The 71577-nt window shown below is 41.8% G+C and overlaps 2 protein-coding genes and 1 long non-coding RNA gene across 6 annotated transcripts; 1 reads left to right on the top strand and 2 right to left on the bottom strand.

Annotated features, from left to right (window-relative positions):
• Positions 1 to 16175: 16175 nt before the first annotated feature.
• Positions 16176 to 49347, bottom strand: LOC133625712 (uncharacterized). Its single transcript, XR_009819028.1, has 6 exons — positions 49215 to 49347; positions 32490 to 32674; positions 29433 to 29737; positions 25877 to 25952; positions 25089 to 25164; positions 16176 to 16318 (listed from the first exon to the last, which is right to left on the bottom strand). It is a non-coding gene; the product is annotated as an uncharacterized LOC133625712 (long non-coding RNA).
• NR2F2 (nuclear receptor subfamily 2 group F member 2) lies at positions 47734 to 61651 on the top strand. 4 transcript variants are annotated; one of them, XM_061999246.1, is made up of 4 exons: positions 47734 to 47745; positions 48501 to 48562; positions 56605 to 57132; positions 60390 to 61651. In XM_061999246.1, exons 2-4 carry the CDS (start codon positions 48520 to 48522, stop codon positions 60662 to 60664), a joined length of 846 nt encoding a protein of 281 aa, XP_061855230.1. In that variant the 5' UTR covers positions 47734 to 47745; positions 48501 to 48519; the 3' UTR covers positions 60665 to 61651. The 4 variants fall into 4 exon arrangements, with proteins under 4 accessions (XP_061855230.1, XP_061855229.1, XP_061855227.1 ...); XM_061999245.1 differs by lacking the exon at positions 47734 to 47745 and adding an exon at positions 47899 to 47913; XM_061999243.1 differs by lacking the exons at positions 47734 to 47745; positions 48501 to 48562 and adding an exon at positions 52803 to 54713 and having other exon boundaries at positions 56584 to 57132.
• Positions 61652 to 64405: 2754 nt separating this feature from the next.
• On the bottom strand, positions 64406 to 64927 carry LOC133625836 (basic proline-rich protein-like). Its single transcript, XM_062000432.1, has one exon. It carries the CDS (start codon positions 64925 to 64927, stop codon positions 64406 to 64408), a length of 522 nt encoding a protein of 173 aa, XP_061856416.1.
• Between the last annotated feature and the right edge of the window lie 6650 nt (positions 64928 to 71577).

Here is a 71577-nt window from a genome sequence, read left to right as displayed (position 1 = left end):
AATTTTATTGTTTGCTGCATACTCTTCCAATAAGCTGATGCCATCCAAAGCAACAAAGCTAGAATGAAGGGGAGAAAGAAGAGAAAGAAATATCTCATGGAAGTAACCCAAGGGAGAAATAAGTTCATGACTAGCACATTTACACCTTTCTTGATTTATTTAAGGTACAAGAATAGTGTAATATGACCTGTTTGCCTCCCTAACAAGTTTTTGTACTTTCAGCAGATCAAGTCCAGACCAACTTCTTATAGCACAGGCCCTTCTCACAGCCCTACAGAAGACTGACAGCACAGACCTGTAGCTTCCCATAAGCATAATGGGGAAAGAGTAACTAAAGAAAGGAAAAAGGCTCCATTATTTTAAGCTAATTTGTGTGTGAAGCAGCAATATATCCTTTCACTTAGGCTCCCCAACTTCACACACAATCTATATCAGTAATTTTTCCAGTTAAGTGGAGTCTAGCTTTTTATAGAGCCCAATTTTATTCTCCCCATCTCAAGGAAGAACCACATTGAATGAGAGAACACTTTTGGGTACCTCCATAAAACCCTCCCAAGAAAACATTTCCCACTGCCTCCTCAAGACCCGCTGCAGGTGCTCTGATAGTTGAAACAACTGAAAAAGAGAAATGACTCTTAATCTGTCCTGTTTATTTCATTTATTCCACAACTGTTAGCACTAGGTTTTGCTAAATCTTAATAGGGAGATGATGTTTCCTAATTTGGTGTTTGGGTTTTTTATTTCTACAGACATTTGCTAAGGTTCTTCTACAACTTGAAGGGCTAAGGATCAATCGTGTCATCATTTTAAATGGATAACCTCTATCTACTCTTACAGGACTGGTGCTTAGGAGAGATAGTAAATATTAACCTTCCTTTTTTGTTTCCTCATTTTTTCTGCTTCTGTATAGAAAGCAGAGGCCAAGTGAAGCTTCTTCTAGATAAATAGGAAATGTGTTCTTAAACTGCAGCAAACCTTCACTTCTTTTTTCCTATGCACTGTGAAGAAAAGTGGATGTTCAGGAAAGAACATATCCTACTGAAACGTGTTTGGGGACGATGGAGGCAGGCTGCCTGTACAAACAGATCTTTAGGGATTTATGATGATCAGTTTTTCAAGCATTAGGAAAGTCTGAGAGCACATTATTTTTAAATGAGTTATATATTTAGCGCTATGTCCACCATTCTTTCAGTTCTAATTTTAGAGGGCAGGGGACAACTCTGGCACTATTGTAGCCTTGTCTAAATTTAATATAGTTGAGCAGCTGATGATTATCAAAGAGATTGCCTTTTTGCTCCTTCAGGAATTTTTCACTCAGGAAAAAAAGTCACTGTGTAGTACTCTGCTCAGGGTATTGTATAAGCTGTTGTAGTACATGAGAATAAAGTATGCTCTGAAGTGATCTTTTAAGCCTTACCTCTTACTCCAAGTAGTGATTTCAGATACAGGAGAAGTGAATAAGGTTAGTTTGGACAATATTTCCCTTGCCTTCTATAGAAAGAGTGGTAAATTGTGCTGTCATATACTGGTAGACCAGTATATCTGAGTACAGATGCCACTCGATAAAGAGCAGAGAAAACGATCTTCTAGTTCATCAGTTACCTTGTGGAAGCAGTCAGAAATGTTGTTCCCGTCTGCTTGCCCAGTGTCAAGGATCATGTGGTCCATCCAGAGCCATGATTTGAAGACCAGAAGAGGACTTCTAATCCTTCAGTTCAGCTTCTTACAAGATAGAGCTCCTAGATGGTTTCCTCAGAGAGTCTTGGGTACATGTGACTTTCAACTCTTGTACAGGTTTCGAGGTCCCTTCCAACTCCTAAGATTCTGTGATTCTGTGATTCAAGACAGTCTAGACCTCAATGTATTTTTCTTATTATGGCCATAGTGAGTAGTGTTGTCTCAAGCAATGTCTCCCAATTTGTCAAATTGTGTGCTATTCACATTTTATGGAAATAGGGACTTGATTTCTAAGTGTTTTTACGTAATTAAAGGCAACATAGACAGAAACACTTTAGTATTAGAAGCAAGCTTAATCTGTATAACTCTACATACTGTCAAATACTCATTCTAGACAAAGGGTGTTTAATGAAACACTCTGTAAAAAGAGGCCTTGCAGCTTCCTATTAATATTAGCCTTTCTACTGCCCTTCAGAAATATATCAACAGCCTCAAAAGGGATTATTGATGCTGGCAAGTAAGTTTAAGAAGCCCTCAGAAGTTCCTGACACTATGTATAGTATTAGATTTTTGCATATGGTTCCCCGCCACAAGCACTTAAATGTTTCGAGGTTGGGGTGACTGCAGGTCTCTGAGAAAGAAAGATTGATAAAGCAAAGCAATCGGAGTTATTTCCTAAGCATGAAATTGATTAAATGCTTCACTAAATGGCTTATAAATTTGGCTCTCATATTTCTGTCACCCACTGCAAAGATTACAGAAACTCTGTCTATAACCATGTTGTATACAATACCAAATTACAAAAGGTTGTAAAAACTAATGTTTTGTTTAAAGTTTTGAGCAGGACCATATGCCTTCGGTGACCTTGAGTAAGCTATTTTAATTCAAAACATTTTAAAGAGTAAAAGAGAAGAAAAAAATCCATCTGCACAACAAAACTGAACACATACAATTTAATACTTAGTATGCTGCATATCATGTGTTAGTTCTTGCCAGAAAATATATTGACTCCTCTTCTACCAGAGTATTCTAATTTTATGGCTACTAAGTGTATGTGGCATGAAACCTAGAAGCTCAAGAATTCCCCAGACTGAACTTGGTTTTCTTATTTTTCAAACTCTGTTACCCATTTTACCTGGGAATTTACATGGTCCCCTTTACTCTAGAACCCAAGTGTTTCAGGCACTACTTTTGTGACCTCATCAGAATCCTTATACTGAAGCTTTATCAATTCCCGCCTTAGCATAGAGTTTCGTTACATCTGAAAATAGGACAAGAAATTGAGACACAGACACACTGAGGATCTCGAGATGCCAAAAGCAGGTGTGAGTGCAGTTTGCACCCAGAGTTGCTTGCTCCCCTTTCACATGGGACAGCCAAAGGACTTCCTGCAGTTTGGGCACTGAGTATAGCTGTATGAGCATAGTCAGCTGATGGAGATCAGTACGTACAATATTCATTTCCTGGCTATGCTTAGTCACATGCAATGTCCTGCACACATTTATTAGGAGCTACTGGTTGCACCAGATCGATTCGCAGTCCACAGCAGAATAAACTTTGGGTCAATTGAGTCTTATGTTATTTAAAAATGTTGTGCTGGCTTATGCCTTGGCTGTCCTAGTGTAAACACCTGACCTGGAAACCTGAGCTCACCCAGGGCTATCTAGTTGTAGGAAATTACATTAAAGTCACAGATACATAGTTAGCCACACTAAAATAGGTAGATTGTTTTATAAATCCAATAAACATTGTTCTTCTGACAGTCACAAACAAAATTTTACAGGATCCCTTTTACATGCAGCTCCTTTTTACAGATAGGAAAACTAAAGGTCAACAAGACAAGAAGCTTTGCCAAGTGTGAGACAGTAGGTTTTCTGGTGAAGCTTGAGGCTGAGCTCTGGCTCTTCTGCTCCTCAGTGTTTTAGAACTTAACCATACTCTCCTTAGCTATACAAATAAAGATCTTAAACGATTAAATGTAAGTGCTGAAACGAAGCTCACAGCAAGCAAGAGTGAATCAGCATGAAATGCAAATGTAAGCATGAGAAAATAATCCCTGTGTTTTGACCATAAATGCCTGTTTTCTGCAGGAAAAGCTATGCTCTCCTATAACATTTACAAGCCATCTTGTCCCCAGCAAGGATTAACATTTGGCATCGAAGTACTGATCTGGCAAAGAGCTGCCAGTAATGTAATCTTTTTTACAACCAAAGACATGCTTAAAGTCTTGACAGACTTGACCTCTGCCCATTGCTAATCCTTAACTTTCTTGCCCATTCAGATGTACATCTTTAAAGAGATGGCACCGAATGTACAGCAAACAGCTAAACTTTAACTGAAGGTGAAACAAGAGCTGCCTAGAGAAAAGTGGTGGGTGGAGGGAAATCTGAGTATTCCTTTCCCAGTCTCATGCTGGGATTCTGATCCCTTCAAGAGGGTAGAGATACCTGCTCAGGTATACACGTGCAGTGACTTTGTTTCTGCCCAGATTGGAGAGCACATGTTTTGGCAGGAGAGGATGTGATGTATTTTCTTGGATTACAGGAGCACTGAAGGGCCCTAACTATATGCTCAGACTCTATGCTCAGACTGTCTGAACAGTCCTTGAACCCAAAGGATAAAGCTAAACAAAGCAGATGAAGCTCATACACAGAAAAATTAGATGTAAGGAGACCTTATATTTTACTGAATCAGTTTCAGGCATTTGTTTGAAAAACAAAAGTAGTAGATTTACACTATGTTCAGAGAAAATAGCAGTCAATCCAAAGAGATTCCAGCTGTCTTTTCTTTCATTCATGTGACAACCGGTCCTGGGACACACGCCAGCTCCTCAGATATTGCTGCTCCACAGTCTAGTTATTCTAACTTCTGGCAACTGGTTATTTGACCTCTTGGTGGCCTGTCATTTTAATATCACTTTCTCTATGTGGATAATCTAGTGGGAATCCCTGCTTTATAATGCAATAGTCTATACATGGTAATTGGCCAGAACACTGAAGTATTGTGTTGTTAAGTCCAGTCTTGAGCTACAGCTGAGGAGAACTTACTGTGGTTGCAAAGCACAGAAATATGGTTTAGTCTCTTGTTCAAAAATTAATGATACCCAGGCACTGGGAGAGAAGTCTAATCTTTTCTATGCCGTGTGTTATATACCAGTTTTGGGTCGTTCTCTAAAGCCATGTAATAGCAATCCCCTTCTCCCAGGAGAGCACAGACTTGGCTCCAAAGGGGATACAAAGAGATCAGCTGAGTGGCATCAGCCCTCATAGCTTTCACTGGCTTGTGGTGACAAGTTACATTGCTTTTATGTGAGAAACCAGCCAGGTGTCAAAACTTATCTGTATTCCTTTGTCCCATTACCAGTGATTACAAAGAGGCATAGAAGAGAACAGAATGTTATGTATCCCATAGAGATCCTCCAGTGAGCAGTCAGTGCTTTGTGGATGAGGGTTGCTTTTCATTAATTTCTAAAGCAGCCTAAAAGCATCTCAGAAGATGCTGGTGTCTCTAGACAGTCTAGTCTTCTGATGCTATACTTGGTGAAAAAACATGCAAGCAATCCAAACAAAAGAAGCAGCCATATATCTCTAATTTAAGCCAATATTCCATTGTAAGCCCTTTGTCCACCTTGAGCAATCAGTGCACAACCATAGATTTTCCAGTAGGCTGGGAATGGGATCTTAGAAAACGGTCTACTCAGTCTGACATGGACTTAAATAGGTTTCAGAATAATCCATTATGCATCAAGTGTTTAATCGACATAATTAATATTTTTAAGGGGAGCCATTTACATTGTAAGTTCTATACACATTATTTACAATTTCAACAGTAACAGTTAATGCTCTGTGACAAACTATATTGTTTCCAGCTTGTTATCCATTCATAACAAGGTCAATCTATCACCATTATTTTTGTGAATGTAGCTGTTACCTTGAGGCAAAAAGTTAATTGTAAATTACAGAGGAGGGATTACTGAGTTGTTTTTTTAACTATATTCACTGTAATGTATGGTAATGGTGCAATTTTATGAAAAATTTACATTTTAAAGCATTTTGTCATATCAGATGTGCTGGACAAATTCACTTCCAAACTTTTCAAGAACTTACTCAATGGGAAAGGAAGAGTCATTTGAAACAATCCAGCTGAACATTTCATAACCATTGCAGTTAAAACCAGATGCAGTCTCATCTATTTTTCTACTTTGTCTGAGCCTCGTCCCTCTGCCATTACCGTCCAACATGAGCCTGAGAAGTACTCAGTGCTCTGAGAAGCAGGAGCAGATTTGATTGTAATTTAGAATAACATTTTAGCCCTTACCTCACAAAAGTGATCTGTGAGAAATGTATCTTACAATTTTATTCAGCCCCTGACCTACAATAAGCACACAGCATCAGCCTGATATCTGAACCCTTCTATCTCCTTACTTTTGTACAATTTTCACTGCGTTGGTTTATGTCCCAGCAGACAAAGTTAAAACTGAAGTTGTTCAGTCCTACTTGAGTCAAAGGCTACGTGGCATCACTATTTCCCAGATTGCAGTAAAAGTTGTCATTCATAGGCTACACAGAAGAGGATGGAAAGCCATCATTAAATAAGTCTTTCTCACATTATTTTAACGATGCATCTCAGGAGAAACCCATGAGCTTTTCATTAGATCACGGGCTTGTCCATCTTAATGGATAATGGAGAATTAATACCATTTAACTTCAATGAAGACATGTCTGCTATGCCCACAGATACAGTAGGTCTGCCTGCCACATTGAACTCCACCTTAGCTGTCTTCCATATTTGTACTTTGAACTAGGTGACATTTAACTGCACTTTTCTGGCTTCAATTATAACACTGGCGTTGAATCTTCACAATCACTTCCAGAATAGTAGAAGACAAACTCATAAACACTGAATATTTTGAGCTGACTAAATGAAGGAAGAGGATGATGGCTGATCAGATGCAGAAATGCATTCCTGGTAGCACGGGAACAAAAAAAGTGTGTTGGTTTCCTCTTCCCTTCTCTACCACAGAACAGGCAGATGAGAGCTGTTGGGCTATTTGTCTAACCATCCTATGAAAGACATGTTCTGTGATGAAGTTTGTGTGGTATGCTAGGGGCATTTGGGTAAAAAGAAATTTACGCCCTCTCAAATTTTGTGGAGAACATTTAAAATTTGTTAGAATCCATTGTTCCAAGACCCAATTGCTCACTTGAAAAAACGTATTCCTTTTGTCCTCAAGTCCTAATGAAAAAGAAATTTGTCAGACCTATGTCTTCTATTCGAAAGGCTTAGTGTTATAAAACAGGCCATGTTTTCTTTTACTGCATGCTCTCAGAAACCTCAAGACATCATCAGATGTTAGCATATCTAGCTTGTGAAGGGTTAAGTAATATTATTTCCGTGGTCTCCATTGTTGGTAGCATGTTCAAAGTGCACAAAGCTCAAGACATGTGCATTCTTCGTCCAATAACTTGTCCAGTAATTGGTATATTGATTGCTAATGTCATCATGTTTTAGTATATATAAACCCTCTCACTCTATCATACAGCCGCCAACAATCCAAGAAGTCATTGTTTATTCATTGTAACTCCCAAACTGGCCGTGTCAGATTCTGCTTGAGGCCTTGCTGATAAAAATCAGTAGATGATTGGGCACACACATTCTTGACATGGCTGACCCATGACATCTTAGGGCCAGTGGGGAGCCTGTCATTATGTGTACAATACTCTTCTTTCTTTCCCCTTATCTATTCCCAGATGACTTTGAGATTTTTATTAACTCATTAATGACTGAAGATGTCATTAAAGAAAGAGGGAAGGAGGGGGAAGAAGGACATTTTGTTTGTTTGTTTAAAAGTGGGGAGCAGCATAGAGAAAAGCAGAGGAAGCTTAAAGACAAAGCTGAAGTCTAGCCAGGGGAAAAGATTGTTTGTTCATTAGGGTGACTGAAGCTAAGCTTTGAAGGGAGAAAACAGTATTAGGCCATATTTGAAACAAATGAGGAAGGAGATACAACAAAAAGAGTAAAAAAAGACTGGTCAGGTTTATGAAGTACAACTGCTACTCCTTCCCAGCACAGCAGGATATCTTCACAGCACTATCTAGGTGTTCAAATACTTAAATATTCACTCAGAATGAGTTTCAGGGTCAAGTTGAGCATTTTATCGTGTCTTTAAAAGTGTGAGGGAAATATTATCTGGTTTTTATTTTTAGTTTTCATTGTAAATGTTGAAAATTAACAGGTATTGAGCAACATTATGTAGTAATCACACCTGCAGTTTTTTTCCAGTTTGGGCTTTTTTGCATCTTTTTTGTGAAATCTGTAAATGCAGAAAACTACTGAATATAACTTGGCAGATTTTTAATAAAAAAATTAAAATATACATTAAAGATATACATTTGAAGCAGAATTTTCATGTGAGTTCACTCACAGTCTACAGCTGATCCTTTAGTGAGTCACTATACTTCCCCTGAATTCTGACTGAACTAGACCCACCTTACAGGGTTTTCTTCCATTTTAATATCTTGCCTGTATTTCTTAATTCCTCTCTGAAACAAAATCACAGATGATGTTTTTATTGGAAGCTAGATTCGTGTGACAATGAAAATTGTCTTTTTCCTCGTGAAGTTTGGGTGTTTCCTACCATTAAAGGCCTCTTGGTTTAGAATCAATGACTTCAGGATTTTAAAGTTTGCAATTATTTTAATGATTGCCATTTCTGGATTGACTGAGGAATAGTGAACGCTTTTCTGTCTTAGGCTGCAGTCCTCCTTATGGTGGTTGATCTCGACCTAGAAATCTTTGGCAAGATTGTAGTGGTAAAGGACACAAAAGTGTCATAGAGCTAGATGTCATCTGCATTGTCTAGGTTTTAATAATCTTTGTTTCAATGTCTATCTTTTTGATGAGGTGAGTAGAAGAAAGATGAGGCTCTTTTCCTGAGGGACCTGCAAATATTGGTATAAAATAATAAAATAAGCTACCTGGATGAGACCTGTAAATTACCAAAACCAACTCAAACAAAAATCTGCTTATTCCATCACATAATGGATATAGATAGTTGTCTTGACAAGCAAGCACATCAATCTGACCTTTTAGACTGACTAGATTAAGTTTTAGAGCCCCTAATAGGAGTTTGAAATGAACAAATTAATTATGCCATATTGTTTCTGACAACTCTCCATTCTCTTCACAAAACAGGTGATCCAAATCAACTGGGTCATAGGGGAAACATTTATTATTAGGAATAACAATAATATTTTCTGTATTCTGAGTTATTGTGAAGACAGTGCACATTTTCTGTGACATTAGAAGTTGTTTCTGGTTTGCCTCTGAGATTTCTTTTCCTCTTTTCTCTCCTGGTAATTAACAGAACATCATTTGTAATGGTAGCAGGAGCTGGGATTCTCCATCAAAGGTCAGGGACTTGTGCAAGGTGTTATCTAGAGATTTTTTTTAAAAACTACAAATATGTATTCCAAAGGAACATATATGGTATTGAAAAAGGAAAAAAAAAAAACAAACCAAAAAAGCTAGAACACATCAGCATGTACTGGCCTAATCAGTTAGGCTCATCTTACTCGAGGTGTGCCATTTACCTAATGCACCTTTTTGAGAGGAAGCTTTCCTTCTAACATCCTGATTCTCTTCCATCACGTATCAAAGTGAGAATCTGTGATGAATCTTTGGATAATGGACTGTTGCTTTGACAAACTACTCCTCTAGTGCAACATGAGCCTGTCTTGGCGACAATAATAGCAAAGTGTGGATTTTGTGGAAGAAATAGAGGCTTTGAGGGCTACAACACCAGACACTGAGTCTATAAATTGCTGGACTGGGATGTTAGATGCCTTTTAATATTTTCAAACATCCAGCAGAATAATGAAAGGACTGTAGGACTATCCTGATGTAAGACCTCTGGAGAGTTGTTTTCAGAGATCATGGGAGCTCACAACTTGTTTAAGAACATGAAGTCCTATCCGAGTAATAGCTGGAAATAAGTTGCTTGATTTTTCTATCCCTGAAGACAAATTCTTGTAACAGCAAAAGTGTAAAATTCAACAAAGAGAGGCTTGATACTTTCAGATACTCCAGCTACTTCATAGTGGAAAAAAAAGGCATGCTGACAGTGAAACTATTTGGGGTAAATAATGAGGACAGACTTCGCAGAAATAAACTGGCATGGATGTGGCCATGAGATGTCAGATTCATAACTCGGGAAATGAAAGCCTCTATATACTAGAGAGCAGACCCTAGCCCAGCAGTAGCAATTCAGCCTTCTGAGCCATGGGGATTTCTTTATAAGCAGTGGTATATTAAATGTGGAATCGGCTAGGCCAAAGGGACAGCAGTAAAACAGAGACAACATGCAGTGACCAAAAATGAGCTAAAGCCAGACACTAATTACTTTGCAGTAATTTTGTTTTCCTTGCTCCTGGAAGGTAAATGCTTTTCCTATTGTTTAGCTTTTACATGTAGCACTTTTTTTTTTATCTTTTCACTTCACTGAAGTTAAGGAGAAAACTAAAAATTGCTTTGTTTTTGTCTATTTATCTAACACCTTTATCAATGTAAAATTGAGGGGTGGATTTTTATACCATGCACATAACTGGAGTGGGCTGAGGAAGAGCACTTTTAGACAGGCCTAGGTCAACAAAACAGATTTATCCATCACATCTGCCAGAATGGAAAGATAGTTGTCTCGGTCAATCTGAGACCTTTCTGCTGAGTCAACTGACAAGATTGCAGATATTTCTGACAATGAGGACACTTATCCACTAGTAAGTGGACTGAAGACCACCTACAAGTCTGGCAGTGGGTCTTCAGTTTCAGAAGCTCTTAACTCTTGAACAACAGGGTATTGCTATTTGCAGTCTTCTCCTCCTTATCAGTTGAGAATCACTAATAAAAACTGAACTAGAATAAGATCAAATAACAAAAGGAAAGGATTCTGAGGTGTTAATGGTGGAAAGGTGTGACAGTCAGTAGAAAGTACAGTAAAGAAACCCATGACAAGTCATGATAAATGGGTCGTTATAAAATTCATGTTTAGGCTGCACCAGTCTAGGGATAATGCCATTCGTCATGGCAACACTGGGGCACTAATGAGCCCTCATTGCATATTCATGGCTTTGGCGCCTCTCTTCTCTCTCTGCCTCCCTCCCACCCTGAACCAATGCCTGGTAAATATCTCCACCTCAAGCTGAAACTCGACTTAGGCTGCTTTTTTTTTTTTATTATTTGTTATGTTGCAGCAATTACACTGTAAAAGTGCTGCACAAGATTGATTGCTCTGATCTGTAGTTCAATTGTAAATTAGAATACACATCCCCCTGGGGACACACGGCCCCTATTTGTGATTAAGAAAAAAGCCCCATAATAGACTAATAGCTAAAGTTCTCTCTCTTTTACTTTCAGGCAATTAGCTTGATGAAATGGCCTCTTTTTGTGTACCCTGGAAGTGTAAACTGATATCATAATGAAGTATATGATGTTTATTCTATTATTTTCACCTTGCCATGTATGCAGGAATGCATAAATAATGGCTGCTTTGTCTCATACATTTACTGATTCAGAAGTAAAGTAGATGCAGTGTATGATCCTGCAGCCTTATGGTAAGCTGGGCGCCATGATCAGTGAAAATGAAAACTAATGTTCTGCCTAAAGAAGTTGAAGACCATTTTCAGTCAGGTGATTAAATACCATTTGCAAGATGCTTTCATTTATAAAGAACCTTAATTGGAAAATCCTCTTAATAACTTTGTGAGAAAAATAAGGTATCTCCATTTTACAGAAAAGAAAACTGATGGGGGGATGCTGAACAGTCTTGCCCACACAAGTGATGCCCACACAAGACTTCAGTAAGTGTTTCAGAAACCCTAGCTCTTAGAACTATTTTTCAGGCAATCAGAAGCTCATCTTCCCCTCTCTTGTAAAGTGTTATTAGTTCTATCCTGGATGGTTCATGGAATGCCTCGGACCTTGTCCTGCTTCAAAGATGTAAAACTCCATGGTGGCATGGTTGCGCCTTCATACCCATGTGACATACATGACTAAAGCTCTTTCACCTGAATCCAATGTGGATATGGTCATGCCCATATTCAATATCGTGTATTGGATGTCAGCTTTCCCAAAGTTCAATTTGAGCTGTCAGTCTAAGCAAATGAGTCATGTTGTGCAATAGCTTTATAACACTGAGATGGTGTTCGTGCAGTTGAGCTGAAGATAAATATCTGGGAAGAAAACTGACATATGAGAATAGCTCTGGGCATGTCTGTGTTGTGACAAAAGGTGCTTCTACATTAGCATTTTACTCTGGCCCAGGATTGCACTTTTGAAGTGAATCCTCCAAATGACCTTGCTTACCCTGCCCATAACTAGAGACAGTCTTGGAGGACTCAAACAGAATTGTTTTGGTTGAAATTAAACCAGATAATGTAGTCTGGGAGCTGCAGCAGCTAACGGAAATTCAGTCCTCAGGAGCATGCTAGAGCTAGTCTGAGTAAACCTCTGACATGCAGTGACCTGGGGCCAGACCCTGCTCTTCAGTTCACAGTGTAGATATACCTTTATTTGCCTATTTGCCAAGTGAAGCAGGGTTCCTATCCAAGGAATTATGAGAAACTGAGATCACATGGCAGGAGGGACATGTGAAATGGCCTGAAAAACCTGCGTGAGAAAATACACTAGTCTGTGTATGACCCCATCAGATTATCTGCAATACAAATATTTTCATTTAGTATAAATTCTGTGTGAGATTGATTCTGGAGGGGAATGTAACAGAGCTCCGAAACATTTTGCTAAGAAGCACTACCAGTGCAAACCTTTAAAGGGTAACACTGTACACAGCTACAATACCATATTCTGTTTAAACTTGTTCATCATTGTCTTCTTGCATGACAGCCCTGGCATTTAAAATATGTTAGGGGTGACACAATACTTTCACCTGGTGCAGACATATATCACTGGAAGGATGTTCTCATAAACAAAGTGCTGCAGGCTATGATCTTATCATTCTCCTCTTCCTTCTTCTCAGTTCAGTTCAATGACAAACACGTATTTCTCTTCTTTGCTCCAGTTTCTGCTCTAGAGAAGCCTGGTGTTGGAGCAACAGGTGATGTTGCAAATCAAGAATGACAAGCACTGGTGGTGGTCTGTTGAGGGGAAAGCAATGGAGGGGGCAGCAGACGTCCAACACATTTTATCATGCTTCAGCTGGCACACCAGTTCTACACAGTGCTGCAATTTTATAGCATGAGCAAAAGTTTGCTCACGTGCATGCCTGCACATGTACTTCTTTTTTTGAGAAAGACATAAAGCAAATTAGAGTCTTCACATGTAATTAGCTGACTATTAGTGTGGTTCAGCCAAGGCGATAGGCAGACAGTAAACTTCGAGATAGCACACAGATAAAAGGACTGAGGGTGTTCTGGAGAAAGCTGGAGGTAATGGCTCAGAAGAGAAATTCCTGACAAATTGATCAGGCATCTAAGGATGTTCATGTCCTACACCATTAACACAGCACAGTGTAGCTGTACAAGCCTTCCCCCTCCCTCCCATTAAGCTTAACCAATCCTGGCATCCGAGTCTCTTTCTCCTTGGGTAGCCCACTCTTAAATTATTGAAGAAGTAATAATAATTTTCTGTTTAAACACACTAGTTTGCACTAAAACTGTGAAATCTCCTGCTTATGCTTCCTGCTCTCCTTCTTGTGACAGCATATGAAACAGACTACAACCCTTGTGGAAGCTCGAATACTTGCAGTAATTTATCTAAGAGTGCAGATGACCAGATCTAGTAAATACATTATCACTTACCATAAGTAAACATCACATTTGGAAAGACACCTTAGGTGTGTCCAAGTTTCCATCTTTGCAACTCCTATGAAAATGTGGATATTTTACTAAATCTTTGCGCTAAATGAAAATATTGTTATGATTTTTTCTCATTTTATGTCTGGCAGGGAAGTGCTTCTTTCTGTCCTTTGGGAGTTTTCAATATTTCCTTTATTTTAACTAATTCTCTGGTTAACCAATAATCTGCTAAAAATGAAAAATCAGACTGAGACATTTATTTCAGTGATTTTAAAATATCTCATTCTTTGCTTTCACTTATAAATTAAAAATTAAAGCCAAAACATTTTTCAAAGCAAATAAATGTTAATGTAGAAAAATATCTGTCAAGACACTTGCAATTATTTTGAAGCATCTTTAACATCTTTTTATCAGTTGAGAATCATCATGAAAACCACGTCGTTCTCTCCAAATCTTTTTGCCCTTTCACATTTTCCAATAGAAAGTTTTCATGGAAAATCCTTGACATAATCCACTTGTATCATCAATTCAGTATCTCAGAGTATTCTTTTTTGTTACCTTCTGAGGAGGAGTAGTTGAGAATGTCATGCTCTGAGCTGATCCAGCACTGAAAATTTCAAATACTGCTGAAATTATCCATACCTCTGAGTGTCTCTGTTCATGTAAAAGCTTACAAGTGTCAAGGTCTGTGTATCTATGGCCTGTTGTTGCTTCCATTACTCTCAAATAGGGCTGATCTAAAGAGTTTCTGTTGAAGTAAAAATTTGTCATGAGTTTTGTACAACTTGTACACTATTTCTTTGCTAGTGTGTAAACTCCATAGCAAGTCTGTTAAGACTCTATCCTGCGAGGAAAATACACACTCGATATATCAGAGGAGATGTTGGTATTGTGTCTCACCAAATAGGCAGAAGAACTAGAACTCTAAAAGGTAAAGCCATATTCACTAACAAACACGTTGGTTTTTTTGCAGAGAAAGAATAGCTTCTAAGCATACAATTAGCTACACTGGTAAATAGGAATTCCTTAAACCCCAAGGAAAATTGACATTCCTGGTTTTGAAGCTCATTTTTTTCAAAGCTTATGTAAACATTTGTCATGAACGAAAATTGGAGGAAACTCTACAGGAGAAATCTTGAATCAAGAGTTCAAGACTGAGTTGAAGTATTGGTTCATCTCAAAGGAGGGAATCTTCTGTTGTAGATCTTAAATGACGCTCAAGGGGAAGAATAGCATGTACGAGGAGGAGAATCTACATGCCTGTGGCCAAGAGCATAGGTAACATGCCAAAGTAAGGACCCTCACAAGCCACTCAGCAAATTCTTTCTTTGCAACTCTTGCTGCCCTGCTTACCTTCCTCCCAAGGCCCATCCTCTTTGTTTTTCTCACTTCGTTCTTCAGAATTACAGGAGAACCTGAGGTTTCTCACAGTTTTCTGAAGAGAGGAACAAACTTTCAAAAAAACATTTGTCTTGCCTACATTTAGCTGCGCTGGGTTACACCAAAGGTCCAACTAGCCCCTCATCACCTCTTGTGGAAGAAACCCTTAGTAGATGTACAGAAAAATGTTAGAAGTCAAACAGTAATTCTTTTCCTGAGTTATTTTCTTTTTTTCCCTTGAGACACTGAAAATAGAAGTTGCATAAAACAAGAGCAATTAATTGTATCAAAGTAACTGTCTTCCATTAATTTCTAGTTCTTTATAAATCTGATTATATCTTCGTTATTCTGTGGTAGAACGTTCCTGTCATTTCATTCTGATGCATGACAAACATAAAATTTTGTTCACTTTAAAACTCTTTTACTCCTTCTACTAACATAGTGAATAAATATTCCACTCTTTAGAACATTCTTCATAATACTTGTCATCTTTTAAACCTCAACCATTTCCTTTAGGAGTTCTAAATTTATCTAGTTTTTCCTTTTGTGGAAGCAGATACATACAATTACCACAAGACAACCACCACCAAACCCAACTGTGTTACTGAGACTGAAACTCTTCCAAAAATTAATTTATTTAAAATAAGCCAAATGGTGCAAATATCTGAAGATCAGGCAGATCTATAAAACCTGCCCACAGCAAAATCATGCAATTAGAGTCATGCTCATAAGTGTTGGAGTCTTAAAACATTAATAGATCATTTTAATGGAAGGAGTTATTAAAATTGTATTTGATTTGCATTATTACAGCACTGAATGCACTATGGAAAACTCAGTTCATGAGAGAAGCACAGCACAAAACAGATTCTTGTTATCTGAGTTGGAACTTTAAAATAGACCATGTTTTACAGTTCTGCCTGAATATTCTTTAGTTTTATTTCTTTTCTAAATTGATAAGCACTCCTGTTTTTATATTAGAAATAGAAAATGAGGAGGAGGATAAGAAAATAGCTGGAGATTGAAATGAAGTCTCAGAAAAGTAATTTGAAGAGAAAAAAAATCCTTCTCAATGTAAGTAATTTTTATCCTATATGAGATATGTTGTTCTGAGCAGCACCATTATCAAAAGTCCCACGAATTGTAGGGTTTCTGTAGATGATTTAGAAAAAAATTGCCCCAAATGTGGAAGCAATTATAAAGAAATTCATGACTCATTAGTAAGCATTCTTTGCTTTATTTGTGTTACAAGTGGACTGTAATTTCTGGATCTCTATCTGACGACATTTTTTATTGGGCACTTACCCTCCTTGACGAGTTTATAAAATTCTCTGCTTCATTAGTGGGACAACACCAGCAAATCTGATCATGCAAACATCATCTTTAATCCAGTAGAAAGCAGAGTCTGTTGGAGTCAATGGAATCGCTTCCATCTCTTCCAACAGACAGGAATAAACCTGCAAGGGTTAAATATATATATATATATATAACCATAACCACCAAGCTGAGGAAGGAATACGATGAATTTGCTCTGCAATTGAGATATTTTTAGGTTTTATTCTTTAGAAATCCTGTAAAGGTACGTCCCTCATGCACAGTTGTCAAAAATAGCATTTAGGCATTTAGACTTGAGTTGATTTAAACCAGTACAGAAGTATGCTCTAAATTTTACAGGGCAGCAAAAATGTGCAAAAATGGTGTCTTTGTGTTCAAGAGCTCCATATCACTTAGAAGAACTGTGGCGATAAATTAAACAAAAGAGAGTATTTCCATTAAAAATAGAAACAGTGTCCTGTTGAAAAAAGATGTTCTCTATCTTCTGAACTTAAAATATGGTTTAAAATTCAATCATTGGATCCTTAACAGGTGTAAATCATCACAGAAATGATGCTGTAGCACTTTACACGATATTACCAAATTGTCTTGCTGGTAATTAAGAACATCCTCTGTGGAATAAGGACCAATGACAGGAGAAAGTATAAGTAGGTACTGTCTCAGCACACATAAGTGGTAGACAGAAATATTCATGTGCATAATCTTACACCTTGCCTACATGATACCCAGTGGGCTAAAGTAACAGCAAACAGAATTATCTTGGAAAAGGCAATTCTCAACAGAAACTGAAAATCTTATGAATTGTCTGTAAGTTTCTCATAATTATACATGGTGAAGATGAAAATAAAGCTAACATGCATGGGCTTGGAAAATGTTTCTTTAAAATGTTTCTTTAAACTTTTTTTATTTCAAATCCAGACCATATTATACTCAAATGTTTTTCAAGACCAATTTGTCTGTATTTCATCCCAAGAAAATCAGTATCTCTGTCCCCATTTCTCTGTGTGGGTTTATTATGTTTATATTCTACAGCCCAGAGAAACAAATCTAGTTCCCATTACTTGGGAAGGTAACAAAGTCATTCTGATGAAACATGACAGACTTTTGCTCTGAATTCCTGATGCAAATTTCAGGGGAAAAGGACACTTCTTAATTCAATAGTCACTTCCATGAAGAGTCATATAAGTCACTCTGCCTGCTACAGCACAGTTCCTTTAACATACCAACATAATGAGTCTTTTCCAGAAACTTTTCTTTAAAAAACAAGTGCTTCCCTTCTTCGGTGTTAAAAGCGCATTTCTTCTGATTCTTGTGAAAAGTATTTTTAACATCTTCCTTAAGGAGATGTCTGTTTTGAGCAGCATAGTCTCAGGGTTGGGATCTCAGATGTTCCTGAAATGTGTTTTGACCTATATGTTCTGCTGATTGCTATCCCTAGTATGCTATGGGTTTTTCAGATCACTTGTTTTTTATTCAAATCAAGCCACTATGAGGATGTTAGGTCTAAATTCCATGTTAAAAGAATATCTAGCTGATGACCAGTTCCCTGTCTTTCTCAGTTGTGATATTAAGATCAATTTTGTTTGTGCTGTCCTAGAAAAACTTTAGAAACAGTCATAGAATCATAGAATCATAGAATGGTAGGGGTTGGAAGGGACCTTTAGAGATCATCTAGTCCAACCCCCCTGCAGAAGCAGGTTCTGCAGTCAAATGAGGGAGGAAAAGTATAGTGCATAGTGGTGAATCACACTTGGATGCATGTATTTCGAGTGTCCTATAAGTCCAGAATACCAGAAACACAAACTATGTCATAACCAGATGACATTAAAAGGTCAAATATTTACTGTACATCGAACCAAAAAAATAGTCTGCATAGAGTACTCTCAGGAATTCCTGTACGTAATGAAGGATACTCTGGATTAGCAGAAATCAAGAAAGAACTAGGTATATGTATATGATTAGTCTTCCATCTCGTGTAAAATGTAGAAGGCAGAAAATACAATGTATTAGAGGTCCCTGAGTAGGAACCATTATCCACGTATCAAGTGCGAACACATTATGATAAGGAGACTTTTTCCAAGGTATGAAATAAATCCATGAATACCAGGAAGTAGAAACATTTGAATGCTGCTCTTAAAACTCTCAAAACCAAATCTGGATGCTTCTGTCTAAGGCAGGCTCCAGCAGCATTGTCCCTCCAGGAGCTCTTGTAAGGCAATCTCCCGATTTCAGAATCTGCCCAGTTCAAGCAGACATTAGCATCTTTCTGAAGCTGTTTAATGTATTAGGCTTTTTTAACCTGTTGGTATCCCGACTTCCCTTGTATCATGTAACGTGGAGAAGTACAGTCTTTTTCCTTATTCATATAGAACATACAACTACCCACATGTGGAGACTAGCAAAATCCTGCCTATGGTAAAACAGCAAATATTTTGGATAAAGGGAAAATTATGTGACCTACCTACTAAATGAAAAGTACAGTTTTTTTATGTATGGTCTCCAGTGAATTCATCCCATTTTGTCCATATTGGAGCTTTGAAAATCTCCAGAGTTTTGTGTTTTGCAAAGCAGATGTGTAAATGGAGATCCTGGTGACCTCACCTCTGAGAATCAAGCCTTTGACATACATTACTCTCCTGCTGACAGCAAATAAGTGTGGCTCAGTTAGCATTTCACACCTGCAACTAATGTAGAAGTTGTAACGATATAAGTGAGCATTAGGAATAGAAGTGATGTTTTGGACATGAACCAGCTATATTTAACAGAAAAGGTGCAAATCCACATTATGACTCAGGACGTATATTAGCTACAGCTCTTCTTTAACCTGGAAAGAAAGAATTATATCCAAAAGAGCTTGCCTCAAAGAGTTTCTCTTTCCTCTGTCAGAAGTGATGATTAGGCTAAAATTTGCCATTGGTTTTATCTGTAGTTAGGGAATATATTATTTAGTTCATACATCTTCAGCTGATAGGCCATTTTTGGTTCAAGATCCTTATCTACTACAAATACGTCTTCACAATCAATAAAGCAATGAACTTGGAGAAGAGTCAAGGACCTTCCCAATGAGCCAACTTGGTAAATCCATGGAGGGATGACATCTCATGTCTTGGGAAGCCTGTGCCTCCCGATAGGTTCTTGGGGCCAGGAATTACAATAACTTTTGACCCACTATATACTTGTTGGTAACAGATGCTTTGCATTGCTCCTTGGGGCTTTTGGACTTCTATTGATGCTGCAGCATGTATTATCATACAATACTGATCACTGGTTAGGGCTCTTGTCACTAAAACAGATCTATCAACTGCAGAGCATTTGGATTTAGATATGTTTGTCTGCTACCCAATCTAGGAGGAACAAGTCTTTTTGGGTGGGTAGAAAGGTACCATCACCCTTTATGTCAGCTTGCTCTAGTCCCAGCAATTCATCTTAACTTGATGATTTTTTGAGATTTCTTTGTCAGCATCTAGCTGGTGCCTGCCAGCGTATAGTCTGATTCCTCATGGCTTTCTTCCTGTCTGAGAACTGTCACATTTGTCTCCTCCTGTCAAGCATATAGGATGGGAACAGATCACACTGGCACATCTCTCCTTCAAATGTCAGGGGATGCTGCCACCATCAAAATGGGCCCCTGGGCAGTTACGTGACATTCGGCCTGAGAAAGGAAACCGGTTTGTCACCTCATTGCTTAATGGTGTGATTTAAAGCCAGAGCTGAGGTTTACCTATGGGCACAAAAGATAAGATTACATTAGTAATACTATACTCATCATGTTCTGAAGATATTCCACTTTCCAACCTCAGAACGTGACACAATGTTAAAAATGTGGTGGGATTCTCAGTCACATGAGTACTAGTTTTTAGTTTCTCCTACCAAAGAAAACAGAACATCTTTCCCTACTCATCCTCCTGATTTCTGTTAGAAGATACAACAGCACCAAAGCAGATAAGAGCTGTCGTAATCCATGACCCACTGGCCTGAGAACACGTCATGTAGGAAAGATGTTCTTATTCAGAACACTGTAATCTTTAGATGAAGCATGTGTGAGTACTTCTGTGTAACATGATTTTATGCAAATACTCTACAAAATGTCTTTTGGATGTAGTTGAAAATAGTAGTGTATATGAGTCAAAGTAATCAGGTGCATTAAAACACGTAGGAAGGGCACAGAAGAGACAAGGGAAGGTATAGATAATGGGAGAGGGGGAAAAAAAGGAGAATAGATGTGGAGACAACTAGAAGGATGACAGATGTGGCAGGGTCAGGTAGAACATGCCCAAAGAGTTTATAAAGAGAGGGGGAAATGCTCTTCTGTACATTTAGTGTTTCCCCATAAAGATACTACGGTGCTTTTTCTACTCTTGATGCAAATGAAACACTGAAATTCTCCCATTTATTTTTCCCCCTGTGTAAGATGTCCTTTACACTGTGATGAGATCACTGGGGTATTAGTTCATTTTAATCTTTTCAGAAAGAATTCAGGAACTATGGTGAGGTCATGACTGTAGTAATGTCTAAAAGGACAGTTTTATGGAGGAAAGGAGAAATTTTCCTCTCATTTAGTAAAACTTTAAGAGAATGTGCAGCTCTCAAGTGTGTTGGACAAGTTAAGGTTTGCTTAATTTTGTCTTTTGCATATTTTTGCAAAAGACAGCGTACTTCATACTACTTTTTCCCTAAGTATTGCATAAATCCAACAGACAAAATACTTTGGTAGAGCAGTGCTCCATTTGAACAATCATCTAGAAGTATCTTTACCCATGATAACTCCTCAGTTATATAGTCAAGAGAAGGCTAAATAAAACAGACTTCTATGATGACCTGAATGTCCTCACATTAGATCTTCATTAGTATCATTCAGAGGGCAGATGCTTCTCAGAGAACATCCTGGTTCCCACCTCTTTGAAGGAGAAAAATCCTTTGGGCATCACTCAGGGCCACAGTATCACTGTTTAATGTGACATATTTGTGTCTCATTGATCACTGGAGCAACGTCAGGCATGAATTTGGACCGTGACATTTCAGGAAATGATGGTGACTCGGAAGTAATGAACTTTCACTGTTATTTTGGTTTTACCTCCCATCTTTTCCACTCTTTGTTTGTTAAGTGAAGTTGCAAGACCTAATGTCATAATTCTGAAAAGTCTCTGGATGGATTTAGTACTGGAAAGAAGTATGCAGACAGATGGAATCATATGCCTCGCTTTACCACAGCCAATATATTGTGTTTTAATGTGTTTTAATGAACTTTAAAATTACTCCCCACTGTGCTTGCTGCCTGGGTCAAAGGGGTTATTTTGAGTTTGCTGTCTTCCTGGATTCTTGAGATAATTCCCTCTGGATTTGTTGGGTCAACAACAAAGTGGTGATAACAAATACACTGCTGCTTTAATCCAGAGCTATACTTTCTCCCTCTTTGCAATGTGGATTTGTGCATACTAACAGTTGCACTGCTCCTAGTTTAGCAACTTTAGAGGGTTAGTGACATCCAGTATAAAAGCTGTTCCCTTTTCATATCTAGGGACCAAATGTCCTGGACAATCTGTGTGACACAGCAGATTCCACAGGTTTAGCTTTGCTCAAAGAGTTTGAGAGTTTTAGTTACCTGGAGAGGATTGGGAGATTCATGGGGTTCATTGATAGTGATAGGAAACTGTGCACTCTAAATGTCATTGCAAGTAGAGAAGAGCCCACCTCTACATACTACTACTACTACTCTATATCACTATTTTAAAAGATTAATTAATAATGTTTAGTGGTCTGGATTTATAAGTATGAATTGTCAGGGATTCCAGCAGGCATAGGGAGGTGGGGAAATGGGTTAACATTGCATTGTTTAAAATTATAGGGATTTAAATTGCTTAAAACAAGAAGTAGATAGGGTTTCCAAGCCAGATTTGAGACATTTGTTCTCTTATTTGTACTAAAATTTCAGCTTGAGCTCACATTGTCATTCTACCCAGACTGTTTCTCAGACAAGCTAATTTGTCTACCTGTGTTCCATTTTAGGCCTTGGTTTTAATTTGAGGATGATTCCTGCTAATACCAAAGACTGGATAGGACATCCATTAAAAGTCTACACAGCAATTGAAATGGAAAATTCCAAAAGAAACCCTATTAGAGTTTTTCTCCATCAAATCAACATTACAGACTTCTTATGCATTTCTTAATTAGACATTGATATTAACTGGACTGTTGCATGATTTAAATCTAGCTCTTAATCTCAGCTATTCTATGCTGCTGTAGTTTTTATGACATCCAACTAGCGACTGCTTTATGCATTAATCTATCTGGAAAACCACCTTCACTTTTTTTTTCTGTCTTTTTTTAGAAGAATAAAGGCCCCAAGAAGGAAATGAAAGCTTTTGGGTTCAGCCATTAGTAATTTTCTGCTTAGTATTTGAAAAATTGCTTATTTTAATTGCTTCATAGAAGAAAAAGATATCAAAGCTAACGTTCTTTCTCTCCAAACTTTGTAATTATTTCTCTCAGACTCTTATTTGAAATGCCTTGAAAGGATTTTCATTGAAATGTAGATTTCTTCTCTTTCAAAAGTACTTTTGTTCCCTTGTGCTTCTTTCCCTTTTTTACTAGTGACTTCCTCTCTAGATTTAGAGCAAAATACATTGACTTCAGTCTCTGGACACTGTAGCATGTGTCACACAGATGTCCCTTAAGTGTCATCTTTAAAACTAACCTTCCCATGGCCCAGAGACTGTGCTGACAATCAGTCATAGGTCTTAGGCAGCTTGGTATCCTTGGGCTTCCTCTGCATACTGTGAAGAAGAGTCATAGGTTTATAGGGTTTTGCTGTATCAGTCATACTCATGCTAAACATTGCCATGTGATTTGCTTATTAATGTCCCTGCCAAAATCTAGGGACCTTAATGGAAAAGTTTTACAAATGGTAGTGAGAACCTCAGTGAACTGAAGTTTAAGGCTTGTGATAAAGTCTAGGGACAGGTAATCATTGCACAGCTTCGGGTTCTGTTTCCAGTAGTAAAAATCCTGAATACCCTAATCCAGGAAGGAATTTGCTAACCAAACCATGCAGTTAGTTCTGCATTCTATTTAAACTTCAGTAGCATAAAGCTTCAAGATCGTGTTGACCTCATCAGTAATCCTTGATACCAAAACAGCAATAGTAGCAAGAAGTTCTTTATTTCACCTGCACATGTTATTTACTAATAGATTATGATCTGGTCAAAATGATCTATACATTCATTACATCTAGAGTGGGCTTTCATAACTCACAGTATCTAAGAAGGAGGTAAAACTCACATTTGTTTATAGTGCAGCAATTCTGCTCAGGAAAAAAAGGTGCAAAGAAAATACTGTCCTAAGCACCTTGTGATCTGCTCCAAGTCCCGGGTGATTTCTCATGCCAGCTCAAAAACTTCTTTAAAAGCTTCAGAAGAGAGGGGACCTGGCTGCCTCAGAGACTCCTCCAAATGTAGCTATTCTCTCTGCAAATAAGTGGCCCCACAAGCCTACTGCAGTAGTAGCTAAGGTTATCTCATAGGGGGAATCTTCACAGTGGAACAAAACATTTTGAGAAGAAGATTGAAATGAAAGTAAAGCAGTCTCAGTATCAGATTTTACATTTTGCAATAACACAAAAGGAAGAAAGAGAACAAGAAAATGAGTTAGAGGAAGATGGAGAGAGAGATGGTCTATTAAGCAAAGCTACTTTTTTACTCTCTGAATTTACAGTCCTGATAGACATCTTTATTCAAAATTACTGATTTTTTATATTCAGATACTACAGTTTTCAATACTAGGTCCTAGATTTGTCTGGACAGATTATCCTCTTATTCCCACAATGAAACTTAATTATCCTTTTTATGTTTTCAGATACTTTCAGTCATTTATTGAACTGTTTCTGGAGACAGAGAGCAGCTGATGGGTCAGTTCAGTAAAGCAAGTACTGTGCATCTCTATTGGACACACATTTTGTAAGGTAGAAGCCCTGTGGCCCCAGGTATCCTTAGAAAGATTTTAAGCACCAGTACATGTAATTTGCTCAGATCTACTTTTGCTGAGTGTTTTTTTTTTACTAGCCAGAGACTCATCATTTTCTCAGCACCTTTCTGTGTATTACTTGCAATCATCTAAATGTAACTCCCTTGGAATCTGTAGATGGATATTTGAATGATTCATCTCTGAGATATGAATAACACTTCCTGAAATCCAGGATGGAAATGACTACGTGGTTTAAAACACACCTTCTTGTATCAATGCTGTTGCAGCAGGAAGGAATGCATCTGAGTAATTAAAAATTCAAATGGCTAAATACATTGGTTCAAAGCAGCAGTGGAAGCACAGAGGATCATATAGGTATTGAGCAGTTGCTACACTTCAGGATCCTTTATTGGTTTCATTTGTAAAGAAACCTGTAACACACAGTATCCTTTACCACTATTTTGTGTCTGAGCAAAACTAACAAAGAGTGGTCAACACACAAAGATTGCATAAGATAATGCAAGACTTGCAAGTAGTAAAGAGAAAATTGTTAGTATCTATTCAGTCTTTGAGAGTTGTTTTTCAGTTATTATTGTTGTAAAAGTCTCTGTTGTTCAAATAAGAGTTACAACACATTAAAACAGAAATAGGCTTGAGGAAAATCATCCAATTCATCAGAAAGTAGAGGGGTGGCACGACTGAGGTGTGTTACAGAATCCTTCATGAATGAAATGCTAAATCCCAAAGGACTGACCTGGTAAAATAGTTTCAATATGTAAGTAGAGCAGGTGTTGCTGTGGCACACAGGTATGCTTTATTGGATTGAACAAGTAGTGGTAAAATGCAGTTTCACAACTAGGCTGAGATTAGCAACAGGCTTTGTACAGATTTTATACATTGTACAAAACCTAAATTAACCAAAAATCCACTTACCCTGGAAGAGTATTCATATTCCAGTCACATCTCTGCATGAAAGTTGCTTCTTCCAAGTCCAACTTGTGACCTCAGCCTGAAAGCAGGGAACAGGATGGCACAATGTCACCGAGACCACACAGTCTGTCACACCAAAACAAGAGATAAAAACGGCACTGCAGAATAAAACACACATTTCTCTGTCACACCCAACCTACATTTTTTCCTAATGAGTTTATGACTCTGAAAAATTTCCTAGTCTGAGAGAATAGATAATCTATTTTCTATAAATTCAATAAATAGTGCTTCAAAGGACATGGCATCTATTAAACTCATTATTTCAGTGATTCAAAATAAATGAGGAGGGAAAGATGTCTAAAGCAACAAGCAGCGGGATTCCAGCATAAACAGTGCCAGACTGAGTCTCCATTTTTGCTGCTGATGAGCTCTGCCATCTTAGACCAGTAACTTTAACCTTCAGCCTGGGTGCATTTGTCTGCCCCCATAAAGCAGATAGTTAGCATCTTTTATAGGGCTTTTACAGTTAAGGGTACTGTACAATCTGAACGGTACAAGGCAATAAACTAGGTCCTGATCTCATCTCTGCCCTGGCTCTGTGTGACTGGAAAATGAGTGATAAAAAATAATAATAAGCTCTGAATAATTATGTATTGTCTTTATAGTGAAGCAGGGCTTGAGCATTGTGAGCTCTCCACCGGGAGAAGTCCCATTTAAAAAATCTCCCTGGCATAAAAATGAATCGTATTCTGTCACATGAATGGCCTGCATTTACTATTCTTTCCACTTACCTTCTAGTTGTTCATTTTCTGAGCTGGTTTGTGCCTGCTCCCTGGATGTCAGCAGGAACTGGGTAAGAAGAACTTGCTGGAAACAGAGTATTAAATAAACAAACACACAAAGAACTGCTGACTTGGCAGATGCACTATTACAACCATGATGCAAAACTATCAAACAACAAATGCAACTTCTGAACGATTCACAATTCACATCACAAACTGCAAGGGAGAAAAATTAAAGAAGGTTTTGATCAACACTAGTGAATTTGGAGTAACACTGTATTTTGAGATCATTAGAAACTCAAGGTGGGTCCCGGCTGACTTCTTGATCTGTCTGAGCAGCAGATATTCTCTTTCTTGTAACCATTGCAGCATTAAACACCACGTCGATCATCCTTAAAAAGGGCAGCACTTGGACTACCCCAACAGCGAGGACCATTCCACTATAGCCAAGAAAATCCATCAGCATCTCAGATCTGGGATATTGAAATTGTTTGGGAAATTCAGGAGAACACTTCTCTCCTTCCAAGGTCCCAGTCACTCTAAATGTGATAACAGGGCTGTTTGTTTCGTCTGGGAGACAGGGAGGGTGCATGATGCCTAGATTTTGAAGCTATTAGGACAGGTAGCAGTTCACACATGCTGCGTTGGGCTTGTCTCTGATATGGGACATCTCTCAGGGAGACGGAGCAAAACAGAACAGGGCAGAGGCAGAAACACCAGAAGTAACCTAATGGATGTTTTGATGGAAAGAAGAGGAGACTAATTGCTGCTGATCAGGAATTGTCCTGGAGCAACTATTTTGATGCTGAAGCAGTGAGTGTGGCTTTAAGACATCTTCCCTAAGGAAGCATTTGCAATTGAAACTGTGTACTCTTTTTCCTAACTCTCCAATTCCCATGGGCCAGCAGTTGCCATGCTAAATGAAATGCTGCCTTAGGGAGACAGGCTGGCCCCAGGGATTGGTAATGCAATATAGTGCCTTTCATCTCTCACCCATGAACCCAAGTCAAACAGAGTTTGGTAAATGGCCAATAACCCTTACCATCTCAGGGGCTGTTTGGTGACCTGTGTGAAATGAGGAAGGTCATCTCTGTGTCTGTTTACTAGAAGACAAGTGTCAAATTTACCATAAAAAGGGACAAAGTTACCACCCATTATCACCCAATTTAACATTCTGAAGCCAAGAGAATGTACCCGGAACACTCAGCCATCTTCTTACTAAAGGATGAGGGACCCAGTTCATCAGGGCTTAAAGAGCATTAAGGAGGACAGTTGCATTGTAGCAAACCAGACTGTGTCTCCTGCAGAAAAGAAGTCCAAGTCTGAATACACAAAATGGCATGGGAGAGATGGAAAAATGGTTCTATTCTTAGTTGTAGTGTGCACTAAAGCATGGCCATGGAGTTACAGAAAACTGCAGACTTTTGCAAATCTGCATTTAGGTTCTTAAATAAACACAGGCAACCTGCAGTAGGGACACAGCATCCAGTACTGATAGAGTTAATGTGTTGGGAAATCCTTCACTGGAAGGCTCTGATCCCTCACCCATCAAGAATACTGTTCTGGTTACCAAAATAGCTGCATTTGAAAGGGTTGAAGGCCAGAAGCTTACTGTGGTACCCATTCTTGCCCCATGCACTGCTCATTTTAAGGTCAGACCTTTAGCATCAGGAACCTGTTAGAAGAAAGAAGAATCACTTTAAAAGTTGTCGCCACTCTGGAGGCTACCCTGGAAGGTCTGAGAGGGGAAAGGGAAGGGCAAGGGCAGATAAACACTTGGCCATGTGAAAAATCATATGCCCCTAGATTTCAAGAGATCTCAACAACCTCTGAAATCCACCCAAAAGTCCAGCCAGCTTGTTCTTACTTCTGGTATTTCCAGTCATCACTCTCATTCTGTAGCTCTTCTATGCCATAGCAATGATAACATTGTCATTGTCAACTGTATGTTACCATTTAATCCCTACTATCTTCATTAATTGCATTAAATTGGTATACCTGTGGTAATTAAACTGAAGACGACAGAGGCAGGTTTTTACTTATTCTTTTCTGTAGATCATTTCCCAGGGCTACACAGGTTGCACGAAAATAACAATACAGACACACCACATCGTATTTCAGCTCAGTTAATAAAGCTATTTTACTCATACAGTGCTCTATGATATTTTTTTTCTGTTGCACATCTCAGTATAGGCTTAATTATCGTGCTGCATGGCAGTTCCCCTTGTTTGCTTGCTTCCCTTTTTTTTTTCATTTGTATTATTTGCAAGTCATAATCATGTTTTCCTGTCATCCCCGAGCAATGTGCATGCGTGCGTACAGGCAAATGCCAAGACTGGGAAGGAAATTTGATGCGTGTCCATGAATTGGAGTTTTCAAACTTTGGCTGAAGATTAGTACGTGTAAACATAGCTCTGCCCCCTTCATCTTGGATAATTGGTCACAAATGCTACTTGACACTTCTCAAATCAAACACTTTACATACTTCTGAGCATAGCTGAACTTTTTTGGCAGGAATTAATTTGCTTTGCAACTCAGCCACTCATTCCTGGCCCGATCCCTACTCCAGTGATTTCAGTGCAATGTTCTGCCAGTGCAAGAAGCACAGAGGCAGGACCAGATCTGTTTGCTGGTGTTGACGAGCCTGGCTTTGTTGATTCCCTCAGAAATACAATTATTTCAGCTAATGTTTTGTACTCTGCCAGCCTTGATTAACAGGGGGATTTTTACCTTCATGTCTCTCTCTCTCTGTTCCAATTACTGTACAAGCTACATTGCACCAAGGGACATCTCAGGAAAATGAAGAAGTCAATGTAGCATCACCAGAAAATGCAACTTCTGACACACAAGGACCCTTCCACAGTGGCATCAGCTTTATGGAGATGGCTACAGTCACCATCTGCCCCCAAAAGAGATTGTCTCCATTTTCTCCTATCTCTCCTGCAAACAACACGTGCTCCAGCACAGAAAGGGAATCAGTTTCTGAAGTGCTGATGAAGTTTGAAATGGCCACAGAATTTCATGCTATTCAACAGCTGCCTGTTTGTTCTGACACTGCTGTGTGCATGGCTCACCATGCACCAGTACTGCAAGAGCTGGTGAGACCTTATGCTCACTTAGAAGGGCTGCCAGGTCTCAGGGAGCATTACTGTACCTGTTCCAGGAAGGGCTGGGGCAAGAACATATTCCGTAAAGGTTTTCACTAAGAATATTATCTTTCATCTAGTGATTTATTTCCGTCCAACCTCTGGACTAAATGGCAGTTTAGCAGCATATCCATGTACATCTAAGAGTGATCAGTGGAAAATATCATTCACCCTTTATTCACTGGGATGTTGATAAGTCGCAGCATATTAAAAATGTTTGTTAGTTTGTTCTTTTCAACTATCAAGAAAGACGTGTGCTAGCATGCCATCCTCATGCTGGTTGCTTCATCCAGAAAATGGAGGGAAAATGATGAAACAATGTCAGTTCTAGAAGAGGGCAAAATTTTCCATGAGTTATTTTAGTATTATCATCTCATTCATCACTAACATTATATCTGTAAATTAGATTGAGCTCCTACCTGCAGAAGCAAGGGATGAAAATTTGTGTTGAGGTTCGGGTTTAGACTGTGAGAGCTGCAAATACCTGGTCATACACTCATCTTGCCTTGGTTCTTAGTACTTCATATAGCTCAAAGCACTGATGAGAAGGAGTCTGGACAGGAACAGTCCATATGGTGTTTCTCTGGCCTCTAGTAGCTTGTGCCTTGACAGAGAACTGAATCACTACCCAACAACAGGAACCAGTTGCATCAACCATCTCCCTGTGTGAGAGATGATGTCTTCTCCCCACACTTTCCAATCGCAGTCTTGTGGTGGTTCATCCCTAGAAAAGAAGGGTAGCCTGTGTTACAAGAGATAAGACAGAATCACTGTGGAGAGGCAAATGCCATTATTACTCCTGAATTTGCAACTGAAAAATGCAAGAGAAGACATTACGTGCCAGTATACCTTTGTTTTTTCATAGATTCTTACGTTAAATTAAACAAATGGAGATGTATCTTGCTGCTTCTTGTTTAACTCTAATACTGGAACAATTATAGGAGTTGTCGGTATGATATTTATAGGTGAACAAGGCACCAATTGGCAAAGAGATGCAACATAGCTCTCAAGCTTGAAATAAGGAGGAGGCTTGGTTTCCATTGCTATTATATATCACTATATAAATGTAGCTTTCAGGTCCTAGACATTTTAAAATAATAGGTCTAGTATTAGAATAGAAGAGTATCAGAAAATGTGAATTACAGGTTACAAGCTTCTAGAATTTGCAGTAAAAGAACTATTATCATAATTATACCTATAGAGTACTCATTTATGTTGTTATTAGGGGAAAAGAATAGTAGAATTAGGATGTATGGAAAGAAAATCTTGCAGAAGAGGAGCCAAGTAACTTATCTGGGACAAAGACTCACATTGGTTACTCAATGCACTTCTGTCTTCAGTACATGAGCTCACCATGTGTGGACATGCAATGGGAAACCACTATAGGTCACTGATTTCTGGTAAAATGGGAACAAACCACAGCCCACAGAAAGGTCTGATCTCACACACAAACCCCCAGATTGGCAGCTGGATGACTTTTTGTACCATTGAACATCTCCATAGTCTTAACTAGGTGAAACTGGAAATTGCCCAAATGACTCTGTGAGCTCCAGAGACAAAAATCTATCCCCATTGCCAAAAAGATCAAATCCAGACTCTTGAACGTTTCAAAAGTCAAGAAAATAATTTAGAAATACAAACATGTTGTTTTCTTTTTTTCAGGAGAAAGACCTATGTCCATTTTGACTCATTTTGTGGTTGGGGCTAAGTGGCTATTATTAGTACCCAATACGTGCTGTTGTAAATCCACTGTGTTTACTCCTGGATGTCATCACCAAAAGTAAGCACACTGTTCCTTCACTGGCTAAAGAGTTACTTGCTTTATACCTGGTGTCATCAACAAATTCAGGCTGGCAATGACATCCTACTTGTCTAAGCTAATGTACAGCTTTGCATTCCCTTTGTTTTAATTCCCATTCGAACTTATGGCTTTGTGTTAATGTCTACCACTAACCAACATTACAGATGAAGTGAATGAAAGCGATGGATGAACACACAGCTTGCATGTAGATAATTAAAAGTCCAACTGAGTAGATCACATTATTTATCATATCATCATAATGTTTGTATTTGAAAAACATCTAAACAATATTATTTCTTCTGTAACTCTATCTCTTTAGTGCTCTGACACCAGAGACAAATTGTGGTTTGTATTTTGGTAGAAATTTGTTTTCTAAAAATTGTTGGAACCACTTGGAGTTTCAATTCTTGCTGTAATAAGTTAGTAAGTTGTCCCTATTCAAGAAAGCTCTTGTAGCAGGAGTTAAACTCCTTGTTTGGCAATGAGACATAAAAAAAAGGATGATATTTAGTTATGACAATTCAAACTCATCTGGTTTCTGCAAGTGCAGACTGTATTGATCTACAGTACTAATATAGAAAAGGTGGAATTAAAAAATTGGTTTATTTAGAAACTTACTTATTCCTAAAAATGTCTATTCAGCTCATTTTTAAATTTGATTTCTTATCCCAGGTGAATTACACTGTGTTTCTGAATCTCAAGAGCTGCCTTTGCCTGATAACAGCTGATCCAAATACCCGCACAGTTCAGACATTTTGACTCTAAGATTTTTGCTTGTTGCTTTATTGGACAACGTTGTTTGCAAAAGAGAGATTAAGAGCACCAGAGACAGAATTACAGACGATGGCTAATGCATTAGACTTAGTACTGGTATAGGACCATAGTCTGTGAGATCAGTGGAAACGAAACCAGATTGGAGGCAGAATCAATGTCTAGCTCTAAAAAAAAAGGGTAAGGAAAATCTGTGCCAGTGTTTCAGCATGAAAAATGAACTTAGGCAAGTTGAAGATAATCACGATTATTTAATATTACACAGCTTTACAACTCAATACTCTGTGGACAAAAGATCAGAAGGCTGCTGAGCCCAAAGTTTTGAATTTTTGGGTCAATATGCTTCTCATGTCTTCAGCATTTAGTTTAATTTAGGAGGAAACAGTTCTGAGCAAAGATAAGATCTCAAACAAAATTGACATGGGCTCAAAACATGGCCTAACATAACAATTTAATCTATCCTGTGCTTCCCCTGAAAAAAGACTTAATAATTGTGGTATGATTTCACCTGCTGCTTCTAACATTTGTTCATTCTTTCTTTCCTGAGCAAATTTGGATTATCAGATGGTGAACAGCTTTGTTCATGGCAGACAAACTTGAATTCATTTAGGGTTAATAACAATGGGTTCAATCCTGGATTCAATGACAATCTTAATGAATGGAAGACAAATATTTGTTGTGTTAAAGAGAAATAATTAATTCTTAATTTTCCTGGGTATGAGATGATTATAGTACATATCACAAAATGTTTTTCCTATGTATTCAGCCTTGGGCATACTAACTGCAGAAACATACCCCAAGCTCTGGCATTGTAAATACAGACTATACAAAAATCTGAAGTTTCACAATGAATTATTTGGTGTGAGGGGGAAAAAAAAAAGATAAAAAGGTGTCTCTTACTCACAGTATTATCTCAGGCCCTTTTGGTGATCTGATGCTGGGGAGTAAGGAGAGAGAAAGGTCCACGTTGCTGTGATCCATCAGCAGTCGTAGGTTGAGGCAGGACTACACAGATGGAGGAATCCAGGCTGGATCTGAATTTTGGACCAATCCTCACCATTAGCTTAGACATGGGTACCTTCCAAATTCCTGTGGGAAATTCCACATTCTTTACTACTTTCCCCATCTCTTGGGAAGCAACCAAAGCACACACCACCACCACCATAGCCTGGCCAGTGAGAAGCTGCCTGAGCTGCCCAGTTGGGCTGCACTGCCCCAAACTGAGTACCCACTGACTTGGGTAAAAATTAGCAGACTTCAGTAAAACTACCCTGCAGGCAATTTTACCCTGGAAAAACATTGCCATGTTGCTAGAGTTTAGGACAACAAATTAGAGCTTTTCATATGCACTGGAAGCTTTTTTTTCTTTCTTTCTCCCCCCAGCCCCCCAGTAACATCCAGTTGCTTAATTCCATTTGAAATCACCCAGGGTAGGCACCTAAATACCTAAATAATCTTGTCCTTCATGCCTGTCAACATCTTGAGGCACCTAACCACCTTTAGAGATGTGGTGTGAAAGCTTGTGAACGATGCAATCGAGGAGGGAAACAAAAGACAAGTATCCCTATTTGCTGCCCAAGAATCCACAAAGAATGCTGCTTCAGCTCTGCTCTGATTTCTAATTAGATTATGAGTGATGTAGGACTCTGAAGCCAAGCTGGAGTTTGTGCTAGTACTTTGCATGTATGAATGACAAAGGGACACCACTTTCATATTGATTTAACCAAGCCAGTGGAAGAATGTTTAAACACCAAGTGCTCGATGCCCCAGTTTGCCAGAGCACCTGGAAATATCAAATTAATTCCAGGTGTTCTGCCATTAAGACAGGCTTGCTGCTTTTACAGCCACACACACAAATGTGGCTCCCAGTTCCACAAATAAAAACTGAGTGGTTTCTGCTCCGAATGCCTCGATAACTCTGACATATTGCAAGTTCTGGAAAGAATTTTAATCTACATAGTTTTTTTAAATGGGGAGGGGAGTGAGGGGGGAGGGATTTTAAATATGCTGCATACAATTTGTGATGGTCATCTCTAAAATGCAGCTCCATTATCCTTTTCCATTTGGAATGAATGAGGCTAATTAATTTCAGGCCATACTTGATGAGGTCAGCACCATACGAAGGGTGCGTGCTAGACATTGCTAATCTCTTTCAGCTGAGAGTGATGAATTAAAGATGAAGCATTCCTTTGCAGGCCTAATTTAGAATGTATATCAAAAACCTACAGCAAATAATACTATACCCTACAACAAAGGAAAACTTGTTCTCTCAGGCTCCCATGTAGGGTTGATTTTAAAGGCATTTTCATTTCACTTTGGAATTCCAGCTGTGGATGGGTGAAACAGTTCAGAAAATTCAAGCTTTCTCTCTTTCTATTGCTTTTATGGACAAAAGTAGGCAAAGGGAGGGGGGGGAGCTAAGGGGAGGGAGAAACTAGTCAGTGTTTGATCCCGTATATACTGTGATTCTGACTGTATGCTCAACATTTAGGAAAGCTGCCAGGGTCTTATGCTCCCCAAGCACCTGTGACGTGACATCCTCCCCACAGTGTGCACTGAAATTTTACTGTTGGGGTTTTTCTCAAGTCTGAATGGAAAGCTATCAAGTGTCCCATTTTGCTCAACATCAACTCGAGGATGTTATACTGGATGTTGGAGGCTTTTTCCTCAGCAAGCAGGACGGGTCAGTCAGTTCTACTGGGTCACCCAACAAGGACACAAGAGCTTCCAAACCAACACAAAGCTGTATTTGCAGGGGAAAACACCTTCCTACACAAATAGTTCCCATCACGCCTAGGAGAGCAGGTAGCAAAATTTAACAGAAAGTCATGCGAAAGCAACCGCACCAAGTCTGGAAGCTGTACAAATTGCTACGGGGCTCTCAAATTTGCTGGACCTGGGGCTCAGCCAAGTTTTGTTACCTTTCCCTTAGGCAAAAGTCCATAGGGGTTTCCCCTGAGTGAGGGATTGCAAGATTTGGCCCCACGGACAGCAAGAAATTAACCTTAATTGTTGTTTCCGTAAAACAGAGAGTATGAAATCCTAATCCAGCCTTGGAAGAAAGCTGAAAACAATAGACCACCAGCTTCCCCACCACTTTGCTTTTTAATACCTGGCAGTTTCTTGAAATTCTTGACAGGTTGCTGCAGCAAGTCAAAGTTCCCAACTGGTGGCCATAAGCGGCTGCCGTCTTTGTATCCCAGTAGTCCTCATTAGAACAAAGCTGCTTCGAATTAAATCCAATCTACATGCCGAATCAATCTTTCAGCCCTTTGATTGCTTCTGAAAATATTTATATTTCTTAATAATGCACATTTTGTCCCACAGCCTGTGATTAAACCCAGACAAAGTCCGGAGAAGCTTGAAGTATATGTGGAAGGAGTTATTTTGGACAGGAAAAGAAAGATAAAGAACACAGGTTTTTCCTATTGTGAAACCATTAGAGTGTATAAATCTAGCAATTGCAGTTGTATAAGCATCAGAATGGAGTTGTAATAAATACAGATTGGAGTATTATAGTAACCAAATGGAGTTTATGGATTATGTTCACTAGTTCATATTTCTCAGCTACCAGAATCTAACTAGCATTGTGCTGCACTCAGCTCTATTAATATTCCCTATTGATATTCTCTTTATATGTTTGTGGTGGAAAAAGAAAAGTTAGGAATCAACTGCTGCTCTGTGTAAAACAAACATGTTTAAAGAATCATGCCCTCCAAAGAAAAAAAATAAACAAGAGGATGCTGTAAAGAGACTGTGTGAGAAGGGCACACAGGCTGTGGCTGGCTGAAATCGGCTCTCTTCTGCTTAAAGTTAATAACTTCCATCTGAGTGAGAATCTGTCCCTAATGCAGGGCCTTTGCTGGGTGAAAATTGTGATGTAACTATGAAGACAATAACTGCTACTATTCCTTACCCTGGTAAATTGTTAAGGTGGCAAATAATAAGCTTTAGCTGGAAATGAGAAATACACAAAGGCTTTGAAGCTGTGCTTTGTGGTAAGTAACAAATTATTCTCTCCTTAAAAAGTAACATATATCACAGGTAAGATATGTGGAGCTGAAGACACATTCCTTGGCTGAGAAGTAGCCCAGATGGGGCCTGATCCTCCAGAGCAGGAATTTACCTTTGATTAAGAAGGTAGCTGTGGCTGAGGACACAGATCAGATAAAGGCACTGTACTTGTCTCCCTCCCTAAACGTAAATGACTGCCCTTGTCTATAATAAAAGGCAAAAAATTGACTTTGGAAAACACACCATGAAAAGTCTCCATGGATAAAGTAGTACAATGACTGAATGAGAGGGAAAGAAATCCTAGAAACTAAAAATACACAATGTTTATTTAGTATCATTGGCATCAGCAGCATTCACATGGTAAATGCAGTTAATATACCTTAGCAGTGGACTAGTAAATGCCTGTGGTAGTTTTGTTTGTGACAGTTTTCTCGTTTATACAGGAGAGAAGGAAATAGTTTAAATATTATTCATTGATTCTTTCATTACATATTTCATGATATTAAGCTGTAATTTCCTAAATATGGGGGGGGAAGTATTATTGTACATGTAACCTGAGTCTTGACAGCACTTTTGCATTAACATATGATTTGAATGCTCAGTCTTTAAGGTAGGAAGAAGGGGGTTTTATCATTACCAAAAATGAGGGGAGAGGAGTAATGAAAAACAAAAAAAAAAACCTTCACAAATAGGGTTGGATCCAAAATCTAATGACATGCATGAAAATCCATTTCGGATCAGATCCCCCAGAAGAATGTTACATTGTATGACCAGTATTTTCTGAATATCTTCTTTTGTTTGACAACACTGTTTTCATGCTAAACTTGGAGTTTGTTTCCAAACAGAAGCTTTTACTATAGAAACTTTAAATCATATCCCTTCATGAACACACACATACCATAGAGGATATTGTCTTATTAAAGAGTTTAAGCCTAAAGGTGTATGCCTATTTTTAAAAGAAATTTTCTGATTGTAGATAACTGCTCAATTTGATTTAGTGTCCAATGATAGTGATGGGGTTGATAACTGAGCATTCATCGGTAATTCATCTTGTGCTAGTAGAAATTTACAGCAAAGCAGTGCTTTCCCAACACTGACAAGTCCTATTAATCTTCTTCAGACACATTTCAATAGGTGTCTCCATCTGTGCCCAACATCTAAACACTCTGGCATCACTAGGGACTTGGAGACACCTTCATTTCAGGTTACACTAGTGAAAATGTGATACTAGATTGTACTCTATTTTTAACCTAATTCTCCCTTTTCATTCAATTAGCCTTTCTTGCCTGCATTTTTCTACTCCTGTGTAACATCCTTTTCCCAGGAAGAGCTTAAAAATAAGATTTAGTTATTTAAAGAGACAGAATCTGCCAGGGCAAGAGCAACCAAGAGCTTAATACATAAAAGCAGGATAACAAAGCTCACACAGACAGCGCAGAGACCGAATCACCACCCACAAAACATGCCCTGTATAGCATGCCCATAGCATGCCCCTCCTGATGCACCTCTTGCAAGAATCATTCAGTTAGGACAGATCTGAAACTAAACACCTCACCTCCAGGTTCCCAAATTTTAAAACTGCAGGGTATTTGAGGGTTGAAGTCCAGCAGTACCAAAGCACCTCTGTTTGTTCAGGCTGTATGTGGATCGCCACCATACAACCCCACTTTGCGTTACCTATACGGCTAATGCATGAACAAACACAGCACAGTCAAATTACAACAATAATATTTATGAATGGATTATGTTCCGACTTCCTTGTTTATTACTAAAAGCAAGTAAATTGCAAAGCACATGGAAGAGGTGAGGTGCAAATGCAGGCAGATTTCCACCCAGAACCAAATGATTTTTCACTTTGAAGCTGTGATGGGTTTGTTAACAGACACAGAACAGCCTTAAAGCTCATTCAAAAATGTGTGCTTGAGTTCTCGTTTGCCTCCTTACTCTATTTATGTTTGCCTTTCAAAGAAGAGCAGATGCACACCAATTGTGTTTAAGTGGCTCCTACTTGCTCTGAACTTTCTTCTGAAAAGAGGAAACTCAAAACTCAGAAGAGCTCCACAACTCGCAGGCAGTTTCAAACTTTGTTTCTGGCTTTATGAAGTTCTCTTACGAGTCATATTGTAGATCTCAATGACCTTATTGTAGGTGGCAAGTTTAAATGTGCCATATTAATAACTTGTTATCCAAGACAAATTAAGTCCTTATGTGTCAAAAGCACTCTGCTCTGGATTACCTACAAGACAAGTATTTATTGAATAAACGTTGGATCCAATTTCATTTTAATGTGACTGACTGTATGCTTCAGCCCTTTAGAATGAGATAAAAACACTCAAACCTATAACTGTGTGGCAACATTACACCTCACTTGTCTATTTCTATTATTGTCTTTTTAATGTGAGGTATCAAAAGTATTTAGGTCTTGTACACATATTATTATTATTATTATTATTATTATTATTATTATTATTATTATTATTATTATTATTTGTAAGGAGGGAGATAGAAAAAAAGATTGGCATCCAGCCTAAAGAGAAATCATTGAAACAAATTAATCCTATGCCATTTAAATTGACATGGTAATCCATCATCAGCAAAGGGAAACTCTGAAAGCAATCTAGAATCTGCAGTGTTCTTTCACTGGCCCTCAGGCACAAAGACAGATAGTAAAAGAGGAAGAGGGAAAAAAAAGAAATCTGAAAAGTTAGCAGCACCCTAGAAAAAGAAGGGCTAGGGAGGGTAATTTTCTTTTTTCCCTTCCTTTTCACTTTTTTGTGCCAGTTCAGAAAGAAATGCTGATTAACCTTCAGCCGTTGCCTGATAACATTTGCTTCTGTATGTCACATCATCTTCAGCTGCTGAGATATGAGTAATTTCAAACAGTGTAGAGACCCAATCCTATATAAACTCCACCACTGAAAACTCTGCCAAACATCAACTTGGGCATTTCTGCTTACAGAGGGCCTTTTATTAGCCTAAACTTGATCGTTCCAAATGGACAATAAATTCTATCTTCACGGCCCTGGAGGAAAGAGCTGTATTATCCTTGGGAGTTTAATAGCCAGGATTTTCATAGAGTTTGCATGAAAAAACTGAAGGGGGGGAGTATTTGGATTTGGGGTTTGAGGGGTTTTTTATCTATTCCCTGCTTTCTCAGCAGGGCAGGCCACTATAACGGATGTTTCCCAAGGGTTTTTCTCAATCTGGTTTTAAATATCTGAAGTGATGACACTTTGTGCACCTTTAAAATTTTATTATACTTATGGTCAGAAGAAAACATAAACCTCTTGGGCCTTGAAAGCCCATTGCAATACAGCCATTATCCCTATAATGTCAACAGAGCTACAAAATTCTCAGAAATAAACCTTTTAAGAACAGCTTTCTCTGCCTCGTGTTTTCTTTTAAGGTCAGTGGTGCATCACTTTTTGGAAAACGTTTCCCCTCTCTGGCCAGGTTTAGCTATCTGAAATGGAACATATATTTCTAAATGAATAGGTTTAATTTTAGACACTGAAAAAATAAATAGAAGAAGAGAGCTATGGAAGGAATAATATCTTTCAGTTAGAAACAGACGTAGGAGAAAGAAAAAGTCAGAACTTTAGTGCCAGGGGCAAAGGGGTGAAAGGCTGGCTAATATGAACCATATCCAACATCTGCCCTATTTTAATTTAGCAGGGATAAAGTTTCTTCTTTTTTATTATTAAGAAAACTTTATGTGGCAGAGAAACCCATGAGCTACATTATCAAAACTGTTTTATTGTCACACTGAAACTTAGAACTATTAAGAATTGGCAGGGCAAGGAGATAAAAACTCCACTTCTCTCTCCTTTTATTCTCTGTGACAAGCCTGGGCTCGGGTCCTGCTGTCTGGGATGTCCTTTTCATGTCTTTATGAAGTATTGCACTTGTAGCTGTAACATAAAGGGAAGGTTAATTGTTCAGGATGAGTCCAAATGATTGATTCTCCAGGTAATAAATAAATAAATAAATAGCCCCTGAAGATTTAAAACTAAATATTTCTGCTAAGACACTCACAGTAGTAGCCCTCTGAGATGAGCAACGGTGATGGTATACAACAAGTGTAACAAAGGGCTGCAATGGGGAGCTGTATGAGAAACAGCCCAAATTACCAGGCTGGAACATGATCTCCCTCCATCTAAAAGTTTTCCAGCTCAATTGTGCAAATTCTACTATAACAAAGTCTACTGAAACACATGTGAGTAGCTGTAGGAGTAAAAGACCAAATTGGATTCTGACAAAAGCAGGTTGAATACCTTTGGATAATCTGAAGTTAGAATTTGATTGAAAGCATAACATTCCTTTAAGCATCAATATGCTTAGGATCCAAAATATGGTTATTTTATTACCAGTTAATATGTAGATCAAAGCAAAACACTGTAGCTGGAAGGGACATTCTCTCTAGAAATAAAGTTCCATGTAATTATTTCCTATTAAAAACTAAAACTGGTCTTAGAATCAAAAAATAGTGCTTCCTTACACGTGATATAATTCAGGCTTGTCAAGAGAGAGCAGACGTGACATTTTTCACTGTTTGCTTTAATTTTTTCCTTTTACCTTTAACCCTTTGAATGTGAAAAATTCTCATCCAATTTACCCCAGTGAAACACAAGGGATTGTTTTGGATAATATTGACTGATTTCTTCTAAACAGAAGTTAGAATTTACTGTAGACTCACGCTGTATTAAATAGTCTCTAAACACGAGGAGGTAAAAATATAAAGAAAATGATATGGCGGCTGATAGACAGCTGAAACTTAAACCTTAAATTGTAAACAAGTGTTTTACTCTTGGGTAAAACAGCTCATCTTCATTCAATTTGGGACATGGAGTTTAAAATATGCACTCAAAATATTTCCAAGAAAGCTACAACCTTTCGGAGGAGAGAGATAAGAATGTGTTTTAATTACGAGGTTATAAATATGCAATCCTTTTTTTTTATCACCCCCTAATGTGGTACATAACATTGTTCAGATGCAGTTATATATCTATCTCTCTGTCTCTATTCCTGTCCAGGGTTTTGCTTCAGTTTTGGGGGTTTAATTTTATTTTTTTCCTGATAGTTCCATCTCTATTTATGTCATCTCTGAGGCAGGCCCTGAACAAAAAGAATCTATCTTTCTGCATTTATAAACTACCACAGAGTAAACAGCGAATGGCTCCTTTTACAACTGATGAGTTGGTATTATAAGTAGCAATATGAAATATTTAGATACATTATTTCAAGCTTTCCAACTGCTTCTGATTCTCCTAATTATTTTTTTATCTGTCACTCAGAAATGTAAAAAAACCCACAACTTTAAAGAGTTCATTAGGACTGCAGAAAGGAAGAAGAGTCGGATATAAGGCAGCAATTATAATTTGTTTTTAACTTTTCTATTTTTTTGCTGACTCCTCGGCTATCTTGTTTAGTAGAAGGATGGCTACAATCTAATTCTATATTAAAAGCTTCTTAAATAGGGAAGGAGCTGAGACATTCAGTTGGGATATTGTTTGCTAGCTCAATTAGTATCTGAAGAATTTGAAAGTACAATAAATGTATCTGAAGATCATATCTAAACATACTTACCAAAAAGTACCCACCTCTCCCAACAGTTCACATATTTCTGCCTTCTGACTGGGAGAGAACAAAAAAAAAAAAACCCAAACCCACACCAAATAAAGCAGTTTGGATGTACAGGTTAAGATTGGTGCATGGCAAGGTTTGTGTGAAATACAAAGAAACCTGTATTTCACTCAACAATTTCATTGCTTAAGCATATAGTTTAGAAGCATCTTTTCCTTAAACATGTGGTTCAATAGCATGTTCTTCAAAGGCACAATTCAATGTGTTAAAAGATTTAAGAACAAAGAATGTGCTGCAAAATGCAAATTCTTACAGTGTTATACTGTGTATGCAATTATGTGTGTAGGCAGATAGATGTAATTTGAGAGTTATTAACTTTCAACATCAATGATGTACCCTGAATCAATACAATGTAACTACCTATTAAAATATAAACCAGGTGTGTTACCAGGCAAATACAGTCTGAGAAGCTTTTCTAGATTTTTTTTCCTTTAAAGATTACAGCTTTACTATGGACAAGAAGCTCAAGAGATGGCTGCTAGCCCTAAAAAATGGTGATTGCTTTGCTTTTTTTGCCATATCTGATGTTTCTAGAATGTTTCATTTCCTCCACGTTTGGGGAAAAAAAAACAAAACTAAACAATAAAACAACAACAACAAAAAAACCCCCACACATGTAGTTTTTTTAAAAAAGAAAGAAAATAACTCAAAAGTGTTGTAAAAGGAATTAATTGTCTCAAAAATGCCCGTACATTTATGGACATCTCGATATATGGGAAAGAAAAAAGTTCCATTTCCATTTTCCCTTTTGCTCGAGGGAGGGGTAAAAAGGAGTAAAAATCATTTAGAGCCTTTCCCCCACTGCCACCCCCGGTCGAATCGACCCCTCTTGTAAACCCCTTTCTTCTGCCCTCTCTCCCTCCCCCAGACTCTCAGCCTAGCACAGTTAACCTTGGAGCAGCGCTGGGGAAGGAAGGGTTAATGAAACCAAGCTCTTTACGACCTCCAGGGTCAGACTCTTCCTATCTGCAATCTAAGGAATTAGGTAAGGAGGTTATAAGATTATAGTGAAAGGAGTTATAGGCCCTCGTAGCCTCACACCTGAACATATTGGGCTAATCCACTGGGATCCTTAAAAATCGCTTCAGCTATGGAAAACTGGTAATTAGGCTGAGTCTATCCCGAGGTTTCCTGTTGCATTAGTGATCCAGCCGCGCTGCCTGCACTCTATAGGCTCCCATGAAATGTGCTTAATGTGCCTATATATATAATTTTTTTCCCTTCTTTGCAACTAAAACCAGCATCAGCCACTGATTTCGGGGAAAAAAAAAGTAAAGTTTGGGTCAAATTCAGCCCGAGAGATGCACAAAAATCCTGTGTCGCCCCTCTCTCCCCGGTCGCTAGCCCGGGGTGCCCAGCAGCCTATTTGCAGCTGTTTCTAACTTCAGTGTTTGTTTACAGTAGCAAAATTAGCACTTGGAGGAGAAGTGAAAAGCTGTTTTCACATCAGTTTTACTCCTCGGTTCCTAGCTTTTAGATGTCTTTCTTCCCTTCCAGCAATCACCAGCATTTAAAGCGCGGCTTAAACTTTCGCTCTTTTGACTTAGTTTTCTGCAGTCGCATCCTATTTTCTGCTAGAGAAAAACACACCGAGAAGAGGAAGCGTTTGAACGCGGCCCAAACATCAGTGATTCGAGGAAGAGAAAAAGAAGAAAAGAAAGTCAAGAATAAAAAGCCTTGAGCATCCCTAAAGAACTTATTTTAAGGTCGCCTGGCAGAGCCCTGCCCTGCTCCCAGTTTTCTGCCCTTTGGCACTCAGACATTCGCTTGTCTCTAGCAAAGTTTTCTTCCATCCACCCAGACACCCCAGGGCTGTACCTGAGCCACGGCTGAACTGCTCCCTCCGACCGAAAAAATCCCCCAACAGCAACTCCCCAACTTCAACACTTAAAGCACGGGCTGGTTTTAGCCATTTTGTCATTTGCAGAAATGCTGAATGTTTTTGTGTGTGTGTCATTTGTGGTCACTGTCGAATGGCAGTAATCTGTAGATTACATATTACGAGCCTTGTCATTACGTAGCTAAAACGAGGTGGTTAAACGCTAAAATCCATTTTACTCACCACATTTGCTTGGGGCGGGGGGAGCGGGGGTACAGGGGCAGGAATGGGAAGAACAAACTTGTAGGAGAAGGATTTAAACCCCTCACGTCTGAGCTGGCTGTGCCCTCGCTTCTGCTGCTGGAGACCTCCCTGCCTGGGGGACACCCAGGGCTGGAGACGCCTCAACTTCACCTCGAAGTTAGACGCCCGTTGACACCAGCCCTCGTCTCCCCCTCGCTCCTGGGTCTTTTGTCCCCATTTTCGTGATGTCTCAGCATTGCTACATAGAGGCGACTTTGCCTCTCCTGGATTTGCTCCGTAGCATTTCTAGGCTCCTACACGGCTCCTCTCCCCCAGTTTGCCTCTTTCATGTGTGTCCCTGATCCCTCTCCAGCTGATGTGATTCTTTAGAAATGTGGGTCTTATCCCGTCCCCACCTTTGCCGGGTCTGATTAGATATTATTTTTTCATTGGCTCCGCTACAATGGGGTCCTCCCTTTAATCTCTCGATATATTTTCTCCCTCCCGCTATAACCAAATCCATGAAATTCACAGCCTCTCTCTTTGACACGACTGGCTCGTCTAATCACTCCATATCGATTTCCCTAACTCTTTTCATCCAGCTGAAGACACATCTTAAAACACTCCAAGCCAGAGTGTGCTCTTTGCTTTATACACACTAATAAAATGATTTACCCTTCTCTCTCTGCTCTCCTCACAGGAGAAAATCGTTCAAGTCCCGGCTATTTGTGTGTGATCAGTAAATATTTAGTGTGGCGACATCTTCAGCTCCTCTCCTGATCAATACGCAACCCAACAGGAGGTGGACTATTGTCCGGGTAGTGACTTGCTGAGATCTCCTTTAGATGAATTCTTTGCCCCCCATACAGCCTGTTATGATTTATCCTCGAAGGTTACCGGTAAAGAGAAATTGAAGCTTTAAAAACCTCCGTTTCTAACCTGTTTACTCTGACATTAAAGCACCTAAGCAAGGAATGGCTTTATTCTTGCCAGTCTCGCATCTCTCTTTGATGGGGCTAACACATTTAAAGCGCTGCTTAGGAAATGAATAGCAAACCCGGCAGCCGTCGCAAGGTTGCTTCGTATCCCTGTACCCTTCTGTCCTCTCTTCCCCGACCCCCCCCAAGCAAAAACCTGTCCTGCCTCTGCTGTCCAATGTCAGTAGAAAAAGGGCAAATCCTCTACTCCTTCTTTGCATCATCTGCGGGGACTGGACGGGTTCCCACAGCTCTGCCTCGGCGTGCGGGTACCGAAGTGCCCAGGGATGGAGAGTGCCCCAGTAACTTCCAGCCCACCTCCTCCTCCTCGTCGCATCCCGCAGCTCTGCCTGCCCCAGGATGAGGCTGAGGCAGGGCTGGGGACTGATGGTTTTTTTGGTTGTTTATTTGTCTGTTTGGGGTTTGGTTGTTGTCTTTTGTGGTTTTTTGAACGACGTGGTAAATCTGCAGTGAAGAAAAATAATAATAATAATAATGGAAAAGGAGAAGAGCTTAAAGCTCAGTTCCTGTGGTTAACCACACACGAGAGCTTTCCCAGGGTGATAAAATGGACAGAAAGAGAAGTTCGTGTGTGTGTGCCTGTGTGTGTTTTATCCTGACCTGTTATTTCACTCCTGGGAAAGCCTATGCCTCGAATGGGAAATATTTCCACTCGCCATCATCCCAGGAGTGTGTGCTGTGTGCCCACCGATCCCCGAGTAGATGACTGTGAGCACAGCTGGACGAGACAGCTACGCCTCGTGTGCGTGGGTCTATCTCTGGAGCAGGGCTGAGTGCCTATAAACAATAGACACACAGCTATATCTGTAACATACGTGTGCATGTGTGTGTGCATGTGTGTGCTCACTCACATCGCGTCCTGCAGTCTCCAGAAGTGCCCAGCTATTTCTTTTCTTCCCATGTGTGTGCGTTTGCACATCAGCTCTAGGGTCGGAGGCATTTCTCTCTGTGGCTGTACATTGCATTGCATACGTGCTGCATAAATGTACGGCTGTGGATTACAGATGTGCCACTGCGATTCCAATCTCAAAGCAGCTACATCCACCTGTTAACTTTGTTTAGAAACCACTTTCACTAATGGCTTTTCCCTAACTTATTCAGCCCGTTACTCGAGTATAGGGGGCAATGGAGGGGAAAAATCCATATGAAACCGTGCTTACAGCCTCTCTTCGAGAGGACACTTTACACACCTTGCCTAGACAAGGCTCCTATAGAGCGCTTATCTCTCGAATATATCTTTATACTAATGCATACTTAATTGGTCTGTCTTGACTGTCCATATAAAACAATTTAATTAGGGTGCTTTCTGCTTTGGAAAGAAAGAAAGAAAAGAGGAAAAAAAATCTGCCCAGCATTTATTGTATTTAGCACCAATACAGGCAGAAAATGTTGCACAAGTTTTTGGTTGAAAGAGCACCTATGTGTCCATTGAAGGGCGTTGATCCGAAAAGACAGAGAGGACAAGTAAAATCGATTTGAAGCGACCCTCTCTGTCCCTTTCACACCATTCAGACACTCCATTCCTTCTAAGACAAAGACCCAGCGCCTTGGGAATGCTGGCAAGGAGGGGGGGGGAGGGGGGGGGGAAAGGAGGGAAAAAAAAAAAGGGGTTTCAATCCCCCCAAGCAAAAGGGAGAGCTCTGAAATTCCTTCATATTGCTCTTATTTACCTTCCAAGATATGTGCAACTCCAGGATTTTATTCAATACGGCATCTAACACTGCTGCTGTGAGGAATGTCCCTGGAAGGGGAGGAGGTAATTATGGCTATTAGTGCTGCGAGCCCAGCCTCAACCTTGGTCACTCGCAGGCTTTTAGGGTTAAAATAGCCCTCACCTCTGACCCCTGTGGAGCAAAGTTGTAGCTATCGCCACAAGTTGGGCCAAAGTTTTCAAATCCAGGGCTGGGCAACACCGGAGGGGGGAAACTTTTCCCTAGAATTATTTTTGGTTGGGATTTAAATCATCTTTAGTCTATTTAATTGCCTTTCCCTCCTCCTTTTGCCAAACAAACTCTTTTGGAGAGGTTGGGGGGGATTTAGAAATGCCCTGTTCCCACTGTCTTTCCACTTAGGTTTAGCACTTTGTTTTCAAGCATGAAAATGGTTGTCATCAAACTGAATTACTAAATCATTTTTTAATCCACGAAGCCAAAATTAAATTAGAGGAGGGGGAGAGATGTGCTCCCCTCTTTGAGCTTTCCCCACCACAACCCATAAGCTTTTGGAAAAAGAAGCTTCTGGGAAAGGGGAGAAAGGACGAAAAGCTTGGATTTGTCTTCTTTCTGTGCACCTTCACGATTCTCATCGGCAAGGGGAGATTTGGGGGGGGGGGGGGGGGGCGGGGAGGGATGCAAAGTGAGGAGGGGAGAGAGCCCACAGATGCAAGTACCCCTCTGGCAATAATAAAAATCAATTCAAGTGGGCTATGTCTCCATCTTCCATGTCCTGATTAGACTTAACAAGAGTGGAAACTTGTGTAGACCATATTTATGGTATTAACGAGCAGTTAAAAGATTTATCCTTCTTCTGATCAATATTGTTCGTGCCCGGCCCGCCTCCTCACCTCCTCCCACCCCCCACCCCGGCCCGGCCCGGCCCTCCCCGAAGGCTGCAATGACAATCGCCTTCATACTTTTTCATCACCGATCGAGGTGGCAAAACCCTTTTGTAATTTTCATTAGCCCAGTAAACATGCAATTAACATGCAGCACTGTGGTTAACTTAATTCCTGTTTTAAGGCAAGGACAAGGAAGAAATGGAAGAGCATTTGTTCCATTTGTCAAGTATGACACACTTCTTAGCCTAACAGTCCCTTAAAATAAAAGCTCGGCTCCCCATCACTACGACCACCACCCCTTTTTCCAGAAACCCCCCACACTGATACACACACACACACAAAAAGGAGCAGGAATCCATTAGTTGGAGAGTATTCTCCTGCCAAAGGCGGTATAATGTATTCCAAATTTTCCCAAGCCCTCACTGTACTGGGGTCCCGTCCCCCCTCGCCCCCCTCCGGGGGAGGGGGTTGACGAGCTGATATTTCTCGTGGGTGAAAGATTCAGCCTCCTCCTAACGGTATTATTTTTTATAATAAAATAAAATCAAACGTGCTTCCCATGTCTAAAAGTTGCCATGTTTGTGAAGGGGGTGGGGAAAAATGTCTCCAAGGGTTTCAATTAGCAACAAATGATTATTGCAACGGATTTTTGGTAATGAAAAAATGTGGAGTACCTCTTTCGAGCTGGGATCTCAGGGGCAGTGAAAGAGAAAGAGAGGGGGAGAGGGAGAGAAGGAGAGGGAGAGAAAGAGATTGCTGATTAGCCCGGATCCCTTCCCAACTTGCTTTAGCGTGTGCTTGCGTTCCCTACCGACCCTACACAGGACACTATATATTTTTTCCCCTTCGTTGCATGTGTTGAGAGTTCAGCCTGTAGTTGTTTGCGGTTGGCTTCTCTTTTTTTTCCCTTTTTCTTTTTTTTTCCTCTACCCGGGAGGGGGGAGGTAGGGAAAGGCGGGGGGGGGGGGGGGGTTGAAATCGGTCGCATCCATCCTACCCCTACAGTCATTAAGTTAGGAGATTTCCCTTATTTTTTTTCTCTCCTATTGGAAGGGTGGGTTATGAATATTTTTTTCTCTTTTTCTTTTCTTTCTTTCTTTTTTTTTTTTTTTTTTAAGTCTCGCCTTTCCAGCTCCAAACAAGGTGTAGCGAGAGGCTCTTCCTTCTAAGGAATGAAATGAGAGACAAGGATCACTCAAAGACATCTCCTACCTTGGGCTTGGGGATTTTTTCTTAAAGGCGAGGCGCACATTCCTAAGCAGCTATGTACAAAGCCCCCCCCCGAAATCTTGCCTGTGTAAAGTTAGAGTGTGTTCAGGATTTTTTTTTCTCTCTCTCCTAAGGCTGATCGCTAATAATACATCGAAAGCACTTCCCTTTAGGTTGTGGGAAATCTATTCCCTTCACCTTGCCTCCTTTTTTTTCCCCCCCCTGAAGACTGTAACTTTCCTTTTTTTTTCTTTCTCTCTCTCTCTCTCTCTTTTTTTTTTTTTTATCAGTTTGCACAATCGCTTAGATAAACACCAAGAAGGAGACTTCTCTTTAATTACCCAACGCACATCTTTCTGGGGGGCAAACAGCGGTCTGATTTTTTTTTGATTTTTTTTTTTTTGTTTGTCTGTTTCACCTGCCAAACTAAAGGAGAGGTAGAAAAAGGAAGATGCAAGCGATTTGGGACCTTGAACAAGGCAAATATGGTTTTGGTATGTTTACTTATAGTTTTTTTTCTTCTTCTTTGACACTTTTTTCGGGCAATGTGTTGTGATTCTTGTGTTTCTCTTTTAAGGAAAACAAAAAATCCAAAAAAGCAAATGTTAGCTAACGTACGTCTTAAACGATCGTTTCTAAGGTTACGTGGGTTGCTCTAAGGAGGGGAAGAGGGGAGGGGGGAGAGACCCGAGTCTGTGTAATTGCAGCACCATCAGTTAGCACGTCCTTTAGCTAAATAAAGCAAGCAGCAAACAAACAAACAAGCGAACAAACCCAACGACCGGAATCGGTTTCCAGGTCCGAGGCGAAGCAAAACGCCTCAAAGTCATTTCCAAAGCAGCGTCCAGGAAGGCAGAGCCCGATCGCAGCCTTCCCTGCCTGGCTTTCGGGCTGTTGGGGGGGCAGCGGCGGACTGACCTGCTCGGGAGGGTGGGAAGGACAAGGCTCTTAACTTAAGTGATAGGTATTAAACTGCACGGGATCGTGTCGCCGTGTGCATCTGGCAACGTTTATTTTTTTTGGGGGGGGGGGGTGGAAAAAAAGAAAGAAAGAGGTCTGTGGTGAAGGTATGGAGCCGAGATCCCCTCTCCCCCTCTGGTCCCTTCTCTAAGCAAGTACAATGGAAAGAAGCTGGAATATACTCACCATCCGAAGGTGCGGTTGGCAGTTCGGCTGAGGCTTTCAGGCAATTACTTATCCTGCGTTTTTAAGTGTTATTTCAAAAGACGTAGATCTGACTTTATGCTGCAAAAGTGTTTTGCTCTGACAACAGCATGTGAGGCACGGATCCTCGTTTAAGAAAGAAAAAAAATCACAAAAGAGGATCTCCCCCCCCCCCCCATCCCTTACCACTATCCCTTAAAATACCTATTCGGTTCAGGGCTGGCAGAAACCCTGATGCAGAAATCTTATAGTCCGGTCTAGGAGTGCCCAAGCCAATTAATTTTAAATCCTTAGGAATTAATCAGATTAAAATGTACAGAAGTTTCATTCGCGTATGCATACGTGAGCCAAAAGTCGTTTCCCTTTAAGAGATCCTTTTCTTTTAAAGTTGAATTTTAGGCAGATAAGAGACTTACACTAGAGGGCAGCCGGATACTGTACTTGCTCCAATCTTCAGCAATTTTTTTTCCCTCTCTCACAGCATATGCTCTGATTTAGCACTGTAAATTTTTCAGAGGACCCAACTCTGACAGCCCCTGGTGATTTTCAAAGTACCACAAGCCAGTGGTTAAAAATTGCATTGACTTGGAAGTTCAGAGGCACACAATAGGAGCCACTTTCCCTATTCATGGAACTTCAGTGTGGTGGAAGAGAAAAACACACACATACTACATTGAGGGAGAAGAGGAATTCATTGAATTCTGTTAGACGTAACTGCTTTCCACTGAGTTCAGAGCGAAACTCGGTATTTGTTCGATGCTGTATTCATATTGCGATTTAATCTAGAAAGAATTAGAAGACTGTTAGGCAGCTTTCTGCCAGGAAAGCAGCTTCCCCCTCCTTCCTCCTCTTTTTTTTTTTTTTTTAAACCTCAAGATTTACACCGGCTCTATCCCCAACTCTATTTTAGCAAAATAAATCCTTCCACTCCCTCTCATTAAAATAAATTTACATCTGCAGTAAAATGGCAGGAGGGATGCATTTGTTTATTTGGAAAACCAAGACGGTCTGACTTTTAAGAGAGAGCATTCCTATTGTCATTAGGCTCGGAGAAGGACAGTTGAGAATCTCCCCCTTCTTTGCCAAGCGCTTAGGTTTCGAGTATTATTTAGTGAAATTAGCTGCAGATCATTTTTACATTCATCTCTTCCGTCTCAGCCCACTCGCAGGGGTGTTTTCAAATAAATAGCAAAGCATCTAATGGTGCTAATAGATAGTTATATCGCTGCATCTATCGAAGAGTAAATAGTTAATATGGGGCATTCTTCATTAATGCTTGAGCAATCAGCGTATACGGCGGCTTTTAAGCATATATCAATGGCTTTTCATTTTTACGATCATACCTTCCAACTATTAATATTGTACGTCCGGTTAAAGCAGCTTTCTCTTCTGATTTCTGCATTTGTTAAGATTGCATTAATGTTTTTTCCTACGGCGAATTAATCCTGTTTACTTTGTCAGAATCAAGACAGGAAAGGTTGGTGTTGGGTTGTTGGCTTTGGGTTGGATTTTCTTTCTTTTTCTTTTTCTTTTTTTTTTTTCCTCTCAGGAAATTCAATATCAGCAACAATCTGAGACTATTCTGCATTTTGAACCCCAACCTTCTCCCACCCTCCCCGAAAGGTGACCTTCTCTGCTCTGGGTTATTCGGAAATCAGAAAGCGGTTTCCTCCAATTTTAACAGGGAAAGATTCCTTTCCTTCCCTTCCCTTCTCTCTTTCCAGTCTCCTCCTGGTCCCTGCTTCGGGGTTATTTGGGCTCAGTCAGGATCAATGGAAATCCTGTAGCCTTGTCTTTGAAATTGAGCCGCAGTCCATCCTCGTTCGTGAGGTTTCTAGCAGGACCAGCTTTCTAAGCAGGACATTGTCAAGTCGAGGTGCTTTATACAACTTTCCAATCATCTCAGCACCTGCGGCTTTGGCCACATGTATTATTGCTGCGGCAGAAGGGGGTGTGCATGTGGCAATATGGAAAAGTGTGTGTGAGGAGGTGAGGGGCAAATAATCCTTTCCAGAGTTGTGCACAGGTCTGCGTCCCCACGGCCGCAATTGGTGACCAGCTCAAACGTGAGCCTACATACACGCGTGTCTTGGCAGAGAAGGAATTGTCCGGCCGGGCATTCATTTGTCTATTTGAACATGTTTTCCTGTTTCTCTCTCCATCCCTTCCACTGTTCGAGTGTCTTTTGGCTATTTTCACCGGGAGATGAACTCCAAGTCCTGGTTCCGCTGTCCAGTAGCTATATTCAGCGGGAAATAAACAACCGTCCCCGCGTTCTTAGATCAGTTACCTACTCAGCGGTGCTCCCGCTATGGCGCAGAGGTTGTGTTACCGTGTCAGGGGATGTGTGATCCAAAGGAAAAAAACAAACAAACAAACAAAAAACCCCTAAACCCCATGACCACAAACCCCCCAAAACAAAGTTAAAGGCGTTAGGATCAGCTGCGTTATACCGATGCCGTGGAGGTTGCGAGTGAAAACAGACGAGTGTCACACTCTGAGGAGAGCCGTTGCGGGTTTCTTTTTCCCCTCCACCGTGCTGAGGGGAAGGGGTTAGACGGTGTCTTTCATGAAACCGCGGTCCTCTCGGCCAGCCTCTGGTTGCCTGGGGCGGCGGAGGAAGAGGCGCTCGCACCGCGACGAGCGGTAGGGGAAGAGCGGCGATGCTCCTTTATCCCGCCGCCTGTGCGAGTGGCCGGTGCCGGAGTGCCGGGGCAAGGGGGAAGGGAAGGCTCAGCACGCGGACGGGGCACGGAGCGAACGCAGGTGCCGCCGGGCCCATCTCGCACTGGTCAGGCCGGAGCGAGGCCGAAGGGGCAACGCCGCCTCTGCCATCGCCCGGCGGGACCTCCGGCGGGGGGGAAGCATCGCGCACCTGCGGAACCCTACCCGTGACGGGGAGACCGCGCCGCTCCCCTCCCCCCGGCGGCGGCGGGGCTCGGTTTTATTTTATTTAGTGGAGTTTTACCTCATTTGAGCGTCAGTTTTCTGATTTTGACCAGCTGATACACACCACCACCACCTTCCCCCGCGCCCCCGCCGACCCCTGAGGCTGTGCCCCGGGCGGCAGCCCCAGGTGAGGCGGCGGCGGCGCTCCGCTCCCTTCGCCGGGCTCGCCTTAACCTCGAGCCCCTACGGGGGTGGTCACGTTGAAGGGAAACAGGGTGAGGAGTAAAAGCGAGCTGAGCGTGGAGCCGGTGAGGAGCAGCGTGCTCGCCGGGGGAAGCCCCGGTCCCGGGTCCCGGCCCGGGTCCCGGTCCCGCGGCTGCAGCGGGGCGGCGCCTGGCTCTAGGACCGCGCGGGCGGCGGCGGCGGCCATGGCAGGCCGCGCAGGGCGTCGCGGCCCAATGAGGGCCGAGGGGCGGGACGCGAGCTTTTGACCAGTCAAACGCCGGTCGGGTTGCCTTATAAGGCGCGCGGTCGCCATGGCAACGTGCGCTAAGTTGCAGCAGTCGTGTCAAAGTTCACTCTCCCGCCAGCGGGGCGAGCGGCCGGCGGGGAGCGCGCTCGCCACTCGGCCCACACGCCGCCCGCCCGCGCCGCCGCGCCCCGCCCCGCCCCTCCCCTCACCGCCGCCGGGGGGGGGGGAGCCCCCGCTTTTTTTTTGGGGGGGGGGGGGTGTAGAGGGCTGGCGCTCTCCCCTGCGCTCTCCCCGTGGTGATTTTCCTCTCTTCCCCCCCCGGCTGAGGAGCGATGCTGCGCGCTGGGTTGTGATCCTTCCTTCCCTCTCTCTCGCTCTCTCTCTCTCGCTCTCTCTCCCTCCTCCTCTCCCTCCTCCTCCTCCTCCTCTTCTCCTCCTCCTCCTCCTCCCGCTCCCCTCTTTTATCATCCTGGCTGGCTGGGCGCTGCGCTGGCGAGTTGACTCCTTCCCTCCCCCCCGCCCCGCGGCCCCCCTCCCCCCGCCCGCGCCGTGAGCACCGGCGGCGCGGAGGCGAGAGCCCACTTGCGAGGCGGCAGAAGCAGCATAAGGCAGCGCGGCGGCGGCAGCGGCAGCGGCGGCGGCGGCAGCACCCGAGCGGCGGCGGCGGCGGGAGCGGCGGCGGGAGCGGCGGCGGCGGCGGCGACACGGCGCGGCGGGAGCGGCGAGGCGACTGAGCGGGGCAGAGTGGAGCGCAACGCGGCGGGGACGGAGAGGAGGAACAAATAAACAATCATAATAATTAATAACTATAACAATAATATTAATAATAATTAAAAAAAACGAGGAGAGGAGGAGGAGGAAAAAACCAAACAGCCAGCCCCCCCACCCCCGAGCCCAAAAGAGGGAGAGAGAGAGAAAGAGAGCAGCGCCCGGGCGGAGCGGCGGAGAGGAAGAATTAAAGCGAGCGAAGGAGGGAGGAGAGACAGAGCAGAGAGAGAGAGAGGAGGAAAGAGGAGGAAAAAAAAAAGCCCACAAAAACAAAGCGATCGCAGTTGATGTTGCTGCTGCAAGCTGGACTTCCAAAAACTACGGCGAGACCGTCCGCTCTCCGCGCCGAGAAAAGTCTCCTCAGCTGTGCGTGTTTTTTTCCGCTGTGTGTGTAATCTTTAACCTTTTATTCATTCTTATTTTGATGGCTTTCCTGAATGGCTGACTGCGAGCTTCCCTGGACCTGGCCCCCAGACACCCGCCTCTCCTCCTTCAACTACTCTGCTGCAGATCAGCTCTAAGAGAGAGAGAGGGAGATCTTTGAAGAGATTTTTTTTTTCCCTCCTCTCTCTCTCTCTCTCTCTCCCTCTCTCCCCCACCCCCACCACCCCTTTACTTTGCTCTCCTGGAGCCCAGACAATCGACTCGCAACTCGCCCCCCCGCACACACACCTCCATCGCCCCGTGCTTTTGCACCTTCGCCGGTACCAGGAGATCCCCCCCCCACCCCGACCCTCCTAAAAAAAAAAAAAGGATTAAAAAAAAGGGGGGGGGCAAAACAACAAAAGAGAGAGGGGAAAGAGGGAGAGAGAGAGGGAAGGAGGAAAAAAAAAGACTGCTGTAAAGCTGATCTGAAAAGCAAAGCAAACAAACTTTGAAAATAAAGGGGGAACAGGAAGTTTGGCAACGGTGTCCAATAGATATGGCAATGGTAGTCGGTGCGTGGCGAGACCCCCAGGACGATGTGCCCGGAGCTCAGGGAACGCAGCCTTCGCAAGCCCCGCCGGTGCAGGGACCTCCGGCCGGGGCCCCGCACACCCCACAGACCCCGGGGCCCGGGGGCCCTCCCAGTACGCCAGCCCAGACCAACCCGCCAAGCCAGCAGAACCAAGGAGACAAGCAGCAGCAGCAGCAGCACATTGAATGTGTGGTTTGTGGGGACAAGTCTAGTGGCAAACATTATGGCCAGTTTACCTGCGAGGGTTGCAAGAGTTTCTTCAAGCGGAGTGTAAGGAGGAATCTCAGCTACACTTGTCGTGCCAACAGGAACTGTCCCATTGACCAGCACCACCGCAATCAGTGTCAGTACTGCCGCCTCAAAAAATGCCTCAAAGTTGGCATGAGACGGGAAGGTATTGGGATTTCATTTGTTTTGCAATTTTTTTTTCACTCGCTGCGTTTTGGGTTTTGGTTTGTTTGTGGTTTTGGGATTGTTTATATACATATATATATATATATACTTATTATTCTCACTGTTTTTAACCTCCCTCCCCAAACTCCAAACTCAACCAGAACCTTTCCTTCCCCCCTTCTTCCCTCCCACCCCCCGAATAAACAGCCAGAAACTTTCTCGTAATGAAAGAAAGAGGTGTTGGAGAGGGTGGGCAGGGGAGGCAGGGGCTCTTGCATGCTTTCTCCTGCACTCGTAATTGATTTGTGTTTGTTTTGATTTTGCTGATGGAGGTTTATTGGAAGTGGATTTTTAGTTTCACGCTGCTTAGGAGCGAGATGATTATTCTGACGTGTGGTTACTTTTCCTTCATGTTTCCCCCTGCATGCTCAACGTTCCCCCCCGTCCCCCGAGCAGCTCCCCGTGTGTGCCCGTGAGTCTCTGTGCTTGTGTGTACACACACACGGAGCCTCACGAGATGCACATACACATACACATATATATGTATATATATATATCTCCCCCAGCACCCTGCCTTAGATTGCAATTTTACACAGGCGGTTCAAATTACTATTACAATGGGACTCACCCCACCGAGGCTCTACAGCACTCCACTGTGGATTCCCAGACGGGTTTTTCCTCCTTTAAAAATATATATACACATGCAGATCCACGCGTGTGTATAGATAGATCTATCTATATTGCCGTGTGCCTCCCTTTCCTGATTGTTATTATCTCACTTTTTTTCTTCTTCCTCTTATTTTCCTTGCTCCTCCGGGAGAGGCAGGAGGGGGAGAAGGGACGGGTTGGGGGGGTGAAGAAGCAGCTCAGAAGTAAGTGTGGGGTGCTCGGGTCTCTGCAAGTCGAGTCTTTGTGATATAAAATTAGACGAGAAATGTGAGCCTGCAGTTTTCCAGTGCGGGCTCTGTGTCTGGACGCCGCTATGTAGGTTAAGGGTTAGGGGGCTTGGGACTTGCTGGGCTCCTCTCTTTGTGTTTCTGCAAGAGTAACTAACCTTGTGCTACGGGCGATAACGAATATAAATCACGCACATTTTAGGCGTTCTCCCTCCGTGCCGTCTCTCTGCCTCTGAGCCCTTTTTCTCTCTCTTTTTTTCTCTCGCTGTCACCGTGTAAATTTATTAACAAAATGAAAGGCCCACTTTCCATGGGCAGCTGAGGAAGGTGTCTTTGGGTAATGCCCCCAGCCTCGCCGGGGGACCTGCCGGGGATGTTGTGGGGTGATCTCGCCTCCTTTGATATTTATTTTTTTTAAAAGAGGTGTGTGTGTGTCTATAACAACAGCAGCAACAATGTATTCAGTGGGCGAGAAACGCGTGTGGGACTGGCGCCGGGGATTTTGAACTGAAGTGTTTCTTCCCTCTCCTCCACCTCCCTCCCCATCCCGCTCCCCCAGCCTCAGATCAATAAGCTGTTTTTAGGTGTAATGAAGAAAAATAGCCGGGCACACAAAGACGTCTCCTGCATCTCTTGAAGGAGGGGGTGGCGATGGAGGGGAGGGAGGTGTAAATAACTGAATGGTGGTGTGTTTTGGAAAGTGAGGACCTCGGGCTCCTTCAGACAGTTCTGGCCGAGCGGCCAGTCTTGCTCAGCTTTTATTGTTGCTTTTACTTGACCCGGGAACTGCGGAGTTTTAAAACAGGGTTACGGGTTAAACTCTGGCTGGGGGAAGAAAAAAAAATGCATGCTCCCCCTTCAGCTGGTTGGGGACGGTGTCACATGGTTGGGGACGGTGTCACACAGGCAGGCACAAGCACACAAAGCAGGCTGTATGTGAACCGATGGTCGCAATTCAGATATTAATAGCTGTAGTTTCTTCTTTATTTACTGCAGCGGTCCAGAGGGGCAGAATGCCACCCACACAGCCAACTCATGGTCAGTTCGCCTTGACAAACGGGGACCCTCTCAACTGCCATTCCTACCTATCCGGATATATCTCCCTTCTTCTGAGAGCAGAGCCCTACCCCACTTCCCGCTTTGGCAGTCAGTGCATGCAACCCAACAACATCATGGGCATCGAGAACATTTGTGAACTGGCAGCTAGGATGCTCTTCAGCGCGGTGGAGTGGGCCAGGAATATCCCCTTCTTCCCAGACCTCCAGATCACAGACCAGGTGGCCCTCCTGAGGCTGACCTGGAGCGAGTTGTTTGTCCTCAACGCTGCCCAGTGCTCCATGCCCCTCCACGTAGCTCCGCTCCTGGCAGCTGCTGGCCTCCACGCTTCGCCAATGTCTGCTGACCGAGTGGTCGCCTTTATGGACCACATACGAATCTTCCAAGAGCAAGTAGAAAAACTGAAAGCATTGCATGTCGACTCTGCAGAATATAGCTGTTTAAAGGCCATAGTCCTCTTCACCTCAGGTAGGCAGCATTTCTTTGCTTTTCCTTTTTTCCTTCCCTCTCTCTCCCACCCCCTGTCTTCCCCCCTGCGCCCCGAAAACTGGTTGCTCTTGCAAAGTGTTATTGCCTGCACCCCATCACTGCTCCCTGACCTCCGAGAACCAGCGCGGTCTCTTTCCTCTTTGGAAACGGTGCCCTGTGGTCTCTCCCCTTCAGGGCCTCAGAGCATCCCATCATCTGGGGAGTGCAAAATTTAAGGAAAGGCGGGAGAGGGGGGAAAGACACAGAAAATACAAACACAAACATATACACACACATAATACAACCAAAACACACCCCAACCCTAGTTGAATAATGCTGGGGAAGGGGGAAAGAGTGGGCTCGGGGAGAGGCACCCATTCGCCACGAGAGACTGCGCTTTTCCCATTGAAAATAATATTGTATTTAACAGTATAGCTCTGGGTTGTTGCATTTAATGACACGCATCCGAACAGCAGCAAAATCTGTTTGATGTTGTTAAATACAAGTCGTCCTATCAGTTGAAACCACTTTAAAAAGAGGATCATTTTATGGGCAGCCAGGAAGAGAAAAAAAAAAGCCCTGCAGGATTAAAAATTGAATTAAGAAAAAAAAAAAAAGCAAGTTAAATGCGCAAAGCTGAGTTTAAAATATGTTCCCTGCCATCCCATAAAATAAAATAAATCAACTTTCCAAAGAGCTGTCTCTGATTTAAACAGAACGTGGCAGTGAGCAGTTCTGTGTCATTTAAGCTAAGGGGAGAAAAAAGTTTGCATTTGTACCCAGCAGGAACTGCAGAGTCCAAAGCGAGTAGCGGGTGCGGAAAGATCATTACCATAAGTAGCCAGGGATAGTAAGGAAAAAGTAAGAGGAGGCTGAAGCTGCGGCTCCACAGTGTAACTCCGGGGTGGCACAGCCATGCCAATCCCGAGGAAAAGACCTCGAGGTGTTTCTTAGATAATCCAAGAGAGGAGGGAGGGGAAAGAGGGGGGGCGGGGGGGGAAATATGTGTCAACTTTTGCTGCCTAGAAATAGTGCATGAGTTATAAAGCAATAATTGAGTGCGTTGTGAAATCTAATTAGCTTGCACTAGAGTTTAACCTGGGTGAGTAATAATCCTGATATTAACTCTGGAGGCTAAATTTTTTTTTCTTCTTCCTTTTTTTTTTTTTTGAGGGGAAAAAATATAATCTGCTGGCTAATTTGTGTTAGACGTTATCTCAGGTTGCTAACTTTAAGGCTGCATCGGCAACCCAATGTGCTGGAGACCTCCAGGTTTGGGGATTCCATTTAAAAATACCTATATTTCTTCTGTAACTCATTGGAAAGCTTGGGAAAGTGGCCACGCGATAAACATATGAATGGAAGCAGGACCTGTAAAATAATTACTCATCGGAGTTTTTTAAAGCCTGATATCAGGAAACAGGAAAAAAATGTAGTTTATGTGGGAAAAGAAGGGCTCACAATCCGTTCCTTGTTGTGTTAAAGGGGGTCTGGGGAACGAAGTCATTTTCTGGACTTTGTCCAGGTTCTGGGTCGTGACCTAAACTTCCTTTTATATATTATTGCTTTACACATAAAAAACTTCTTCTTTTTTTTTTTTTTCTCTCCCCTCCTCCCCCCCAAAATCACTCATGCTAAAGTCCTAAGGTGATCAATGAGCAGGGCGCATCTAGCCACAGGGAGACAGAGATCCCGAGAGGGAAGAGCTAGACGTGGGGTGCTGATTTTATTTTTCTATCGTTTTCCAGGATGCATTTTCCTCTCCCTCGCTCAGCGAGGATCCCCCCCAACACGCTCCCATCCTTCCCCAGCCCTTGGCCAGCTTACACTCACATCGAGGAGTATATTTCCAATCCTGCCTTTTCTTCCAAATCCCCCCCCCTTTTTTTTTTCTTTTTCTTTTTTTTTTTTCTTCAGCCTTCTGAGAAAACAATCGTCCGATCCTGTCGTAACTGTTTAATTTATTACTATTTTCAAAATGTGAGGCCTGGCGTGTAAATTGCCTCCCAACTAGATAAACGTTTCTTGTTATCTGATTTCTGGGGAAGATAGCCGCATGCAAACAACAAAAAAAAAGAAAAGAGGGGGATGCATGAAGCTTCTGCAGCACCCCAATAACACTCTCTGATGTAAAGCAGACACACATAGATGCATATAATGTTTGCTGCAGCCTCTTTTAAGAGGGGGGAGAAAAAAAAAATCAGGGTTCTAATGACTCGCAGAATATGCATGTGTTAGCCCTGTGCCTAGGAAAGCCACAGGGAGGTCAGGTCACAACCTGTGCTCTTTCAGCACAGACGTCTCTGATTTAAAGGGAACTTATTGTATTTTAGCGTATCAGGAGGAAAAAAAAAAGGGGGGGGGGGAATGTCCAGACCCTATCAGGGAGTTTTCTTCTTGTAAGGGCCTTTAGGTTTAAAAAGAAGAAGAAGAGGGGGGGAAAAAGGGGAGGGGGGAGAAGGAGAGAGAGAGAAAAAAAAGAGGGGGGAGTGGGGGGGGGGAAGAAAGAAAGAGAAAAGAAAAGAGGGGGAAAAAGAAACAGCTCAAATGAACAGAGAGATCACAGTTTGCATGGCTGCCTCTGAATAGGCTAAACTGACAAGATCAGTTTTAAAGGGCCACTTAAATCAGTTTCAAAGACTGAAGAAAAACGCGTTGTCTTCTTTGGGGGAGAATCTGTTGCTGGATCCGGGGCGCCATTATCTTTGGCTGGGCCAGTTTTTTCTTATGATTATGATGATTTCTATCACTATCATTAGTATTCCTTCTCCTCACATGGTTAGGCTCTCCCCAATTATTTTCTTGGGGGGGGGGGGAGAAATAGTGTGTCACTTTCTCCCCTTTCCACTCAAGCCTTTCCCACCCCCCAGCCTTTCCCCCTAAAAATATAGATATACGAAATGATGCTTGGCCAGCACCTCATTGTCAACCTCTCAGGTCTGGGGTACCATCAGAAATCTCGAATCTTGGGGATTCTCAATCCTAAAAGAGACCCTCCAGAAGCGAGAGAAATACACACACACATACATACACAGAGAGATTGTCCCTTTTGGTAAAACCTACTTAAACTCTGGGGGGCGAGGTGATGGCGCAGGAGCTATGCTTAATGCTAACAATAAAAGAGATCAAATTAAAAATTAAACAACAAAAACAACAAGAAACACCCCAATCCAGAACTTTTTAATCTGATGATTGTTTTCTTTTTTTTTCTTTTTCTTTTTTTTTGTTTTTTTGTTTTTTAATACACTTTCTTCTAGATGCCTGTGGTCTCTCTGATGTAGCCCATGTTGAAAGTTTACAGGAGAAGTCACAGTGTGCTTTGGAAGAGTATGTTAGGAGCCAGTATCCCAACCAGCCAACACGATTCGGGAAGCTATTACTACGTCTCCCCTCCCTTCGCACTGTCTCCTCTTCTGTCATAGAGCAATTGTTTTTCGTCCGTTTGGTAGGTAAAACCCCCATAGAAACCCTAATCAGGGATATGTTACTGTCTGGCAGCAGTTTTAACTGGCCTTACATGTCCATCCAATAAAATATTCGAGAGAGAAACAAACAAATTTAAAAATTGAGAAGGGAGATGAAAGAGAATGAAAGGAAAGCAAATGACATTTGGGTTCTGGTTGTTTCTTAAATTTCCTTCTGCTAAGAAAGGATGTAAAAGGATGTTACAAGTTTGCTAAGAGAAGACAGGAAAAAAAAATTAATGGACTGTGAAGTTAAAAAAAAAGACTGTCACATGAACTTTTACAGAATGCATTAAAAAGTCCCGTGTCGTTCCGAAAAAAAAAGAAATCAACTTGCTACTTATCATTTTTTTGCGAAAAATAGAAAGAGAGAAAGAAAAAAAGAAAGAAAAAAGAGAAAGAAGAAGAAAAGAAACGTTGGCGGGCTTTTTCTTTTTTTCTTTTTTCTTCTTTTTTTCTTCTTTTGGGGTAAACTTTTTTTTTTTAAAAAAAAAGAAAAATCTCGCTTAAAGTGCATTTAAAGGAAATTTGGAGAAAATTAGCAGAACGGAAGAAAGTAAGTCTTTTTTTTCCAAATTATTAATTGTCCTATGTGTCTATGTACCTATAGCTGTTCTTTTTTTTTTTGTATTTTTCTGGTTTCAAACCAGTTTATTCTGTGGTTCTATAATAATTTTTGATATAACCTTGGCTTCTTTAAAAATAAAAAAATCTCCAAACTGTGTATCCTTAAAATATATGTTCTGAAAGAATTAAAACTGAGTCCACGAAAGTATCATAGGAAGAAAGGAAAAGAGAGAGAAAAAAACCAACAAACCCTCAACAACACAATGATGGAAGCGCACTTAAGGTGGTGACCCAAAATCTAGCTTGAAGCTGAGAGAGCTATAATTATATAGACCCGAATGAACCACACGTGTCATATAACAACCCCCAAAACCAGTTTTTTTTTTGCTATTTCGGACAGAAAATGAACTGTGGGGATTTATTATAGGTAGAAGGAATTTGTGTCCAAGACACACTACGGTTTTGATTTTAAAAAAAAAAAACAAAAACACAAACAAACGAGCAAAGTGAACTTTTGTAATTTGAATTGGGTTCTGCATAGTTCATCATGAATTGTTATTAAACTCCTCTATCTGTTTGTATATTTGCAAGCCCTTTGTATTATAATAATTGTTGATATTTTCCCTTTTTAAAAAAATACCATTGAAATCAGCATGACAAAATAACACTGTTGGCACTTATAGATAACGTGATTGATTCAGTATCTTAGAGTTTACAGTTTTGTGTTTAAAAAAAACTGAAGGTTTTTTTTTTAAGTGCAACATTTCTGTATACTGTAAAAGTTATAATAACTGAACTGTTTGGTCGAGTCTTTGTGTGTTATATTCCAAGGAAAATTGAAAGTATTCAGAAATTAAAATATTATTTGATATCTGAAACTTGTTTGGCTGTCATAAATGTCTTTCAGAAACCACATTACTTCTCTATAGTTTGCAGTCATTTAAGCCCAGAGGCGATTGATTTGTTTACTTGTCACCGTAAGTTTGTAGCAGATGTATTGTAGTGTATTTACCTGTTTAATTCCGGGATGGGGGTGGAGGACTTAAGTTCGTGGTTTATCTCTGGTTTTTAGGAAGTGCTATGCTGAAATGGTAAACCATCAACCCCCCATTCATCTAATCCTCCTGTTAATTAAAAATGGATTTTCTTGGGGGTGGGGGAGAACCACAAAAAACCAACAAAAAACAGAAAAAAAAAAGGCCCTTATTTTTGTCACACTTAAGTGCCTGCGTAGGAAAGGTATTGTTGTGAAAAGGTATTAGAAATCTGGAGATCAGTATCTATTTTGTGATCAGAATGGGGCGAAAAATCTTTTGTAAATGTCTGACATAGGCGCACAAGATCGTTCAAGCAAGGTAATAGCAGTATTGTAAATATAGGTCAGTCATTGGCAATGAGTTTTCTTTAAGTATGTGTGATTTTTTATAATACTCTGTAGTTGCCATCTATCGTTGTCATTGAGAGGTCTTCAAATGGAGTGGCTGTAGCTTCTAGCACTGAGGAGTCGGGGTCTTATGTACATATATATACTCTCAAGTGGATCTTTTTTTACCTTAGACTGTGAAAGCATGACCACAGGTCATCTCTATATTTTACATATGGAATAGATGTCTGTATGTATACTTGCATACATACGTGCCCAAGCATACACGCATCTCCCCTGCGTGGCTGCAGGGCCCTCTCCCGCAGAGCTCCCACGGATGCGGGGGGACCAGCCCGGGCGTGGGGCGTAGGGTCGGACACACCACTTGGGAATTTAGTGCTATCCCGAGCAGGCAACTTCCCTCCTCCCCCCTCCCCAAATCTGAAGGAAGGCAAGATGATGTGGTTTTGCGAGGGGTTGATATTTTATTTTGTGTGTGTGTGTCTTTTTCTTCTTCTTCTTCTTACCCCCCTGCCCTTTCCCCCCACCCGCCCTCCCCTTGGTCTATAGCAGATGCTTTGTATGTGAAAGCTTGCAATTTTGTTCTTGTCTGAGGCTTCCCCCTCTCCCTTTTTACCACACGTAACTACACCATGTTGTGGTTTCACAAAAAGAGAGAGAGGGAGGGAGAGAGATCATTCTGTAAAGTCGATTAAACCCTGATCTGTAGCGGGTTCCAGTCAGACACATCTGTACTGGGGGCAGAGGGGCGTATGACTGTGAATTTGAGCAGAGTTTTACATCTGAATCATGGCTCCTTTTCTAGAAATATATAAATATATATAAATATATAAATATACTATTATTGCAGGGGATTGCTGACCTCTAGATTTAGCTTTTTCTATTGCAAGTGCTATCCATGTGAGTGTGTGTGTGTGAAGTTTTTATGCTTACTAAGAACACAGGATCTTGACTTGTTTGTTTTGTGTTAGTTTATTGTAAACAACCATTTGTTGTAAATTGTTATTGGCATTAAATTATAATTTATGATTTTCAAATCCAAAACATTCTCTGCTTTTTATGTTTTAAAGCCTGTAAGCTATCTCTGTATTTATAAGTTTCTTGCAGCGAGCTTTGGTTCACAGAGAATAATAGTAAACAGAAAATGCACCAGGGTTAAATAAAAACACACACACACACACGCACGCACACACACACAAGCCCCGTGTATATATGTTTAGAATGCTCAGAGGAGGATTTGTTTAGTGACTTCAGTTAGTTTTAAGTTTATAGCATTTAAAGAAAGTTTTTCTTTTCATGCTGAGTTAGAACAAAAGATCTATCCAAAGATTGAATTGGACAAAAGAGGAGGGTTGGGATCGAGAAGCTTGTTCTATGTGGAATTGAGATTTTTTTTTTTTTTAAGGAGAAAAAAAAAAAAAGCTGCTAAACATGGCGACTCTTTCCCTTTAAGTCTCTATTTTTTTTTCCATGCGGTTCCCCCCTCTCTTCCCAACTCTCCTTTTTATTATGATTTCTTTTTCTTTAATCTGATCTGAGTTCGCTTTATCCCTGCCACCGGCATGGGGACTGGCGGAGAAAGACCCAAAGGCGACCCGGAACGAGAGTGAAAGCTGCAGAGGTGCCCGCGGTGCAAACCACAGCTCGGGAAAGGTCTTCTTCACCCACCCTCCCCCCTCCCGCCCTTCCTCCTCCTCTTCCCTCCTCGCCGCCGCTCTCCCAAACCTTCCGCGACCCCGCCGGGAGAGCGGCGGCGGGGGATGGCGCGGGGGGGGGGGGGAAGGGAGGGGGGGGTTGGCCCGCGCTGTGCGTGCGCGGGGCGCGGAGGGGGCGCGGAGAGGAGGCGGCTCTCCCAAGTTCAGACAAAAGCGGAGGGCTGGGGCGAGAGGAGGCGCTTGGCGGGCGGTGCCAGCCCGCCCGTGGGGCTGGCGGGGCCGGGAGCGCCCGCAGCCCGCGGGGTTCGCCCGTGGGGCCTCGCCGCCGGCGGCCGGGGGAGGGCCGGGCGGGCGAGCGGGGGGGCGGGGGTCTGGGGAGAGTGAGGGGGTGGGGAGGGAGAGGACGGGGCGCGGAGCGCTGCGCGGCCGCGGGGGCGACGCGTGGGAAAGTCCGCCGCGGGGTCCGATGAGATCAGCCAACATGGCGTCCCCGGCCCTGCTCGCTCCGCGCCGCGCGGAGCCCGGCAGCGCGTGTGCGAGGGCAACGACGGGGTGTCCCCGTGTCTCCCCCGCTCCGCGCACGGCCCCCCGCCATGGGAAGCTGCCAGGGCATTGCCAGGCCGGGCCGGGCACGAAGAGTTGCCGGGCCGGCGGCCGGGGCCGGCGGGCGTATGGTTCCCCCGGAGCCCGGATCCCATCTGCATGTCAATGACCTGTGGAAGCATCTCCCCCGTGCGAGCGCGGCTCCACGGCCATTGAAGCGGAGTCAGACCTACCCTGGGGTGTTATATTTAGAGTTTGCGCCTGCAGAGACAGCGGGATCCTCAGGAAGGTGCCTTAAAAAAAAAAAAGGGGGGGGGGGGGGGGGAGGGAAGGGAAAGGGAGAGAGGAAGGAAAAGGGAAGGAGAAAGGGATGTTTCGAGGCGCCCCGTAACCGCCGCCGCTGATAACGAGCGGGATGTGGACATGGAGATGGGGTTTATTTTCATTTCTTCTCTTTTTTTCTTTCTTTTTTTCTTCCTTTTTCTTTTTTTTTTTTTTTAATGAAAACTTTAGTGGGTCCTGGGGATCGCGCTCGCGCCGCTTTGCTTTGTAGAATGGAAAGAGATACACGGAGAAATGCAGGCCTTGTCAGGATTTATTGAAGTTGGGTTTAAAAAACGTGCTTCAGATGATTTTTCCCATTTTCTCAGATTTCAAAGGCTCCCCGCAGTGCGGCTGCCTAATTAATGGTGAAATTCAACTAAATCTAATTATGCAGTAATTTTAAAGCAGTTAGTCCTGGGCGCTGCTTTGTAATAGGAACCCAGTTTTTAAAGTTTGCTTAATGTGTTGGTTTAGGGAGCTGGGGAGGAGAGGGGTGTAAGAGACAGAGCTGTGAGGTTGGGATTTTTCCCTCTTCTCCCCCTACTTTTTTTTTTTCCCCCTCTCCGCCTTTTGTAAAGCAAAGAAATGCAAAATGTAAACTCAAAACAGGCAGCGAAGGGCAAGGAGAGAGGCTGTGCTATCCATCGTATGTGATAGGGGTATTGAGTGAGAAGCACCAGCGAAAGTGTAAATAAGACGGTAGTTAATAGGGACCATAAAGGTATTCCTGGCCTGTGGATTTCCAAGTGCCAAGCTGTTTTAGAGAGGATTTTGAATCCTGCGGTAATAAAGGGGCAACGGAGACACACAGCGTCTCTTCTTGGGAAATAGAAACCAGATTTCTGCTATTGAACATCTATTGTCATTAAGAGAAGAGGCTTGTGCTCGCGAAGTTATAAATCTTATCACCCTTTTGATAACACAGTTGTAATCAGTTAGCATCGCATTCAAACCCAATTGTAAAACTGCCTAATTTAATATGTCATACATGTCATTAAAACTTTATTTTTCTCCCTTCTCTTTTTTTTCCCCTCTCTGTTTTTTTTTCTTTTTCGTCTTTCCCCTCTTTCTCTCCATCCTCCTCCCCTCTCCCCCCCCCGTAAAGTGGCCGCAGCTCTGGCGAGGTGCAGCGGGGTGAGCTCGGGGGGGTGCTGGGCGGCTCAGGGGTGAGCCTGCTGCTCTGCTGAAGAGGGGTTGCGTCCTTCCTACCTAGGTAATCGGAAGCGTTTGTATCATATTAGAAGTGTGGGTTGTTGGGTTGGAGGTGGATTTTTTTTTTACCAAAAACCCCCAATACTAATAAAAATAGAAGAGGGTGGGGGGGACAAGGCAGAAGAGAATGAAATCCTTTTCCGTCTCTCACAATTGCAATCGCTCAATGAAGTTCTTTGAAAGAAACTTGTCTTATGATTAGCTAAGCAAACACATCTGCTTTCCTAGTTTGGGCTTAGCTAATTATCAAAACAAAGAGGCCGTTTCTTCTTCTACCTTGCTGGAAAGAAGATGTTATTTCAGGAGTCTTGTCCCTCCCTCCCCCCCCGCCTCATCTCCCTCCCCCCAGCCCCTACCCCAGCTCTTCCCAGCGAAGCACCATGCTCCTTTTATTGGGATTACCGAGGGGGAAATGAGTTTGCGCACTCCTCTTCCTCGTGTTAAGCTTTATCATTACCTTCCTTGGAACAATATTTTTCCAACCCAATGTCCCTGCGGCAGGGCGGAGGGTGGAGTGGGAAGGGAGGAGGGAGAAGGTGGGTTTGAATCGCAGACCAACTTCGCAGCTATTTGAATCAAGCCTGCACTCGGTTGATTTTAGTTGACAGAGCGTGTGTTGAAGCTGAACTCTATAATTTGCACTTCTGTTCTTTTATTAGAGTTGGACAACGAACTAATGAGCTTTCCCCCAGCACAATGTCACTTGTATTTATTTTCTTTGGGAAACTTTTAGATAGAAGAAGTGTTCTTGAAAAAGGGCAGAGGTGGGGAGAAGGTTCGCGTGGGTTTTGGTTTGCTGCTTTTTTAATTTTTTTCCTAGAGGTGCGGGGATCAATTCTGTGTTTGTGTGTGGATGAGTGTGTGTGTGTGTGTGTGTGTGTTGTCCCCCTCCTCCGCCTAAGGTGACTCGCGGGATATTAGAGGAGGATAAGCTCCCAGATAGATGTGAAGTCCGGACGAGGCTGCCCTTGGCATGACTCGGATGGTGGGAAGGTAACTCTGAGACGACCCTCGCAAAACATCCGAAAACAAAAATAAGGAATTGATGGTTGCTCCTAAGGCGGAGGCTGCTCGGAGCGGGTGCGCTGTGGTGCGGAGCGCTGGGCCCCGCGCGGCTTTAACCCAAATTTCATCAGGTCTCCGCAGGAACGGGTTAACTTTATAAAAGCAAGAGGTGGCTTTAAGCACGTACTTGAAAGATAGTAGCGAAAGAACTGTAAAAGAAAAATAGAAAGGTTTAAAAAAAAAAAAAAAGAGGGGGAGAAAAATCCCAAAGGAAGGATCCTCCCCCCCTCCCAAAAAAAAAAGAAAGAAGAGAAAATGGGGCAAAATGTTTGTCATTACGTGTCCACCAATGCTTTAAACGGCAGCTATTGCTCGAAGCCGTGCTAGGCGGGAGATAGTTTGAATTTTGATGCCAGTGTGTTTTCTTTGAACTGGGCCTTTCGGTTTATTAAGGCAGGAAGAGGAACTCAGCAATCCTCTTTGAAACACGCTTGGTTTAACTATTTTACACAAGTTTGCCCAGGTCCCTAGAGATTCTCCAGTTGAAGAAGATTGAAATTAGAGTTAAAAGCTGTCGGGGGGGGGGGGGAGGTAAGGGGGGGGTAAGGGGGTGGAGGGCGAGTGTGAAAGAGGGTGATGGATCTATTGTAAATGCTCTCCTGTATTCTGATGTATGGGTGAACGGAACAGAAATACGCGTCGCCTTGTTTGATCCATACACACGCATCTACATGTATGCGGGTGGATGTCATATACTCTCTCTATCTATACATGCACACACATATATAGGCCACCATTAATATTCTGAGAAATGCAGGAGAAAAAGCTGCTATTTAGCGGGCACAGGGAAAGGCGCACACTGAGTGTTTCCCAGCAGCTTTACTCCCAAACTTTGCCTTTTCTTTTGTTTTCTTTATTCCTTTCTCTCCTTTTTTTTTCACCCCCTCCTTTCTTGTAAATTGCTGTTAACGTGTGTCTTTATGTTCTGTGTATAACTAGGATGTAATCAGGCGCCCCATGTCTCTCTCTAAAAGCATTTAATAAATGTCTATTAAAGCGCTACAAATGTAAGATAAATTTAGTGGCGCTGCTGTCTCCCGGTATCCAAACGGTAATGATGGATTTATCAACAGGGATTCGCCTTCAGCGCAGTGAGAGAGATTTACTCAACAAATAAGTCGGGAAAGCACCCACCCAAATACAATCATTTATACGGAAACTGATTTCTTTACAACACCACAGATTCGAGGGAACATGTCGCTTATTGCCTTTTTTCTTTTTATTTTCTTTTTTATTTCTATGCTTTTTTCCCTTTTTCCCCCTCGTCTTTCTTTTATTTATTCCCTTTTTATCATAATCAGTGGAGCTGGGAGCGTGTGTCCGTCTCTATTTTGGGAATGTTTTCCTGTTTATTACTAGTGGAAGCTCCCAGGTTCGATCAAACCCAGATCAATGCCTAATTTCTCAGCATCACCCTCTCTCTTCCCCCACCGCTTTCCTTTTCCTTCAGCCCCCAAAATTTCGACGGCGTGTGTATTCTGTATTAAAAGCCGTCGAGTTTCGGAGACCAAGATGAATGATAAAAAGGGGTGAAATTGTCCCCGCATTATCTATCTGTCGCTCCCTAAACGCTTGCAGGCGGCTCTGGGGAGCCGCACCGCCCCGGAGAGATGCTGCCTACCTCTGCTGACATGTCTCTCTCCTTTTTCTTAGCCCTTTCCTTTGAACCCTACCCATTAGCCTGTATGCGAATAAAAGGGATGAACTCAGAAAGAACCACCATTCATCGTTGAATTCAAGCACTGTAAGAAAAATTACTGAAATGCAGCCACGTAGCGCCCTTAAGATTATTTCCCTTTCCTAGAAAGTAGCTCCTAACCTCAGATTCCTTCGCCCCTTTTCCCTGGTCTAATTTTCCCCCCTGACTACTTCTTTCTCCGATTCGCCCTGGGAAAAAAAAGGGGGAAGAAAAGAAAGGGAGGGGAAAAAAAAAAAAAAAAAAAAAAACCCAGCATGTGCTGATTTGATGGAGTCTTTTAAACAAGGAGTATGAGAGAGCTGTATTCATCCTTAAACATTAACCCTATTTTCTGAATTTCCTTCTTTTCAAGTAGCTGCTCGTATTTGACTGTCCTGGATCTCCGATTTAAACATTCGCAGTTCTAGGAGCTTGTTAGATACATCTATATTTTAATTTAATTTCAGTTCAGTATTGTACTTTAAATAAGACGAAATAAACCCAAGAACTTGTATTTTCCTTTGCAGGGAGTTTTTTTTATTCTTCTCTAGAAATTTCATTGAGATGTCTCTGTACTTTGTTTGTCAGTTATCTTTGTTCCTTTTAAATAAAGGGCTTTTAAATGGACTTATTGCTCCCAGCGTGGGTTCTTCTCTCTAAATGTTAGAAAATTGTGCCATCTACCCGCTATTCTAAGTACTGTCACACTCGGAGACCTCCAAGGACCTTCCAGCCCCAACTTCAATACAACTATGTCAAAGGGTGCCTAGGAGCGAGAAGAGAAAGGTTTGCGTGGATTTTACAGATTTCCAGTCTGAATCGCTCTCTGAAGCGCCAAAACGCTCCGCAAAAAATGCGGTTGGGCTGCTTTGATGATGCTTCTACCGTCCCAGCTCCCATTCAAGCCTTGGCAGGGGCTCACGAAGCCTCCCTGGCTTAGCGATACGGCACTTTCTCTCTTGTGCATAGTTTTCCTGCTAATTTTAGGCATGAAAAGTGTGGGTGTGTGGGGAGAAGTGGGAGGAGGGGAGGCAACGACTCTTCTTTTTTTTTTTTTTCTTTTCATTTATTTATTTATCTTTTTTTAAGGCAAATAGTCAGATATTTATAGCCATGGCCTCTAATGATGAAAATATATTGTTGTTAATTGAGGAAAAAAAAAAAAAGTAGTCAAGTTCTCTTATGGAGGTTGGTTGTGGCTGATTAGTTAGGGATGCTACTGGCCGGGCTTGCAAGTGAGGGATGAGGAAAACACAAACGTATATAAACTTTACAGGCCTTTTTTTATCTCCATCTAAATACTTTGTACACTAACATAGTCCTGCCCCACTTCGTCGAACTGGAACATTAGTGTTTAGATTTAAAATTAGATTTCGAAGTCTTTCTTGGTTTTGGGTAAGTAGAAAGTTGGGAGGGTGTCTTCATTTTTTTTCTTCCCCCATTAAAAAAAATAACCCTTCATAAGTGCCTTCTAAATCAGATACAACAGATTCACAATTTCCAAGTTTATGGTGTAGTTACATGTCTTCGAAATTATTTTTGTACCCCTTAGGAGTATTGGGAGAGAAATGCGAGTGTCGGATGAGTATTTATGGGGGGGAGGGAGGGGGAAAACAGTGATACGCTTTATGACTTTTATGACTTGTTTCACACTGTTCGATAAACGGAGTTTTAAGCAACATACAATTAAAACTATATTGCCCTTTGGATAAATTCCAAGGAACTCAAGAATCGATTAGTTTAGCTTCATGGATATTTGTTGCTAAAAAATGTAAAATGTAAAAAAATATATATATAAAATATGACAGTGTAAAACCGACCAGCCAAGGACAGCTCTGCTCCAGATGTAGTTTTTAAGTCCCTGTTATGTAGACCAGACAGACTCCACGGACTCGCTTCTCCGATTTCTCATTTTGCATTTATTCCTGTCAGAATATGTAGTCATCCCAGAAGTGTTTTTCTCTCCTTTTTGCCATGCCTTTTCCCTCTTCATTCCCTTTCGGATTTTTCAGGCAGCTTCGTGATTTTATTTATTTATTTTTCCCTGCCCCAATTTGATTCTTCCCAAAGTCCTTTTAATCATTCCCGTGATTATTTCTATTTGTCAGGTACTAGAGTTAAAACTTCACCCTTCGCTACCCACGAACTACCACCCCGTAGGCGAAGATTCAGATTCAGCCACTTTTAAATCCCAGATTTAAAGATAATCCTAATTTTGAAAGCGGCTTCACCAGCCACTCTCTTCCCTTGATCACAAACTTGGCATCTTCAATGTGATCTTTCCCATTTTGGGGGTTGGGGTTTTTTTCCTCTTGCTCCAGAGCTTTTTCCGCTCCACATTTCTCGAGGCTGCGGTTCCTCGTGGGAGTGGGGCTGCTTCCCGCTCGCTACAGCCTCAGAGCTGTGGCTCAGGTCGCCTCAGCCCGGGGCATCCCAACTATTCCCACTGCCCTCCATTTCCTCCTTGGGGATCATTCTCTGCGACTATTCTTCACAACGTGTATTTTTATGGGCAAGAAAGTCGTCCCTGGTTGCAGATGTACTGGAGTCCAC

Source organism: Colius striatus, chromosome 7 (genome assembly GCF_028858725.1).
Source record: "Colius striatus isolate bColStr4 chromosome 7, bColStr4.1.hap1, whole genome shotgun sequence".
NCBI classification, from domain to species: domain Eukaryota; kingdom Metazoa; phylum Chordata; class Aves; order Coliiformes; family Coliidae; genus Colius; species Colius striatus.
This window is presented reverse-complemented; position numbering and strand designations above follow the sequence as displayed.

Excerpts from the sequence above, each read along its gene's own strand:
- NR2F2 (XM_061999243.1), top strand. The coding sequence starts at position 54,284 with ATGGCAATGGTAGTCGGTGCGTGGCGAGACCCCCAGGACGATGTGCCC. Across the intron at positions 54,714-56,583 it reads AGTTGGCATGAGACGGGAAG|TTTCTTCTTTATTTACTGCA; the intron begins GTATTGGGATTT and ends TAATAGCTGTAG. Across the intron at positions 57,133-60,389 it reads CATAGTCCTCTTCACCTCAG|ATGCCTGTGGTCTCTCTGAT; the intron begins GTAGGCAGCATT and ends ACTTTCTTCTAG.
- LOC133625836 (XM_062000432.1), bottom strand. The coding sequence starts at position 64,927 with ATGCTTCCACAGGTCATTGACATGCAGATGGGATCCGGGCTCCGGGGG.